Source organism: Furipterus horrens, unplaced genomic scaffold (genome assembly GCF_987537825.1).
Source record: "Furipterus horrens unplaced genomic scaffold, mFurHor1.1.pri manual_scaffold_11, whole genome shotgun sequence".
NCBI lineage: Eukaryota > Metazoa > Chordata > Mammalia > Chiroptera > Furipteridae > Furipterus > Furipterus horrens.
The window spans coordinates 64,409,220-64,472,461 of record NW_028327181.1 but is presented as its reverse complement, the minus strand read 5'-3'; the positions used below and the strand labels follow the sequence as shown (position 1 = coordinate 64,472,461).

Genomic DNA, 63,242 nt, shown 5'->3' with positions numbered 1-63,242 from the left:
GGTCTTGGGCAAGTCAACCACCCTCTCTGAACCGATTTTTCTCATCGCTAACTGAGGATAATAAGAATGCCAGCATCATGTCATTGTAGGGAGCATTTAATGAGAGAATAATGCCTGTAAGTAACTCAACACTGTGCCTGGCGTTATGAGGTACGCATTTAATAAATGGCAGCCTGCAAGCATTGTGACCTTTGGCAAAGGATTTAGCTACTTTGAGCGTCAGTTTCCTCATAAAATGAGAGCAAATGATATTTAGTTCCGGGAGTTAAAAGAGAAAATGAATATCACGTGCCTGACTTTATAGATCCCACGTAATTGTAGTAAAGGTGGAGAGAAATGATTTAGGTGAAAGCTAAGCTCACACTGAGCAAAAGTAACCTGTTTTCATTATCTTAGTACCTGCAAGCAGGTTACTGTCTCTCTTCTAGTTCCAGTTTGCTGATGCAGATGGCACAGTAATACCTACCTCTTTAAATTGTGTGGATTAGATGAGTTGATATATGTAAGTCATTTGGAATCTATAAAGTGCTAAACAAATGTAATGAAGTATTCTTATCCTAAGGCTTAGGGCCTCGAAAGTTTATTAACACATAGAGTGCTTTTGTTATTTAGAAAAAGGTACCACTCTGGTGGAGAGATTTAAAAATTTTTTTATTGATTGATTGATTTCAGAGAGAGGGGAAGGAAGGGGGAGAGAGAGAGAGAGAGAGAGAGAGAGAGAGAGAGAGAGAGAGAGAGAGAGAGAGATGGACTGGTTGCCTCTCCCACACATCCCCAACCAAACCTGGTACCCAGTTATGTGCCCTGACTGGGAATCTAACCAGAGACCTTTTGCTTTGCAGGATGTCACCCAACCAACAAAGCCACACCTGTCAGGGCTGGTGGAGGAATTTTTAAAAGGCTCCTCTTTGATTAGACAACATTTTTGGAAACAGGAGTTCCTGTGGGTGGAATAATTGGAATAGGCCCCACTGACCTCTCAATCAAATAGTGAAAATGGGGCACTCATCTGGGAGAACCAATTAGACTCTTCTCTGGTGCCTTTCCATTGCACATCCTTGTGCCAGGACTCTCCTGGGAGCACAGAGTTGAGGATGGATTTCTTGGCCCATCCTCCTCTCCAGGGGTGTCCTTGTGCACATCTGTAAAGAGAGTTGTTGCTTGGAATGGAGCCCCAGAGATTGTTGACAAAGCCTAGGCCTTACTTTCAGAGAGCTTTCAGTCTAGTGGGTTAGAGTATAAGGAAGGTTCTCAGCTAAGGCGAGAATAGACTGTGACACAGCTACAGGTTTGAGTGAAGTCCTGTGGTCAGCCTGGAGGAGGGAGATTCTGAAGGGGAGTTTGGTAAGTTTGCTAGATTTAGTAAGTAAAAATACAGGAAGTCCAGTTAAACTTGAGTATCAGATTAAGGATGAGTAATTTTTTAGAATAAGTATGTGCCAATGCAATATTTGGGATATACTTAAACTGAAAAATTATTCATTACTAGTCTGAAATCCAAGTTTAACTTGGTGTCCTCTATTTTATCTGGCAACCTGTGTGCATGTTGAGGGGATGTCTGAAGGTTGCAGGTATGACATGGTACATATATGGTAACTTTCACCAACAGGTGGATTTTTAAATTTTACTTATTTACTTATTAGAGAGAGGGGGAGGGAGAAAAGGAGGGAGAGAAACATAGGTTGCCTCTCCTATATGCTCCGATCTGGGGGAAGTTACTGAACCTGCAACCTAGGCATATGCCCTGACCGGGGATATTGAACCAGCGACCTTTCATTTTGTGGGATGTTGCCTAACCAACTGAGCCACACCAGTCAGGGCTAATAGGTGGATTTTGATAGGCTAGATGCAACTCAGCTTTGGGGCAGAGTTTTGAGGAGTACCAATTGGTAAGGACACTGTGGGCCAATCTGGAGGCAAACCTAGATTTGCCAATTTTTTTCTTTAGGAAGAATTTCAACATCCCTTCCTCTAGCACATCCCAGAGATTCTCTATTTCAGCTGCACTGGTAGGAGAGTGGAAGGCAGGAAACAGTGGTTCTCTGGAGGGCTGAGTGACTGGGAGGAGACAGGCTCAGCCACTCAAACAGCTGACCCTGCCTTTCTCTGCATCCCAGGTGAGCCCTGGTCCCTGGACCTCAGAAAACTAGCACCGCTACTGTGTTTGAAAATGGGCTCCCTCTGCATTCCTTTTGTGTCCCTGGTTGGATTACTTCATCCCATCCTTACCTCTCCCCATTCCACCTCTGCTTACGGTCACTTGGAAATGCCATTGATACCCACAAATGCCTGCAAGAACAGAGTTTCCTTTGCCCACACACTTACCGTGGGCTTCAACAGGCCTTTGCACAGGATGTCTCTGTTTCCCAGGATGACAGCATGTGTCCATGGGTAGAACCTGGGTAGCAGGTTTCTGTTCGCTTCTGCCTCTGACGTTTGCTCAGAAGTCCCAGAGTAACAAATTCTGTGATCTGCTCAAGGAGTCCAGGGGTCTATGCAGCTCCACAACCACTTGCTGTTTGGTTTTACTTTCCAGGACACATGCTGAGTCAAATAACTTGATGGGGTGGAGAAGGAAGGCGGCTTGCCACGTAAGGGAGTGACCCAGGAGGAAAGGAAGATGAGAAAGGCAGGGTGGTTTACTGGGAGAAGCTCAGTCCACAGCCAGGCTCTCAGAGAGTGATGGGAGAATGGCTTTGGAGCAGGGATTCTTGAAGCACAGTGCAAAGATCACCCACATCCGAAACAATATTCTGGTGACAAATCGCTGTATCAATCTAATACCATTATTTCTTCCTCTGGTGGAAGGGGGGGATGGGAACAAGGAATTGGAACAAAATAATAATGGTAAATGCTTGTTCAGAAATTGACATGAGCCATGTATGTGCTATGTGCTTTATACAAAGCATGTCATTGAATGTTTGTGGCTACTATTATAAGCATTCTTATCTTAAAGATGAGGAAACTGAGGCACAGAGAGATGTCACTTGTCCAAAGTTACAAACCTCGTAATGAAGTCAGGGTTCAAACCTGGAGTATAAGTCCAGATCTTGCTCCCTTAACACTATATATCTTGCCTCAAGTCAAATTTATAAAATGCAGTTCTTGGATCACCTGCATTGAATCACCTGGTGACACATATTAAAAATTCAGTTTCCAGAGCCCCACTCCAGACCTACTTAATCACTAAATATTACATACCAATGTACAAGAGGAAGATAGCACTAGGTTTCTCAAGGGTCTGGCTCTCTCCTTCCTTATCTCTCTTGGCTGTGCAGGTTCCTGGCCTAGCTAGGCTGGCAGTCCTCTCCATACCTCCTCTTCAAAGAGAGCTGCTTCCCTTTCCTCCCTCTCCCTGCACTGGGCTTAGTTCAGATCCACAGTGCCTTTCAGCCTTCCCAGAGTGGACAGGACTTCTGTGGGCCATTCCTTCTTCTCTGACAGAAGACAACAGTTGGCCGGTGAATCATCTTCTAGACCAGGACCTCTTGAATCAGGCAGGATGTGTGGATCTGGACAAGGCCCCTCTGGGCCTCAGTTTCTCTCTCCCTAACATGAGAAACAATCGGCTTTGTCTCTGTCCCTTCCTCCTCCCCAGGAAGTGTGCAGAACACAAAGCAGATTTTATCAGAAGGAATTCTGGGCTCCAGAGAAAGGCACTCACAGAATGATCAACCTCGAAAACCCACAATAATAGGAATAAGATGAGGCAATGAGATTATCTTGGGAGAGCCAAAAGGAGGCTTTCCCCAGAGTTTTGAGGAGGTTAGCTGTGATCATTTGAATTTATTATTGACTATCACCTCTGTGCATTTTTAGCTGTGATTCAATTCCAGAAGCCCTGATTTTCTAGCAATCAGTTCTGCCTCTGAAACAGAAATTGCCCCTCTCCAGCACCTGTGTATGTGATCTCATCAGTCGGGGTCACATTAACAAGCATACCTACCTACTTATCTACCTCCCTGTACATACATACACATGCACATCTTCATGTGGGACTGGAAAAATCAAGAAGTTTGCAGCAAGACACATGTGGGTTTCAATCTTGGCTTTTCACACTGTTGAAACTTGCAAGTCAACTAATCTCTCTGAGTTTCTGCCATCTTAAAGTGGACTGATAACTCCTGCTTTTTCTAGTACCCTGGTTTGCTATGGGGAGTAAGCTAGACAATTAATAAATGTGAAATCCTATCAAGTGCTGGCTATTGGGTGCACAGAAATAAGCATGCAACATGTACTCTTCACACAGGGTCACACTCGAGTATGCTCACATCCAGACAACATATACAAGGACAGTCACATGAGCATCTCCTCACCAGGCTCAGATCAGTCCCATCTTCCCTAACCTCCATTATGGTTTGCAAGGCGTCAGCCTCTACTGGTTTGTTTTTTACTCACATCAGGACCCGGGGGACTTGCAAGGAGTACAATAAAATAAAAGCCTGGCCAATCTGGCACTGCGCCCCACTTCCCTTCCACATAAAGGCTATCGAACTGCCAGGCATCTGGCCTCAAAGGCTGCGCCAGGACCTGCTTAGAAACTACTGCTTTGCTCAAAAGACCCGCTAACAGGAAACTGTCTGCTTCCTTTCCACCCCAAACAGGAAGTGCCTGTCACTGTCCTGAGGACAGGGTGGCCTGGTCATTTACAAGAAGGCTTCCCCTGCCAAAGTGGAGCCTCAGGGTAAACTTCGTGGGAGGCTTGCTCTCGAGGAAGACTGGAGGAGCAAGGAGGGACACCTCCAAGGAGCTGGGGGTGGGAGGGTGGTGCTGGCCACTACTGCCCAGGGCACCTGGCACAGAGCAGCCTGTCCTTTTCAACAAACACTCCCCAAACACTTGGGAGTCTAGGAAAGTCCTAGATAAGGCCTTTGAGCTTGAGGAGTTTACGGACAAGTGAGAGAGACAAGTCATGCCATTCCCCCTGCGCCATTTATTTATTCATTCATTAAATACAAGATTTTTCTTTTTTCTTTTTTTAATTCCCACTGTTTCAGGCACTGTGTGAAGCACTGAGGGGTTCAGAGATGAACTCCACAACCCAACTAGAGAGCAAATCGGCCTCTAATCAGGTAGGCAAGCCCTGAATTGTGTGGTACAACTGTGACTTCCATAGGCCTTTACACGAGAGGCAAAAGTCATTGTGGTCTGGTCTTCCCTCTGGTAGAAGCAATTACCTCTCCATGCTTCTTCCTCTTTTGCCCACTACAGTCTATTCTGAAGATAGCAGCCAGAGTAATCCTGGTAAATAGGTCAGTCCTGCAAGGCTTCTGCTAAATGGCTCCCTCTAATGGCTTCCCTTCTCACTCAAAGTCAATCCACAGTCCTTGGTGGCGGAAGGGTTGAGAAGCCCGACAGGGAAAGAAAGCAGCTCAGATGTTATCAGTGTTAAATAGCAAAATTTAACTGAGTAAATCTGAAGATCTAATTGGCTTTACTAAGCAATTCATGAATTGCTAGAAATGTACTCAGAAGAATTGTAGAAAATAGAAGGTCTTTATAGGAAGAAAGAAGGTGGGACTAAATGAACAGTGGATTATTTCAGGCAAAGACACCTTCCCCCAGAGCAGCGATTTTCTACCTCTTTCATCTCATGGCACACATAAACTAATTACTAAAATTCTGTGGCACACCAAGAAATTAGGTATCATTTTCATTCATCCACGGCTATTGCTGTGTTGACTGTTGTCATTTTAAAAAATTTGACAATCTGAGGGAAAAGAGGTTCTGCATATTTTAAAAATTCTTGTGGCACACAAGTTGAAAATTGCTGCCTTAGAGGACGGCAGGGGCCTTATCAGGCAGATTACCTCAGGATCAGGAAATTCCAGGCTGATTGGTTTAAAATTCCACTCCTGGGAGAGGCCGAAATTGCAATTAGGTTTGTTATTAAGTTTTGGTTTGGTGCCATGGTTTAGCAAAAGTGACTCTATTTTGGCCTTTTCTTCCCTCCTTCCTTCCTTCTACGATAAATAGATGCCTCTATCAGCCATAGGCTGGAGGAATGAAGGGAGAAGTGGGGTTTCTGGGGTCCAGGAGCCAGAGTCAAGGATGGAAACTAGAGATCTGGAGAAGACAGCTGCTGCCTGAGACCCCACCCCACCCTCTTTCCCGAGAGGGATAGGGAGAAATAACCCTAGACCCTTTCTTTCTTCTACCATCTGCTTTCACAAGAGGACACCCATTACCTGATTCTAGTTGGAAGGTACTGCCTGAAGGAGTCTCTGAAACGGAAATGCAGCCTGCAGATGTCAGCTCCCCATTTGAGGGCTTGAGGAGTAGCCCAGGGCCATACAGGCCCAGTACCAAGACATTCCCAGATAAATCCTGCTAAACCTGATGTGTAAAATGTACCTGCTGTCTTCTCTAAATATGCAGACTGAGGCTAGAATAGTGGAGAGAGCAGGATCTTGTAGTGTGAAGAATGACTGAGTGAACTCTGTTGCAGATAATCATCCCCCAGCAAAAGCCTGGAAGGCAGGAGAGCATAGGACTCAATCTACGAGTCCCTTTGTGGTAGAGCAGGACCCTGGGAAAGAAGCCCCAGAGCAGTGCAGACCTGAGAGGAGTTCCCTGTTTCAAGGCTGGGAGACCAGGGATACTGTAAAAAGAACACTGGGCTTGGTCCAAGGGCCTGGGTTTGAGCTCTGTCCTTAATTGGCTGTGTAAACTTAGTAAAGCATTTCACCTTTAGCATTCTCATCTACAAAGTGTGGATAACAGCAATACCTATATTTCACTGGGCATCCAGAAGATTTAAAGAAATAATGGATATAGAAAACTAAATGTCCCTTCTTTGATTAGATTCATCAAAAGTTCCCCATTGTTTCAAATTTAATATCCAAACTCCTCCGCACAGCACATAAGGCTCTTCAAGCTGAGGCTTCTGCCTACTTCTTTCACTTCATTTATCATCACTCCCCACCCCCGCAACTCCACAGACCAGCCAGAACTTTGCTCTTTCTTACTCTTTGTAAATACAGTCCTTTCTATTTGGAGCATGTGTTTCCTGATATACACCCCCCTGGTGAATTCCTGTTCTTTCTTCCAAGCTCAGTTAAGGAGGTATCTCCTGCAGGGAGCCTTCCTTAATACTTCTTCCATCCTTTATGTTGGCTAGACGCTCTTCCTTCTTGTTTTCAGAGCACCCTTCATGTCCTCCAACTTGAGCACATTTAATGGTTGATTGGAACCATAGGACTATACTGTCCCTGTTATGAGATTGCAGGTCCTGAAGGGCAGGGGCTGTGGTGCTTCCTGTTTTTCTATCTCCAGCGCCTTCCAGGACCTGGCACCTAGTAGACATCAGGAGATGACAGCTGAGTGAAGAATGCATGCATGCATGGGAATAAATAAATAAATGACCTGAGGAATGGTTGTGCAAACTTAGGGAATTAATGATGAGCAATACTTTTTGTATTCCCATCCTTTAAAAAAGTTAAAAAGAACAATCTAGAAGTCTCTCCTCCTCCTCCATAACCCAATTTCCTCACACTATTTATTGCACGTGACCACCTCCTCCTCTGGGTTGCCTTCCTCAATATTTAAGCTGAACAGCTAAATTGTTTTTAGTCATGCAAGAATTTCTGTTCCCTTAGCCTTGCTTGTTTGGACCTGTCTAGAGAGCTCTGTGACCCACTACATCCAGACCTGAATGCACAATTCCTGCCAGTATCATGAAGAGAGATGACCTCATGCCTTTTTTTTTCTGACCTGAAGGCGTTAATTCTGAAGCTACTGTTTCACCTCCACCCCAACCTGTTCCTCTCTTCCTATTCCCTATCATGGTGAATGACACCATCTGTCCACTAAGTGGGAAACCCAGAATTCACCCCAGACTTCTTTCTCTGTAAGATTGTCCCACCCAAATCTGTCACCAGGTCTTGCCCAGTCTCTCAGGGATCTCTCCACTTACCCCCATCTCCAGGCCACTATGATCTCTCACCAGAATGATTGCACTGGCTACGTCATTGGTCTTCCTGCTTGCAGGCACCTTTCATCTCCATACGTTTTTCATACTGCAGCTCAAAAATGAAAATCTAATCTTTGAAAATCCTCCAGTGAGGGGTTTCCACCGCCTTCAAAGTAAAGCAGAGACTCTCATGTACTATACAAGGTCTCAGCTACTTTTCTGGCCTCATCTCCTACCATTCTCCCATTCACTGGTAAACTCCAAACATATTGAATTACTGGTTTTGCAACTGGTCAAAAGCACTTTCCCCCACTTGTTCAACTTCTGCTCACCCCCCACGCCCCCGGTTTGCCTCAGATGTCACCTTGCACTCGGCGTTCAGAGTTTTGTCTCCCACTCCAGCGTTCTAGTTCCTTTTAGGCAGTACAGTCTAATGGTTAAACCTAGACAGTGGTATCTGGTTATCAGGATTTGAATTCCACGTTGGTCATTTACTTGCTGTGCGACCTACAGCACGTAAATTCTGCCTTCTCCTCTTAACTTGGGGATAACAGTTCATCAACCTGTTGTGAGAACGGAATGAGGTGACGTGAGGTGCCTGACAATTAAGTTAGATATAATAGCACTGAAAACTAAATATCTACATCCTATCCCGCCTCATCCTGAGTCCGGTCTGTGTGTGAATTCGTTTTAATGTACGCGTTCGTTCTAGTGTTACCTTGTCTATTTTTCACTTGACAAGCTCGTTATGACAAACCGGGAGGCGATCAGGCACCTGAGCGCGTCACGATTTTCTGTCGCCGAGTTCGTCCACTTCTAACGCCCCCAGGCGGCTCAAGCTCTCTGCAGCCCAAGCGGAGCGAACCAGGGCATACCATTCGAAATTTCAGGGGGAAAAAGGTTATTCCTAAACAAGCAGTCCGTATTTATAAGGTCTCTCCTTTTCCGCTTCCCAACCTCAAACTATTAGACCCAATAAAGTAGGAAATAGGACTGTAATTAGGACAGAGCGAGCTTCGGCTTTCTCTCCCACAGTGATCGTGGCATTGGTACTTTCTCTTTTCAATTCCCTCTCAATAATGGTACCGTCCGCGGAGGGGAGGACACACAGGGATTCCCAAGTCCTCAGGGTTCAGAGGCTGGTCCTAGTACAGAACCACCCCTCCTACCGTGACGCTATGGTACCGCCCACTGTCCCCTGATTGGCTGCCGAGGCCCCGCAGTCGGGCTCAGCCCACCGCTCCGCCCTCAGTACCTCTTCGGCCGCCGTGCCGCCTGTTTCTCGTTTTCCTTGTTCTCTGCGGGCTGTGGGGGTTCCGTGCCGCGGCCGTTAGTCATGTCGGGTAGGTGACTTCTTTAGCGAGCAGCGGCAGCGGCGAGAAGGGGCCTTGCGGGGGTGGGCCATCTTTCCGCCCACCGGAGGGCCCTGAGGAAAAGCCTCCGGCCCTGAGGGAGGCTGGGGGTTGGGGCGCGGACGCGGCCGCCGCCATGTTGGACTGGAGGAAAGCACGCTCCCAACGCTCTCCGTCTGCAGATCTCGGCGGGAGTGCTTCGGGTCCCTGTCGTTTGGCTCTGTCCTTGGAACCTGAGGAGACGTGCTGTTCCCGGGGGAGGGTGTGTGAATCGGGGGGCGGAGGCCGTGTACGCCATCACGGGGGCGGGGGGAGCCCGTCATTAAAAGCATCAGCCTGAGAATGGGTGCACCTGGTTCTCCGCTCCGCCTCACATCTTTCAGCGAGGCCTCGGGCCAGTCGTCTCTCCGCCTCGTACCTCAGTTTCCCCATCCATGAAGTGGAGCTGGGCCTTCTGACCCATTCATCAGGCAAGGGCCTTGACGCCCTGGGAGCCCTTTGAAAAGGACGTTGCCTTCCACGAAATTCTACTTAATCGCCATTCCTTCTGTCGTAACGAGCCGAATTCCAGTTGGGGGTGTTTGTATAAAATTCAGCTTCCTTTTCAACTTTGTTTTTTTTTTTTTTGTCATTCTCCCCTTTTCTTTTTTATTTTTTTAATCTCCTGCAAGAACTTGAGAGTGAGCCTTTTCTATTATAGAGAGGCTCCTGTAGGTACATGTGTCATTTACCTTAAAACATATCAAAGAGGCGGTCGTCCCCGAAACACTTAAATTGACAGAACCCCCGCGTTGGGTGCAAGAGAAAAAGAGGCCTCGGTCTCTTCAGGGCAGCCAGTTTCGGTCCTGCTAACCCGAAATACAAAGTCTGGAACATGGGTGTTTGACTTAGCAGTCCTAGCTGACCGCACGAGGTCCTCTGTTGTTGGCTGCATCCATCACAGGTTGCGAAGACCCAGCCTGTCACTTGCTGAGAGTTAAGATACTACTTTCCTGATACAAAAGCAGAACATTTCTTTAAAGCCATGGGGTTGGGATGAAAATGAATGGTGACAGTCTTTTAACTTTTTTTTTTTTTTTTAAGGGAGGACCTGTTGGTATTTTAAAACACCTCTCCCTCCCCCAATAATCCATTCTTACAGAAGGATGGAAATGTGAGGAAAAGGAAGCAGTAGGTTAAGAAGAAATCAAATTAGTGAGAATGGCTGGGCAAGAGGATGAAAAACACTCCTTAGGTTGACATTGGTGTTAGGTAGCCAGAATATCTTTTGCAGGAGGGGGCATCTTTTAGCTCCTTCAATTTCTGTAATCCTTGCCCAAATGAAATAATTTCTTAGCCTAAAGTGGATATTAGTACATCTTTTACCAGGTGCATAATTTGGGATGAAGTCTGGTAAAACTCCATAGAAATACATCGAAGTGTACCCTTAAGAGGGTGTGTAACTCATACATGGGTAAAAAAAAAAGGTATTCTCCAATCCCTGTGGAGAAAGTTACCAGCTTTCAATGGATAATGGTGTTCATTAAAAACTTGGCCTTCCTTGGTTTATGATATGATGTTGGCATAAAATTATGGTTTAATTTTATAGGAGTAGGTAGCTGCTATGGAAATGTAAATTTAACAGTAAACTCCCCCTAAACAACTAATGACATTAAGTTTAGTTAAGTCCTTTAAACATTCCAAACTACATGTATAAGTTGAATCCATCAAATCGACTCATCCACACCAGATGCCTGACAGGGCAGACTTATAAAACCTAATAAAATATAAGCACTTATGTAATCAATATATCAAAATTACAAATGTCAGATTCTCAGATATTCAAATACTGTTTACAAATTACACCTTTACTGTAAAAATTATAAATCTAGTATCAGTTATACATATAAAAATTACAAAGTCAAGGTACTTTTCATTTTGGCAATATGGCAGACCAAGATAAGTTGAAAATCCTCTACCTACAAAAACCTAAAAATACAAGAACTTACCAAAGAAAAGGGGTGGTGGGGCAAGCCCCAGCTGCCAGAAATGAAGCAAAAGCTATTACGGTAGACATAGAGCTAACTTGGTGGTTGCCCTGAAACGGTTTTAATGCCCAAGTAACAAACTTAAGGACAGGAACCGAAGCCTTGAGAACATCAGAGCCAGGTAGTGGGAACTAAGACCCTTACGCAAGACTTGGATGTTTGAAGGACTGTACCTTTGGAGAAAGAATGATCTAGAAAAAACTTGTACCAGCATAAGAAGTAACAAGGAAGCCTGGACCTTGAGTGAAAAAAAGTTCTGAGATTTTGTAAACTGGAACCTGTACTTCATATAATTTGTGTGTACATTTAGGCTAGTAATGGAGTTCAAGAACCTTAAACCAAGAAATCATAAAAATTGTTTCTGGGTTGGTAATAACCTTGGGGTTCCTGGTAGAAACAAATGAAAACTTTTCTGAAGGAAATTTCACACCCTAGGTCACAGGAATCTTACAGAAAAAAATGCCTTGGAAAAGATGAGTTCACAGTAAAAAATTGCTGAACTCCAGGAAACAATACAAAATGAGTGACAGACTTAGAACCCCCTAACAGATAATCTGAAAGTGAGTATTTATATGTTTAAAATCTAAAAAGAGGAATCAACCCTGAGACCAAGATTTTATGAAAAGCCACATATAGATTTGAAAAAGAACCAAATACATCTTACAGAAATGGAAAAAAATGGTTAAGTTGAATTGCAGATAGACCTAGCAGAAGAAATAATTAATGAAGTGGAAGGTAGATGTGATGTAATTTAGCCAGAATTCAATTCAGAAAGTTGTAGAGGTAAAAAATAAAAGATTAAGAAACGTGACAAGTAGATTGAAACCTAATATAAGTTTGAGGAGAAAACAGAAGAATTAAAAAATGGTTGATAATTTTACAGAATTAGTGAATTTTTTAGAATTAAGCATTGTTTTCAAATACATAAAAGTCAATTTATAGCTATATATATTCATCTGAAACTGCAGATTGAAATAACTGGTAACAAACCTAGTAGAGGAAATAGGGAACTGGTAAGATTGATAGACTTAAAGTTCTTAAGAAACTGGAAAGTAATTAAATGATCCTTGGAATTTAGAGGAAAAATAACCAGTGACCTTGAAAGTTTTACTTAATAAGACTAAGACCCAGTTTCTGGTCTTTGCTGAAAGAAAAAATAAATCTGAAATGAAGGAATAGGTTGCAAAACAGAAAACAACAATGTAGGGGAAGCAAACAGTAAATAAAAAGCAAATTATTGAAGAAGAGAATGATTATATTTAGTTTTAAAAAACATGGAAGCGCCCTGACTGGTAGCTGGGTTGGAGCATGGCCCTGTACACCAAAAGGTTGCAGGTTTGATTCCTGGTCAGGGCATGTACCTAGGTTGCGGTTTAACCTATTGATGATGGCTCTCTCCATCTGTCCCTCTCCCCTCCTTTTTCTCTCCCCCAAGTCCCCTTCCCTCCCCTTCCTCTCTCAAATCAATAAACATATCCTCTGGTGAGGATTAAAGAAGAAGAAAAAACGTGGAAGCAAAAGGATGGGGAAAAAATGGAGCAAAATAATAGGTGAAGGCTGTGATTGGCATTATGCTATTAAGATTCTAGTAGAGGTTGACAGTCATTTTGAACTTGGTCAAAAAGGTATGTTAAAAAGAAAAATTATGGACGGTGACTCACTAAAAACAGAAATTGAATGTATCACTTATAAAGCAGTAAAAAGAAAAAGTTAAAATCCAATAGAAGGCAGGAAAGGAGTTTAAAGGGAATAATGAAACCAACCTTGATAAATAGAAAGTCAAGTACTGGTGGGTAGAAATCAATAAAAAAGTAACTGATAAAAATACAGAAACAGTTTAAAGAGAAAAGATTTTCATATTGGGGAAAAATCTAGATATGCTGTCCAGAAGTGATATGCCTAAAACAAGAAATGTTGAAAGTATAGAGATTGAAAAAGATTAACTGGGAAAACGACCAAAAGGAAGATGATGTTACCAGTCAGAGTAAAGCATGGGCATTTTAAATGATAGTTTTAATATAATCAGTGTTAAAAGGAAATTCACCAGAAACATAAATCTGTACTCTATATGCCTAACATTAATTATAGCCTCAAAATATAGAAAGCAAACAAAAACCCTCAATTTTATAGTCAAATGGTGTTTTTAAGTATGCATCTCTATGCAAGTAATAGATTGGGTAGACCAAACATTAATAAGAATATGAATGTTAGCCGCTGGCTGCTGTGGATCTTGGTGTATTGAGCGTCAGCCTGTGAGCCAAGTGTCGCTGGTTCGATTCCCAGTCAGGGCACATGACTAGGTTGCATGTCAGGTTCCCAGCTGGGGGCGCGAGTGAGAGGCAACCACACAGTGATGTTTCTCTCCTCTTTCTCCTTTCACCTCTCTAAAAATAAAATAAATAATTTTTAAAAATTAAAATTAAAATATATGAATGATAGAACTAACAAGCATCATTTAACAAAATACTCAGTACTTTTCAAGCACATAAGGGGCATCATGCAAGGAAAATATTTAACGAGGGAAAAGCCAAAAACAAAAACAAAAACCCCCAGCAAATCTTAACAAATATCAGGAATAATGCAGAAAATACCATTTTTGGCTGCCATGGAATATAATTAGAAGACAAAAGCAAAGAAAACTCAAAGCACTTGGAAATAAAAGCACTTCTAAATAATTAATAGGTCCAGACACAAGACTCAGTGTCGAGAACTCATAATGAGCAGTTTGAAATGCCCTAAATAATACTTATAAACTGATTTTCTCTGATGAATATAAAACATCTGTACTTTCTCACTCAAGTATGTATACTAAGGGTCAGACTTATTGCTCAATATGCTTATTTCTGTATTTGCAGTTTTAGAGTCAGCTAGCTAATAAAATCACATTGATAATTTCAGAGGGCTGACATGGCTGGGTTACAGTTAAGGACTCGACTAGATTTGAGCCAGGGTCACATGACCTATATGTTGACTACTATAGTTTTGCCTGAGCCAAAGGAATATATACTGAGATCTTGGGACTCCACTGTCGTCACTGGGAGAACCTGTATTTATGCCTTTGGATATAGTTTAACTTAGTTTCATGCATTCCTGTAGTATCTTAAATTTTATTCACATTATCCCTACCCCCATCTCCCAGTATTCCTTTTCAGTTTCTAATTTGGTTAAAGCTAACTTTTTCCCTCATGTATTTAATCTCTGTAGCCCAGTTAGAGTCTATATCCTTTTCATATTTTTATTTGGTGAGCTAGAAATAAATTATAGTCATTTTATTATCAGAGACATGGCAGTGATGCAGTTTTTCTTTTTCCTCTCAGGTAGCCTTATGTTCTTCACATTTATAGAAGTAGTTTGTGTCAGGGTTGCATTCAATATTCATATAACTAAGGATTTTAAAAAATCTTGTTGAGTCGGATTTGAGATCTCTACTGCAGAAAAGTGCCAAATTTGATGTTACCCAATTATACAGTAATGCTTTCATGTTGTAGTTTTATATGAGCCAAATGAAAAAGTCACTGATGTGATCTGATTTGATTTTTTGGTTGGTTTACAGAACTGTCCAACAGCAAGTGGTTTTGTTTCAAATTGGATGAAGTTGGGTCTAATGGTCAGCAGTTTGAGACTCGAGTCATTTTAAAAAATGAAAGATTTTATTTATTTTTAGAGAGGGGGGAAAGGAGGGAGAAAGAGGAAGAGAAACATCCGATGTACAAGAGAAACATTGACTGGTTGCCTCTCTTGGGCGCCCTGACCAGGGACTGAACCCACAACCCAGGCATGTGCCCTGATCGGAAATCAACCAGCGACCTTTTCCTTTGCAAGGAAGGATGACGCCCAACCAACTGAGCCACACTGGTCAGAGCTCATTTTTTTGTAGTTGCAAGTATTTCATACAATATTCTTTTTTAAAAAGTTTTATATTTTAATTATACATTCAACATTATTTTATATTAGGTTCCAGTGTACAGCATAACGGTTAGACATTGTATAATATTACTTATTAATTTGACTGAGTAGAAGCCTAAAGGATAGAGCCTACTCAAAAGTTTTGATATAACATGTATTGAGAAAATTTTTTTTCTGTTTTGGACATATTATTCAATTCATACCTTCCTTGGTAGATTTCATTACCAAAAGGGAGGCTCGAAATAGGTATTGCTGAGTTGGTGTATCAGTTGGCTAAGACCCTGAAAACTTGGTAAAGTTGTAGTTAAACGACTAGCAGCAGCTTTTACCAAGTCTTCACAGATGTTTTTGTTGCTGCTGACAACCAAGGCAGTGCAGTACAAGGGGATGGTGTAGATACCCGGCTGGGGAGGGTGTAGAAGTAAATGTAATCCTGGGATTTCTCTTGCCAGTGTCTTCCCTCTTTTTGGTCCTGGTTAGTTTTAACATGCCTTTTAGTGTATAAAGATAATACAGCTTGAGCTTTTAAGTTTTAGGATGGATTTTTCACTTGGTTCTTGTGACCATCAGGACACGTTTGCATAGTATTTGTTTTCAAAGATATAGTTACTGTAAACACTAGATACTATTTTTACAGATTTTTCCTTGTACAGTATTTTTAACTTCTAGTTTTTCTTTCTGTAGTTACTTTTTATGACATTTTCTTATCACATTTCATCTGTAAGATCTAAAGTCAGGCTTTGAGGGAAGCATAATTTATATCAGATTTAAAATTCTTTTTATGTATTTTAGATTCTGGAAGTTACGGTCAGTCTGGGGGTGAGCAGCAAAGGTAAAGTATACATACATTTTAATAATACTATGAAAGAGTAGAACTGAGAAAAAAGGATGAATTTAATCAGGCCTTCTCACTTGAGATCTGGTATCTGGATGTCTTAGAAGAGTTGAATATTAGCTTGGCAAATGGAAAGAGTCAGCCTGTGTAAATAGTCGCTGTAAAATGTTTCTTCCTTTTTTAAAGGGCTGTTTGAATCAGTAAATAAAGATGCCCCCTAGAGATTAAAACAAATCTCACAGATATTGTAAAGATTGTTTTCTTGGGAAAAATTTTAAAAAGAAACAATTATTAAAAATATTTAAGCATTTTAACTATAACAGGTTCTTAGAAAAAACGTTTCATTTTTTTATTGTATATAATATGCTAATATGTTTTTTGGGGAGCAGAATTCCTAAAAGCACCATAATAGAAACGTTTAGCATTTTTTAAGACTCCTTATCATGCTTACAATAAAAAGTCTGTTTTTATGTGAATGTTTACATGCAGTAGGGTGCTTTTGATTACCAGAAATACAACCTTAAACTTATACTATAAATGTTTTGCAGTTTGATGTGGGATATTCAGAATAGCATCTCAAGAGAACAGTTTATAAAAACTGATTTGACTTTTTTATTCTCATAGGATAGTGCTACTCTCATAGTAGGCAATGAGCAAATGTTTATTCAATGAAATAGATTTTGTAAAGTTAAATTCTGTTAGCATTTAATAACTTAAAATGTTAAAAAGATTTCTTGAAAATGTTTTATTTTTCTTTGACATATATTCAGAAAGTTTGTTTCTGACTTGTTAGAGCTTATACACTATCAAATTAAAGACACTTCAAATCTGAGGAAGTTACATTTATTCAAACTATATGCTAGACTGTGTTCCAAAGTACAAAATAATTTTATTTTATGATAGAACTCTGAAAATAAACATATCTCTAATCACTGAGGCACAAAAATTAAACTTTAGTGCCACCTTGTGCCTTTTCTAGGAAGTTAAAGGCAGATTTAAGGCAAATGGTAGAAAGAAATTAATCTGTCAGAACATAGCTAAGTTGATTAAAGCGTTAACTGAAAGTCATTTTTCTGTGTCAGATATTGGTTATGGGTCTTGCTGCTTTATTATCTACCCCTCTGCCACCCCAAGCAAAATTCTCTTGGGATTTTCTAGCGCTGGTGAAGTTTTATTTGTAGGAGATTTTCAAAGCAAAACTTTTGGTGTTTGGCATCCAAATGGTCTGGGAGTGACTTCAATTATGTCTTTAGCAGCCTTTGGTCATCCCCTTGCACTTTAGACTCAAGAAAGAGGCAGATTGACAGTTTCTCAGAAAAGAAGCTTGTATTAGAGTTGAAAGTTGAAAATGAAGATAGGATTCTTTAAGTTGTTAAAGGTTAACAAATTTCTTTCAAGTAGTACTTTTTTTTTTTCCCCCCCAGTTATTCTTCCTATGGAAATCAAGGCAATCAAGGTTATGGACAAGCACCACAAGTAGGTTAAAATATGAATTGTGTTCTTCTTAAATAGTTACTTTTATCTTAAGTAGGTGATGAAACTTGTATTTACCTAAATTTCAGAGCTATTCTGGCTATGGGCAAACTACTGATTCTTCATATGGACAGAACTATGGCAGCTACTCCAGTTATGGACAAAACCAATCAGGTTGGACTGACTTGTAAATTTACTACTTTACAAATTTAAAAAATCAGAACTTTTTCTAAGTGGTATATCCATCTAATCTTTAGGTTATTCACAATCCTACGGTGGTTATGAGAATCAAAAGCAGAGTTCATATGGCCAGCAATCTTATAATAACCAGGGACAACAAAACACCGAATCATCAGGAGGGTAAGGAAACAGTGAAAGTACCGAGATTGTGTTGGGCAGTGGAAATAATACTTTGTGTATTAAACAGGTTTTACCAACTCTTAACTTTAAACACTTTTTTAAGAAAAGTTTTGATGGAGTATGAATTTCAGTTTTGTGTTATGAAGAATATAGAAATTATCAGCATTGTCATTTGGAACTTAACGATGTATTGTAAAATTGTTGGTTAGCTGTAAATGAGTGCACGTGATTTAAATGTTAAAAAGAAAAATTTGGATCTCTCCTTTATACTTGAGATTAAATAAAAACTTAGCCTATAAAAGAAGACTTTTCTTTTTTTTTGGTAGAGTGTAAAGTTTTTATTCATGCTCCAAGAAAGGAGAGGGGCGTGGTATGGAGAGATAGACCAGCATTGAGGGGTAGGGGCTTTGACTCTTTACTGGATTATGATTGGATTGAAAAAGGGCGGGAGGGGGTTGCTGTTGTGTGGCCCCTGGGCTGTTAGGGCGTTCTAACGGTGGGCTGCAGTTTGTTCCAATGTTTTCTTATGCCTTTGGCTGTAGGGAGTGGTTAGTTCTGGTCTTGCTTTTCAGTAATTTCCAGCCAAATTGTTCTAGGAAAAAACAAGTTTTCTTATATTATGATTGCTGGCTGTGAAGATGGGTGAGGAGGAGGCTGTCCACAGAGTCTGGAGAGATGGAGAAGGATTAGAATCTTCTTCAAACCTCACAGAGACAGGGGTTAGGGGCTTTGAGCTCCCACTGCCCACTGCTCCCCTAGTCGCAAATCTCAGGAGGCTGAGGGGGAGGGAGAAATAGAGGATGTTCCTGTACTGGCCACCAGAATGTTAGGGTGGTTGGTGTCATGGGCTGTGAAAGAATTCCCAAAGAGAAGAAAGTATAGAGAGTAAAGTTTTTTATTCATTCTCCAAGAAAGGGGAGGGGCCTGGTTTTGGAGAGAGACACCAGTCAAAAGGAAACTTTTCAGAGCTTGCTTTTATTTCTATTCCTATTTTATTTTTTTAAAAAAATTTTACTTCTCTTCAGAGAGCGGGGAGGGAGGGAGAAAGAAAGGGAAAGACATCAGTGTATGAGCGAATATCGGTCGGCTGCCTCTTACATATCCCCAGATGGGGACCTGGCCTGCAACCCAAGCATGTGGCCTGACTGGGATCCATCTGGTGACCTTTTGGTTTGTAGGTTGGCGCTCAGTCCACTGAGCCACACCTGCCAGGGCTCTATTTTATTTTTTAATCATTTGAATGTATTATTTTTTCAGGGACAAAAATATCAAAGAAAAAAATTCTGAAACATAATCACATATTTCAGATACCCTAAAATATATTTTATTTGTTAATATAGATATGTGAATATTTACCAGCAACTTTACAGGTTTTATAGCCTTTTTAACTTTAAGATTTGAAGGAGTCTGTACTTACTACTAATTTTAATAATAGCACTTTGAAATGCTTTTGCATATTCTGATTTAACTGATTCTTAAACACCACTATGAGATAGTATCGGTAATTATCCATTGTGTAGAAGTAAAGTCAAGATTACGTAGCTGATCAGGTTATATGTACAGCTAAAAAATGAAGGAAAAACTGAGGTCACTAGTATTTTCTCTCTGCAGCAAAGATGATTATTGTGAGTGAAATTCAAATAAAAGCAACAGGGAAAGATTTGTGAGGTCAGTTATCAGTCTAATAGATATTAGAGTGCTTTGAAAAGTAGAGAGTAAGTACAAATGTGAAAATAATACCCAGAAAACATGTTAGAAGGAAGAACTCTTCAAGCCCTGTCCCTTAGTTTTAAATTTAAGGAGACCCCTTTTATAAAGACATTTTTGGAAGTGTGACATAATAAATGTAGACCAAAGAAAAATGTTAAAATTGGTTTAACAACAGTTGTAAAGTGAAGTACTAGGTTTCTGACCATTGATGTGATGTGCTTTGGATAGGAAGTAGGGAAACATAATGAATTGTTCTGATACAGAATGTGACTATTAAGTTATGACACTTTTTTAGAAAGTAAACATTAGAACTCAAATCCAATCAAGTCTTTCTTTCAACATTCCCATCCTGAAAGCAGGTAATTAGTTGTCATATTTCTCAGAACATACTTAGAATTTATTTTTTTTCTGAATTGCCAGAGATAATAAGAAAGCAGTCTTATTATTTGGTAGTTAGGCTTTTCAGATAAAAAAATGACACCACAAAGCAAATTCCTTTTTTGCACTCAGCATACCAAAAATCTGAGTGAATACTGTTTTCTAAAATTTATCATCATTGAGGAGATTTAAGAGAATGTACTGGAAGATGAAGAAGATGATGATGAATAAGTTGGTTTTAGCACAGTTTTTTTCTTGTCTATAAAGCATTTAACCCTCCTGTACAAAACTCCTTTAAAAAAAAAAAATTGAAAGCTATGTAAGATTTGTTTTTAAACTGTGCAGTGTCTTTTTAAAAAAATATATAGTTAATACATTACAATGTGTCTTTAGCTCTGTCCCGGTGGTGTTTTCAGTAGCCACTCACCTTACCTTGTACAGTATGGGGGTTGTCCATTGGCATGGACATCTAACTCAGGTTCTTGTTGGTGCACAGCACAAAGTAGTTATACATGGGGATGGCAGACTTTTTTACCTTCAGTTGTCTTTGATGCAGTTTATATGAAATAATTGTTGTTCTGTTAACCAAATACCACTCTGTAATTGCAAAAAAAAGTTGCAGCTGTTTTGTTGACATTCTGAATGCTTTTAAGTAATTATAATTTTTTATTAAAAAATGTACTGTAGGTTCTAAAGATTATGAGAAAGTAGAGTTTAAAATACTACAACGTTAAAATTAAGTGTTATAGAGCCTTTCAATGTAACTATTAAAAGGACTCAGTACTTGTGGCATGTTTGTTAAAGAATCAAATATTCTATTGTACGTTGTGGCACCTTTAATTTTTTAATTCAAGGAGATGTAAAAACCATAGTGATCTTTTTTTTTCACCGATATTTTCAAAGGTGCATGTAGTTTTTTTCTCATAATGTGCCACCTCTTCAAGGACAGTGAAATTATTGTTTGAAGGTCATTCCATTGTCGATAAGGAGATTTTGTAGGTGAAAGACAAAATGATTCCCATCTAAAAATGGTAAATATGATTGAGGTCTAGCTGGTCAGGTCTTTTATATCAGTCTCAGTCAATGTGTTAACAGAGAACATAATCCTTTTATAAAACCTCTTAAATTCTTGTTTTCTGTTTAGCCAAGGTGGAAGAGCACCTTCATATGACCAGTCAAACTATGGTCAACAAAATTCGTATGACCAGCAGTCAGGCTATGATCAACATCAAGGCTCTTATGATGAGCAGTCAAATTATGATCAACAGCATGATTCCTATAATCAAAACCAGCAGTCCTACCATTCACAAAGGGAAAATTACAGCCACCACACACAAGGTAAGATATACCAACCTTCCCCCCACCCCCACTTACAGAATTACTTGTATTTTGAGTTTTGGATTGGAAGACCCAAATAGGATTTTAACTATAAAAATTTGGAATGACCTTGAACATATGGTCTCATGGTTATCAAAACTAGTTTACTAGATTTCTGTTTCTGAACTTTTTGGAGATTCCCAAATGGTCACGTGACTTTTTGATGGCTGATAAAGAATTTCCTTTATTGTCTCAGACAGCTTTGATCTTTTGGCAAATGTGTCTGCTACCAGTTCTTTTGGAAGTGGTGGTATACTTGATTTGGGGGAATTATAATTCTGTATTAGCCTAACCTCATCTAAGAAGAACCAGTCATTCCTTCCTGTTTTCCTGGAGGACTTTGTATATACCACTGATATCTAGGAATCTGTCCTTGCCAAGAAAGGGCAAAGGCCCTGTCGTATTCAATTTTGTACCTTCATTGCATAGTATAGGGCTTGGTTCATATTAAGTGCTCAATAATTATTTGTTGAATAATTGAGTGAATGAATAAGTGAATGAATAAAAGTAGGAGTTTATTCATTGAATATCTTTCAGTGAATATATGCACTGACTATCTCAGTTTGAAAATCCAATTATTTCTTGTCCACGCTTAATTTGCATTTAAATATTTTTGAGGTGAAGAAAGTAATAACTTCAGATTTGGCTTATGTTCTTTATCTAATTTATTAGGGTTCTGTACCTAATATTGTACTTTAACTCAAACTATTCTCTGTCACTATCACCATTTTGCTGTCTGACTTCAGCAGAGTGGAATTTGACAGATATAATTCCCAGATGTATTTTTTTGATATTGGTTGTTCAAGGAAATATTTTTTTTATTATTATTTTACTAATTTTTAGAGAGAAAGTGAAAGGGAGAGAGAAACATTGATTTGTCATTCCACTTATTTATGCGCTCATTGGTTGTTTCTTGTATGTGCCCTGGGTGGGACTAGAACCCACAGTCTTTGCATATCAGGACAATGCTCTCATTAACTGAGCTACCTGGCCCGGCTTCTCAAACACATTTACTTCCAGTTGGTTTTATGATGGACTTACCTTTGAATTCTGTGCGCATGTGCCATTTTTCAAAGACCATAATGTGTGACCTAAAGAGCTATTTAAGATTGTTATGGGAAGTCTGGGTCAGAAATCACAGTGGTTATTTATTTATGTATGTATTATTTTCTTTTTCATAGATGACCGTCGTGATGTGAGTAGGTATGGAGAAGATAATAGAGGATATGGCGGGTCACAGGGAGGAGGTAGAGGGCGTGGGGGATATGACAAGGACGGAAGAGGTCCTATGACAGGATCAAGGTAAGTTTTTAGGTATAGATGCCTATGTTTCTTCTCTCTGTTTCTTCTTTTTTTCTTTTTTCTTTTGGTTGTTGCTTAGCTAGTTTACTTCTAGCATCTAATGTAGTTTTAAGAGGCTTTAAAGAGATTATGTTGTAGAGAAGAGGGCAGAAATTCAAAATTTGTTTCCAGTCTTAAGATACTACATAAATTACCTCAGAATAGGTTTATGTTAGCAGTTTATATGGTGTACACTAAACACCAGTGGAGGAAAATCTCCTACTATGTTTGTGGTTAAACCACTTCATTATGTTTTTCCTGCCAGAGCTTTAGAATCTAAACTTCTTTAAAAAATGACTCTGGGAAATCCAAGTGTTTTGTTTGTAAAACATAAAAGGTAAGTTAATTGTGGAATGGAGGGCAGAGAGGCTTTTCCTTAAACTTGATTGCCTTGGGAAGGGAAAGCAGTAGGAGGCAATGGCATAGAGGTGTGGTTAGCAAAGAGAGAAAGGTTTAATGTCACCAAACTATTTCGTTCCTCTTCTTAAGTAAATAAATATTGAAATAATAAGTTGCAAAGTCACATACTATTGTGTATTTTATCTAGCCTAAGTTTTGGAAAAGGAATGACTTTTTAATACAGCTTTTCTGCCTCCATTGCTAGTACTACCAAGTTTGGCATATGTTATGAAAGCTGGTTTTAAAATTACATTTAAATTTATCTGTAAATTTAGCACTGTGGCCCTAAAAACAAGAATGAAAAAGTAGTTGTCATTTATTATCCGCAGATGAGAGGTTGGCAGGTGCAAATTTGTGTATAAAATGCACAGGCGTAAAAGATAATTTGTGTTCCTTGGGAATTGAAATTGTCAGTGGCCTGTTAACTGACACTTAATATATCAGTACTGGTTCACTCTTGCTCTTTAGGGATTGAGCTGAGTGTCTGCCCCCTGTGGTGGTCTGACCACAGAGCCAGTTACATACAGCACTGTCATTTATTCAACATGAACCAGGAATTTGATCTCACTGAGTTGTATTTTTCTATGTTTCGTGTGCATCGCTATGATATAATGGCAAAACTAGAGTCTAAACATAGACTCTTTTGTAAGACTTGAACATTAAAAGCCATTTATTGATAGCCAAAGTCAGCGTACTAAGGTAAAACAAGTATATTGTGTGCCTCTTCAATATCAAAGAGAACAGTTTGCCATCATGTATATATAAATGAACAATGTGAAGTGACACGGTGCTTACCTAAGAGCCTCCCTCCTACCTCAAACAGAATCCCAAACAGGATAACCAACAGGTATATTTAGTTTTCCAAATAGTATGTTTTGGATAATTGGCTGCCTTGGAATGCTCTATATTTTATAGTACATCATAGGTTTAATTTTCTTGATAAGGAAGTTATAATTATATCCTATAATTATTTATTAAAACATGACCATTTCTGAATGGTAGAAGGAAAATTCTTAAGTATATATTAAGTATATATTTTTATCTTTGAGAGATGACTCATCTTAGTATTAGAAACTTGAAAGGATCTTGAATGGTCCTCCTGATAAAGGAACAAAAATCCATACCAGAATCAACCTGAAAGTTCCATTTTTAAGTACTTTTTTAACCTCTTTGGCAATATATTTCAGTATAAGTTTTGATTGTATACTGAATCATGAACTAAGTTTTTGATTTTCATAGTCTTTTTATTTAGCCTTAGAACCTCTTTAAACAAAATCTTATGCAGGAGCCCAGTAGATATTAATTAGGTTAAAATGCCAGTCTGGTTTCTGTCGGGGTAGGAATGGGGGAGGGGTCTTGCCCAATTGCTGTCTACCTGAGGCAACCTCTCCTCAGTCAATAAATAGAAACCCATATGGATTATGATAATTACTCTCTATATTGGGTTGGCCAACTTTTTATGTGAGTAATTTAGACTTTGCAAGTCAGACAGCTTCTGTTGGAACTACTCAACTCCGCCCTTGTGTTGTAGCATCAAAGCATTCATAGACGGTATATAAACGAATAAACATGGTGTGTTCCAATAAAACTTCATTTATGGGTAACTTTTCATGTGTCAAAATATCTTGCTTAAAGATGTGCCTTTTTTTTTTTTAAGGTTTTATTTACTTTTAGAGAGAGGGGGAGGGAGGGAAAAAGAGGGGGAGAGAAACATCAATGTGTGAGAGATACATCGAGAGGTCGCCTCTCACTCGCCCGCAACCCAGGCATGTGCCCTGACTGGGAACTGAGAACCTTCTGGTTCACAGGCCAGCACCCAATCCCACTGAGCCACACCAGCCAGGGCAAAGATGTGCTTTTTAAAGCTCATTTATAGGGGTAAATTATTTTGAAATCAAATAAAAATGCTTGGTTTTAGGATCTTTTTTGCACGTGGTTTTACAATTGAGTACCAGAATACCCAAACATTTTTTTGTTAGTCTTCATTAACACTCGCGTTTGTGTTTCTATTCATCTTAATTAAAAATAGCAAGGTTGAAAATATAATCCTTTCGTGGCTGTGTGTAGACTATATTAGTTGGTTTTATATTTGAAGAAGAAGGGGGTACTGGTCGGATGTGTTCAAGGGTGGGACACTTTTAGACTCAGGTTGTATGATTGCTTGGCTACAGGAGGAATTCAGACAAAAAGGAAACTGTCAGTTTCCAAAATAAAGAAGAGAAATGTGAATGTTATAAGAATTATAGGCAACAATGTTTTTCTTTGAAAAAGCCGTTGCAGCAAAAAAGATTGAATTTCTAATTGTTCAAAATGGACCACTGACCTCTTAGTGGACTAGAAGTTTAACGACATAAATTCTCTGTTTTTAACTTCAATGTTGTGATGAATGCATTGCAAAATTGCCAGAACTTTATGGATAACCTTTTCATTATCAGTATGTCATCAAGTTAAATAACTGTTTCAGGCTTTAATAACTGAAGCCTAAAAAAAGTAATTTTGAATTTTGAGTGTTTTCTTAAAAGAGTTTTGGTGAGCTCCCTTAAAAATGAGCATATGTTCTGGTGATCGTCTAGAATACTTCTGCTCGATAGAAATACGTGTGTCACAAATGTAAGCCACGTGTAATTTTAAATTTTCAAGTAGTCAAATAAAATATAGGTGAAATTAATATTAATAATTATTTAATCTACTATATCCAGATTATTCATCAAGAATTCAGTATAAAAATTAGCATGCATTCTTTAAAAAAATTAACATTATTAGCTTTAAAAAAAGATTTTATTGAGTTATTTTTAGAGAGATGGGAAGGCAGGGAGAAAGAGAGGGAGAGAAACTTTGATGTGAGAGAGAAACATTGATCATTTGCCTCTCACGAGTCCCCAACTGGGGACCTGGCCTGCAGCCTAGGCATGTGCCCTGACCAAAATCGAACCAGCCGCCTTTTGGTTCTCAGGCTGGCACTCAATCCACTGAGCCACACTGGCCATGGCTTGTACATTATTTTTTTCATTCTAAGACTTTGAAATCCATTTTGTATTTTGCATTTAGAGTACATTCAGACTACCCACATTTCAGGTGGTCGGTAGCCACGTATGACCAGTGAATAATGTATTGCATAATGCAGCTCTAGGATGACAGATTCTTGGCCTCCCGAAATGTTGGTAAATGCTGAATCTAGAAAGCCTTTTTAACCACACGTATAAGAAAAGGGAGGAGATGAAAGAAATACAGCTACTATTGAGCATGGTATTTAAATCCAGTGAATCATTTCTATTTGGAGTTAATGTTGATGTTCTTTGTACCCCCAAAATTGTATTTTGGATTTACTAGTATGAGAACTCAAGTACAGCGGTTTTATTTTTTAACTAGGCTTTTTCAGCTTTTAGCCAAGTCTTTTTCTCTCTAGATAATGAATTTTCTGGTAATAAAAATTCCTCATTGTGCTTTTACTTCTTGGCCATTTTAGTCCTTGAATAAATATATTTAATTTAATTTTTTAAAATTAAAGGTGGGAATAAAGATGCTGTCAAAGAACTTTTTTCCTCTTGACAAGCGCCTGAAATTAAGTATGTCTTCTGTAAATATGTAATATAACAGTGAAAGACCCCTCAGTTCTACCCTAGGGTAGATTGGTCATTGTAATTTTGAACATGGGACAACCATTTCTGTAGTTGAGTCAAGAATATTTAGTTGGTTTTCTTATGCAGGGGGCACTCAGCTGTAAATTGGAGTATGCTTATGTCTACTGTAGTACGTAAATACCTCTACTACTTCACTTTAAAATGTTCTTCAGGAATTCTGTATGTGTATAAATTTGATTCCCTTTCTGGGAGGAAAACATTTATTATGGCAGCATTTTGATTCATAGATGTTCACATTTGTTCATGTCTTAATTTGCTAGTGAGTCCTTGACTTAGTATATGGGAATGGGACCTGTAACTTCACTATAGGTTTGAAAGAAAGATTCTTAATGATAGGCCCATCTTCTGTTAACTATTTAATAGTGAGTACTACTTGAGGCTTATTTACTATAACAAATTTTCTAATAAGAGATTATAACATAACAAATATGAACTTTTCTATTAAAGAGGAAAAACAGTTGAAACATTTGAACTTGGAAGAAAGTGTCACATAGAATTATAGATCATCTAGACCATTGTTTCTCAAACTTTAATGTACACATGAATTTACTGGGGATTTGATTTAGTAGGTCTGGGGCGAGGCCCAATATCATGCTTTTCCGAGATATTTGTAGGCTCTGCTTGTGCTGCTGTTCCATGGATGGCCCTTTGAGTAGCAGGGATAGAGACCCTTATTTTGTAAAGGAGGAATCTGAAGCCCAGGGAGAGTTAGTGACTTGTCCAAATTTTCAGGATTGGTTAGTGATAGTTGAGACTATATCCTGGATCTTTCAGTTTGAAGACTAGTACTTTTGCAAATGCACTAGGTGTTTGCATATTTATGGCTATTGTGTAGAAATCTTCAGCTGCTGTAATTTCAAAGGAAATGCTAAGCTAAACTCTTATTATATGAAGGAATAGGAAATTATAAACTTATTCAGATGTCATTAGTTTTATATCCCTTTTATTTTGCAGTGGTATATATCCTTTTAAAAAGTTGTATGAAGATGATATAGCTGGCCAGAATAGAAATTGTAGGAATTAGCTCATGTATGAAATTGCATGTTTTCTCTCCCTTTTGGCCAGATAGACAATTTGGTACTCAGTTAAGATGACAGCAGTATAATTACAAGATTCCTTTCAGCACTTGTGAAAATTTCCTATTAAAAAAATCTACTTTATCCTGGGGACCTTTAACTTCCTCACATAGGAATGTGAACTGAGTATTTTCACTGGTTCTTTTCTCATGGTTTTTTTGAATTCTAATGATCATCTTTGATCATTAGATGTTCACAGCTGAGATATTTTGGTTTCTAATAATAAGATTTTTAGCCATTTAATCTCAAGAACTCTGTTGGCTTTCCTTTCTCAAAGAGTTAAGCAGTGATATACAGGTCTTTTAGAAGTTTAGGGAGGGCTTGGGCACTCTTCTGAAAGAGCAATCTTAGAGACTTAATAAAAAAACTATATATGAGGGACCTGAGTTTCATATTGTCTACATAGCCTTGAAATAGTCTTATTCTCCTTTTTAGGCTTCCTGAAAATTCAAATAGGATAAATAGCAAATTAGGATGTATTAATATGTATCTGTATCTGAGCTGATTGAAGGGGGGATTTTTTTTACATCAAATTAGTAGACTAGACTAATGATAAAGGAAGAATACGTTCTTATTTATTCAGTGGTTTTTCTCAGGAAAAGCCATTTAGAGGGCATCGTTATCCCTAGAGAGGCTTTTAAGCAATGAAGAGAAATTAGTATATTAGACTAGTTTATTGGGTTACAGTAGAAGATAAGATTTATTGCCATCTGAAAACTTCAGGTGTTTTTATTTCCATTTCAGCACTTGAGTCTTAGAGGATTACTTAATTCAATCAAGAGAAATAAGCTTTCAATATATGGGTGTTTAAAGAGTTTCTTGATAAGAGAGATCTTAGATTTCTTAGGTAAAGCTGTGCACAGAAGGACCACTAACCTTTATCTGACAGTGGAAATTTGCCTAATGAGTATTTCTTCTGGGAAGTTGTAGTGTTGGAATCTATTGCATCCTGTCTCTGTTATAGTCTACTGATTGGTGTTCTGAACATTTGACAACATGAACCTTAGTATCTCTGATGTGAAGAGATTAGTACATTATGGTAGGTGTGGAGTAGGAGGGCAGCTTTAAATTAAGCTTTTTTAATGCTCATTTTTTCAGCTTTCAGAATGATTTGCAATTTTTTGGACTGCTTTTATTCAGGCTTACTTTCATATTCATACCCCACTTTTTCTCTTCATCTTGTAAAATCCACTATTTAATATCACAGTAGAACACAGTACTCAAGTTTTTACCTCTCCTGCTATCTAAATCTTAACCTTGCTTTATATCATTCTTCCTTTTTTTTTTCCTTTTTTCATATTTTAAAAAATACCTCCTTGGAAAGAATGTTTCCTCTATTGACTCTTCATGCTGTGCCTCCAGCTTTAAGTTATGATTTAAGTAGTATCCCTTTGTCTTGGGGTTGGGAAGACTTTAAAAGAAGTATATTAGGTATGTTCTGTAATACACTTGAAAAGGCACCCTTATGGAAATAGCTCATTGGGAAAAACACTTAGGTAAAAACAATATTTTGAAGTCTATGAAATGGAATTTACTGGAAAGCTAGAGGTGCTGCTGTTTTCCTAGGTGCTCTACTTGTGACAGTTAAGTGTAGATTGAGCCCAGGGCTCAGCACGTTAGAGACTTAAGGAAGAAATCATTTCTTCAATTTTTCCTCTGCAGTGGTGGTGACCGCGGTGGCTTCAAAAATTTTGGTGGTAAGTGCTGAGTATCCCAAAATGTTTCAGTGGAAATGCTATATAAATCTAAAAGCCACCAATATCTCGCAGACGCAGTCTAAGCCCTTTCTTACTTAACTCTGTTGAGGCTGGTGTGTGTTGTGTGCTTAAAAAAAAGATTTTATATATATATATATATATATATATGTATATATATCAATGAAAACATTAAAAAGCCATAGTTGATCTCAGTCCAATGGATTTCTACACAGTGAATTTGCATGAAAGTGTCTGTGGTGACCAATGAATAAGGCCTTTACTGGAATTTGACAGTACGTTGTTTTAATAAAGGTAGCTGACACGGTGTTTTTAAATTTTTAGGGTTTTTCAATCAGCCTTCACAACCAGAGCTTAATAGAAGTGATACTAGCATAATGCCAAAGTGGCAGGTGTTGTTTGGGACAAGTTTAAGGAAATACTGACATTTATCTCGATTTCTTAAACTTTTAATAAAACAATTTATATATTTACTTTGTAAATCTGTGATGGTTGACTTCCAAGGATTTTGGAAGTATTGACTTTTCGTGCCTTGGTTATTATTATTGTTTTAAAATGATTTCTAATGAGTTGTCTTAAATAGCTTTCTTTTTCTTTTTCTTTTCTTTTCCCTTAGGTCACAGGGATTATGGACCCAGACCAGATGCTGGTAAGATTTATGGTAGTTTGTAACTTTGCCATTGAGAGAATGTTAGTTTTCCACTTTTTTCAAGGGAAAAGTGTGTGTTTGGAGGCGTTAGCTCAGGAGGAAGATTTAATTTGATAGTGCTGGCAGAACTGGGGAGCTTTATTTCTAAAGACATACCAGAAAGAAAAATTCATGGAAAGTTTGCTGGGCAAAATTGTTATGTTTGTGATTTTGTACTGTTAATTAGCATTATTTAATCACTGCAAATCAGATTTGAAAGAATTTGTATTATTGGGAAATTAGAAGTAGAAAAGCTTTGTTTAAGGAAATAATTACATTGGATTGGTAGTCTCCTAGTGGGCCTAAGGAACCTGGATTCATACGTGAGAGAATTGTCTTACTCTGGGCAGAAGTCACTAATTTCATGTGGCTTTTTATTCTTAAATGAAATTCAAGGCTGCATGGAGCCTTTTGAAAGTTCTGATTTTAATTTCGTTTTTATTAAGATGCCAGAGTATTCTATATGGAAGGCAATTTCTGAATTATCCCTGATGGACTGAATTTTTTACATCTTTCTTATTTTGTTATACTAATCCAAAAGTGTATGTGTAAGGTAAGGTATGTTTCAAGGTGCTTCTACCCTCTGGTCTATAACAAAGCTGTTGCAGTGAACGGGGAAACCACCAATTCTGCTTGGCTTGCTTGGAAGTCCAACGTGTCAGATTTGGGGACTTGTCTATTAGAGAGCCTTAAAAGTATTGATTACCCATAAAGAATTAAAGCTCTCCAAAGAAAGGAATGCCAATTTATAAACTTTCTTCATCTCTTCCTGAGTTTGAGACCTGTATCTGAACCTAAAGAGTGAGATTTGTAAGATATCCCTTAATTGGTCTTTTGTACTTTACAATATGGACTTGATCCACTTTATCTTAAGTTTAGTTGTACTAATTGACCAAATAACTACTGTGACCACTTTGCATGTTTATATAAGACTTTTATTATATTGGGTTTTTTTTTTTTTCAGCCATAGAAAGAGTTGAATATTGGACAGTAAATTATTGTTCTTGATTACTAAGCAGAATGTAGTAAAATCAAGGAATATGTAAAATTAACCATCATTTTTTTCCCCTTAGATTCAGAATCTGATAATTCAGATAACAACACAATCTTTGTGCAAGGACTTGGGGAGGGTGTGTCTACAGATCAAGTGGGGGAGTTCTTTAAACAGATAGGAATTATCAAGGTGAGTGAAAAGTATAGCTTTTGTTAAAAATCTCATAATCATTTACATATTCTGGTTAAGATACATAGATTACATAATAAGCCTCTATCCTAGTAAGGCTTGTTTCTGAAAATTCATTGGTGCACATTCTCACCCTTTTCTGTAGGCATTTGCTAAATACATGATGGTTTTATTCCTTGTTTGTGTTTACCTTTCCACGGCCTTTTACAGCTTTAGCTTTCAATTATAGGACTCTAAAAATAGTCTCTGACTAGCTCCTAGAATTCTAAGACCAAATGAAATTGTGAGAATATTTTATAGATTCTGAAAAACAAATATATTTAGCAAACTCAAGTTGTTACTGACAACTTCTTGTTTTGGTATTCTTGTTTGTGATACATATTAGCCCAATATGTAATGTTTTATTTGATAACTTTATTGTGCTGTTTCATGCAAATATTGGCCAAAAAGTTCATTTAGTTTTTTCCTTGCCTGATAGCATTGTTTAGAGAATTAAATGAGTTAACACACGTATACACAGATTGCTTATAACAGTTCTCCCAATAAATGTTAGTCATTTATTAGTATTATTGGGTTGGCCAAAGTTAGTTTTTTTCCATATGATGGCTCTAGTAGTGCTTAGTTGTCCTTCACTTCATTTGAAACAATTTTGTTAGATTGTATTGTGACAGCTGTCATACCATTGTGCATTAAAAAAAAAAAATTATAGCCCTGGCTGGTGTGGCTCAGTGGACTGAGTGGCAGCCTGCAAACCGAAGGGTCACCCACCGGTTCAATTCCCAGTCAGGCATATGCCTGAGTTGTGGGCCAGGTCCCAGTTGGGGCCGCATGAGAGGCAACCACGCATTGATGTTTCTCTCTCTCTCTCTTTCTCCCTCCTTTCCCCTCTCTCTAGAAATAAATATTTTTAAAAACCTTATCAAAATCAGTGAATTTTTGTGTAGCCATTTTAATATTGAAGATGGAATAGGCAACATTTTCAGTGTATTATGATTTATTATTTCAAGAAAGGTAAAAACACAACTAAAATGCAGAAGATTTGTGCAGTGTATAGAGAATGTGTTGTGACTGATCAAACGTGTCAAAAGTGGTTTGTGAAGTTTCTTGGTACTATTGACATTTTGGCCAATAATTCTTTGCTGTGGGCTGTCTTATGCATTGGAAGATGTTTAGCAGCACCCCTGGCCTCTACCCACTGGAAGCCAATAGTGGGAGACAGCTGACATACTGAAAATATGCAAACCAGTGAAGTTATTGGTGAAAATGAAAAATACGTCTTTTATTTTACAGAAATAACTAAACAGACTTTTTGGTCAACCCAGTCTTTTTCATGTCTTCAACTAGAAAGCATCATTAGGAGCAGTGTTGGAAGATTGTAGCATTTGCCTGAAATCAATTGACAGTTGTCTTGTTTTGGTGTCTATGGAATTACTCTCTTTTTTTCCTCTCTTCTTGCTAAGTTAAAATTTCTTAAGGAATTAATTACACATGAAATATGTAAAAAAGTAAATTCTGATTAAGTAAAAATTCTTCTTTGTCTTCTCCCATTCTAGCCAAATCTAGTGTGTAATCTTAGTGTTAATCTGTTGATTTGCTTAGTGAACATTTTTCCTGGCCTTTTTTGTTTTACAAGGTATAGATTGGCATAAAGCATTATTTACATTTTTTTGTGGGTTTAAAGGAATTATACACAGATAAAATACATATACTATATCATTTTTAGTTTGGTTTTTCACTTAATTTGTCTTAGCGTATTTTCCTTTTTAAAACCTACAGATAACTTCACTTTAATAAATGGTTCATAGTATTTTGTAGTATGGAAGTGTGAATTTCTTTAAAATAATAAATTACATGGTTTCTGATCATTTTTTCTTAAAATGCTAACACCAGCTTGTTTGTTCCTCAGACAAACAAGAAGACTGGAAAACCAATGATAAATCTGTACACAGACAAGGACACAGGGAAGCCAAAAGGAGAGGCAACAGTGTCATTTGATGACCCTCCTTCAGCTAAGGCAGCCATTGACTGGTTTGATGGTATGTTTCATTCATATAATTTTAGCATGCTCTTTGGATAAAAATGTTTTCTAGTCTTGAAGTCAAAATATGTTCTGGTAGACAGTGGTTATTTTCATGTTTACTTTTATAGCTAATTTTATTAAGAATATAGGCCAGACTTTTAATATACCTTTAGAAATGAGATGAGCTCTCTTTCTTGTTTTTGTCTAGAATATTTCCTTGTATCATGACTTGTGCTTGAGGCCACCCTGATATAGATGTAGAGGGTTGGCCTGGTTGACCCTATTATATTCTTTTAAACTTTAGGTTAATTTTTCTTTCAAATACAAAGTTTATACATAGAAAAAATATTAAGTTTTTTTTCCCCTGAAGATGAGAAAGCATGGGAAAATAGAAGGAAGGAGTTAAAGCACCATAGTCCTTTACTCAGAGATAACCACTGGTAATATTTTTTTATTAACTTTTCTCCCAATTTTTAAAACTGTATTTAAAAAACAGTTTATCATTACGTTCCAAATGTAGTTTTGTTTCATGTACTTATTTTGGCAGCGGGGTATAATTTTTTTTTTAAGTGGAAAACACATAATACAACTTGAAATGGATTTGAGGCAAATTGCGTCATAAGCAGATTTTTCTTTAAGGGCTAAGCAAAGTTTAAAAAGCAAGTAACAATAAAAGAAAATATCTCTGGTACAGGACCAGCATTACAAAAAAAGGGTGTGTGAGTGCCTGGATAATACATCCGTTCTGCAGTAGTGCAGCTTTTAAGTACATATTGTTGACTGTCCATAGTCCACATAGAGTTACAACTCCACACTTCAGCAACAGCATGCTGACAGTTCTTAAAGAAAACTTTTTAAAAAGGCATAACCCAGATGTTCCCTCATTTGACCAACTCCATCTAAGTTTAGATGTGCAGAAGGGCTTAGATATATCCAGAACAAGCCACATGCAATGTGTTACTTGATCAGTTTTCTAAAATAAGGTTTCAGGACAATGACAGTGAGATTTAGGAAAGAAGACGACGTGGAGGAATGAAGTCCGAATTACTATACATGTCTATTTTTGACAGTAGGGGAAACCTTTTACAGATAAGTTACAAACAGAAAAGGCAAATAAATAATTGTACAGGAAATTTAACACATTCTCTACAGTGTTTTTACTTTGCTGTCATCATTTGTACAAACTCTTCATCGTTTACTTGACCATTGTCATCAATATCTGCTCCCTGATCATTTCATCAGCCTTTTCATCTGTTAGCTTCTGTCTAAGGTTTGTCGTCACATGGCAGAGTTCTGCTGCACTAATAGAGCCGTTGCCATCCTTATCAAACACATGGAATGCTTCTCTAATTTCTTCACTGTCTGTGTCTTCGTTTTTCTTGCCATCATTGCCAGGAATTTTGGGAAGTCAATTGTGCCATTACCATCAGCATCCACTCTGTTAACCATGTTCTATAACTCAACTTTTGTGGGATTCTGCCCAAGAGACCTCATTACAGTTCATCACCATTTTTGTCAGATAGTGAAAAAGCTTTTTTGAATTCTGCAGTCTGCTCTTCAGTCAGTTGGTCTGCCATGCTGCAAGCACTGCCGGTCTCCAGAATGTGACCATGCAGCCACTTCAGTTGGATTTCATGTTCTTTTCACTAAACATTTTTACATAGTGATTTCCCCATATTATAAATTCACCTGTTTTTCCAAAACATAATTTCATTCTTTTGCTTCTTCCAAGATGAGATTGTGATACCTTATATGTCCTTACCTCCATGTTCTTTACTCTTTTGTACTCATCTACCAAGCCCCATTGCCTTGCTCTTGAAGGCTTGGTCCGTTCTTCCTGACTTCTGCTTTTTATCTAGAGCTTCTGTGAATCATAAAGCAATTTCCTCTGCTCATGATACGTTTAAAGATTATTGGCCAGCTCTCGCTGGTGTGGCTCAGCAGACTGAGTGCTGGCCTGTGGAATGAAAGGTTGCCGGTTCGTTTCCAGCCAGGGCACATCCTGGGTTGTGGGCCAGGTCCCCAGCTGGGGGCATGCAAGAGGCAACTGATAGAGGTATCACTCGCACATTGATGTTTTCTTCTCTTTCTCCCTTCCTTTCTCTCTCTCTCAAATTAAATAAAAAATTAAAAAACAGAACAGAACAAATGAGTTTTCTTTCCACCTTTGACCCCTCCCCACATCAGTGGTCTTGTTTTCCCTATTGAGAGTTAAGTATAATAGTGTATATACAAGTATATGTGTGCATATATAAGTACATGTGCACACTCGTGCATGTGCACACATGACTCTCCCAGTTACAGATCTGCTCTATTCAATAAATTGTCATGGTTTAATACTGTTACCTTGACTCTTTGGGAATACTAGTGTGTTTGAATTTCCGTGAGGACATGTCAGTTATTCCTCTGAAATTAAAAATACTCGAGACAATTTAATGTTTTTATTGAGAAGTGCAAATGTGGAGTAGCAGTTCTTTCTTTCTTTCTTTTTTTATAATTCTCACCCGAGGACATGCTCATTGTTTGTAGAGGAGGGAAAAGAGGGAAAGAAACATCCATGTGAGAGAGAAGCCTCGACCAGTTGACTCTTGTACCCTCCCTGACCTGGAATCAAACCTGCAACCCAGGCATGCTCCCTGACTGGGAATCAAATCCATGACCTTACAGTTTACGGGGTGACGCTCCAACCAACTGAACAGTACAGCCAGGGCTGGTGTAGCATTTCTTCAAACCATTTTCTTTTTCCTTAGGGAAAGAATTTCATGGCAACATCATTAAAGTGTCTTTTGCCACCAGAAGACCTGAATTTATGAGAGGAGGTGGAAGTGGAGGTGGGCGGCGAGGTAAGATACTTGTTGCTTATTAGCCCAGATATTGTACAGAGGGTTTGGATTTGAGTCTGTCATATGTCCCCATTGTGTGAACTTGCTGCTACCTCCTTCTCTGCCTTGTTTTTTTTCCTTCTATGTTAAGGTGAGAGGGTATTAAATAGGAGATTAGGTAAATAAGGTGTCATAGTACCTACGAGAGTAGTGGAAGAAGGTTCTGAAAATTCCTTTGGAAACTTGTATAGCAGTTCGTTATTCTCCTGGAAATCAGGAGGCAATCAGTTAAATGATATCTAATTAGATACTTAATCTGACCAGTGTGTAAGTTCCCTGATATATTTACTGCCAGGTTGTTCGTTTCTGTTGGGTCTAATTCCTTAAATTTGGAATATGTCTTCTCACTTAACCCTTATTACTGAGATTCTTTAAGGAGGGTATTACAGAAAAGTTTTTAAGTGTACATTATTGGCACTGTAAAGTGTGTCTGGGATCTTTCCCACATTTCCTGCATTTATTATGTAAAGCCCCAAATCACAGAATCACAGAGGCCTGCCATAAGGGGGGGGGTACTGTCCAGTTCCTGGTAGGCACATGCTTTCATCTGGTACTTTTTCTATGCTTTGTTAACGTTTGCTGCTGATTTTTGTCCCTTCCCTCCCCTAAATCCCTCAGGCCGTGGAGGATATAGAGGCCGTGGAGGCTTTCAGGGGAGAGGTGGAGACCCCAAAAGTGGGGACTGGGTTTGCCCTAATCCGTAAGTATCCCATTTACTTCGGCGGGAGTAGAAGTTGAAATTGAGGTTGGAAGATGCAAGGGGAGTTCTGAATCCATTGGAAGCTTTTGAGGAGCATTTTTACTTTCCTTTTTTCCTCAGGTCCTGTGGAAATATGAACTTTGCTCGAAGGAATTCCTGCAATCAGTGCAATGAACCCAGACCAGAGGACTCTCGTCCCTCAGGAGGAGGTAGGCTAGCTTTTTGGTATGTATCTTCTGACTAGCATGAAGGAAACTTTACATCATTTTGCTGATGCCTTTGGTTTGCATTTCTGCCTTGCAGATTTCAGGGGAAGAGGCTACGGTGGAGAGAGGGGCTACAGAGGCCGTGGGGGCAGAGGTGGAGACCGAGGTGGCTATGGAGGAGACAGAAGTGGGGGCGGCTATGGAGGAGACAGAAGTGGGGGTGGTTATGGTGGGGACAGAGGAGGTGGCTACGGAGGAGACCGAGGTGGTGGCTACGGAGGAGACCGAGGCGGCTATGGAGGTGACCGAGGCGGCTATGGTGGGGACCGAGGCGGCTATGGAGGAGACCGAGGTGGCTATGGAGGTGACCGAGGTGGCTACGGAGGAGACCGAGGCGGCTATGGTGGGGACCGAGGTGGCTATGGTGGGGACCGAGGCGGCTATGGAGGAGACCGAGGCGGCTATGGTGGGGACCGAGGTGGCTATGGTGGGGACCGAGGTGGCTATGGAGGAGACCGAGGCGGCTATGGAGGAGATCGAGGTGGCGGCTATGGAGGAGACCGAGGAGGCTATGGTGGGGACCGAGGAGGCTATGGTGGAGATAGAAGTGGAGGCTACGGAGGAGACAGGAGTGGTGGCAGCTATGGAGGAGACCGAGGTGGCTATGGAGGCAAAATGGGAGGAAGGTGAGTATTAGAATATACTGTTTACCTCACTGCTCTTAGATTTTAAGGTCTGAGCCCTTTTGTCACATTTCCTTATTGTCTAGTTTTTTTGAATTTGAATTTCCTATGGGCAGTTCTATCAGGGTGGAGAAGATCTATATAGTTGTCTGCTTAGTAGTTTTTAAAAATAATTATTTTGAAAATTTTATTCATGAATCTTCATATGAGTGTGTATGTGTTCATTCTCATAGCAAAGGTAATTGAGATTGAGAGGTAATTTGAAACTGTAAATCAGGGATTCTTAATCTAAATGGTGGGGGAGAACACACCTTTCATAGTGGTATGCTTTTTCAATCATATATGCTATATATACCCAGCAGTAGTTTTTCTAGTGATTCTGGTAATACCTTTTTCCAGATGAAAGTCACTGGTGGTATTACTGGGAGTGTGTTGTGCAGTGCACTTGAATGGTGTAGAGGTAGGAAAAAAATTGAATAACCAGCGATACAAAGAAATTTCAGTTATTATACTAAGCATTTGTATTCCAGAGGTAGTACGGCATAGTGAGAATTAGTATAGCAGGTGGTTACAAAGCCAGGAGTTCGGAGGGTTTGGAGACAGACTGGCTGGGTTCAAATCTTGGCTCCACCCCTTACTAGTGATGTGACCTTAGGCAAGTTACTTAACCCTTTGGAGCATCAGTACTGTCCTGTGTACAGTGGGGCTAATAATTCCTCCTTCATGGAGTTATAGTAGATTATGTTATAAAAGTTGCTGGTCCATAGTAAGTACTGTGTAATTTTTAGCTATTAGTAATTATCATCATTTATTGAGTACTTCTTAGCATATGGCAAGTCCTTTGGAAGTGTGTGTATATAAAGGGTGGGGCAGAAGTAGATTTACAGTTGTGAGTATGCAAAACACAAGAGTTTATTTTTGTATTACTATTTATTAAGTATCGTATTATTTTCCATAACAGCTGTAAACCCGCTTTTGCCCCACCCTGTATTTTAGTTATCCTTCTTTCAACCTCATAAAGTAGGTATACTTCCTATTTTACAGAGTTAGGAACATTGAATAACTTTTCCACAGTCACATGGTAAGTGGGAGATCCAGAATTCTTAGATGAACGTGTTTGTTTGCTTATTCCACTATGCCACTGGTCTGCTCAGAGTGCTGGAATTAGCATAGTTTCTTACCTCCTGAAATACCACAGGGGTTTGAAATCCTTATTCTAGGTGGGAAATTTTAAGAGAGTTGGTGATAGTAAAGCTGCTTTTAGGAACTTCATGGGTCTTAAAGCTGATAAGACATTTACTACGCACCTTCTAGGAGCAGTGAAATAAATCAGGCACGGTGCCATCCTTGCAGAAATTGTCAAGCTGATACCAGTCACCCGCACCCTGAAGAAGTGTTTGATACAGCCCTTTGGTAGAAAATTAGCATTTAGTCTGGTTCTTTATTTTTCATTCCTAGAAACGACTACAGAAATGATCAGCGCAACCGACCATACTGATGACTGTTTTGAATGTTCCTTTGTCTCTGACATGATCCATAGTGAAATTGCCAGAGTTTTGCCTGCTGCTTTCCTCGTGGCCTCTTCTTGGGTAGTGAAATTAAGTGACATTTGGAATTTTATTTGGGGGCAGGGGGGCTGGGACAGTTTTTCTTTTAGTAATGTTTGTTGAAAATTTCCCCTTTAGTTTCCAACTTTCTCCTTCCCAACCCTTGAAGCTAAATGCATTGTAAAATATTGCCAAAATGGAAAGTGTTTTGTAATAATGCAATAAAGGCTGCTTGTTTTGTGGATTTTTGTACACTTAGTGCATTGTTCTGTTACGCTCAGGATTTAGTTACAGCAGATTCTAACCCTGAAGAATTAGGAAATGAATTCTACTTCATTAAATTAAAATGCTACTTTCAACAACATTTATTGTACTTCTGTTTAGAATGGCAGTTCTTAAAAAATGATTGCATATCAAAATCACTTGAGAAAGTTGTCAAAATTACAGATTCCCAGGCCTCTTCTCAGGCCTGTTGGATCAGAACTTAGTGGTGTGGACATAGGACTGGGAATCTTTATGTCAGGCTCACCAGATGATTTTGATAGTCACTTCCAGTTTACAATTATGAACTGTTTCTTTAGGGCAGTGTTCTAGACGCTGGGAATATGGAGGTCTAAGAGCTAAGTAAGAAGAGGAAGGATTCAATAAGTACCCGTGGTGTATTATCTGGTATTCATTAAAAACTATTTCTTCTCTTACCAAGAGCGTAGAACAGGCACTGTACCAGATACTGGCTGTGTTGCCCATTAAGCAAACACAATATACAGTCTGATAAGTGCTCCAATAAGAATGAATACAAGGTGCTTTTGAGAGCTGATTTGAAAGACACTTAATTCAGGTGTGGGGTTGGGAAGGCTTGGTGAGTCTTGAGGGAATAGTAGGAATTGGCCAAGTAATGGAGCTGGGGTGAGGAAATAGTGATCCCAGAAGAAAACTAATGACATGAACAAATTAACGAGTTCAGAGAAAGAGAGAGGAATAGGCACTGTGCTTGAGATGTATGTGTAGTGCATTTTGATTGGTGGGAGGAGTTCAGGGATGGGCATGCAAAAGAGAAGGAAGATAGGAGAGCTGAAAAAGCTATATGATTAAAGTCCTTGCATTTCATTTTTCCCTGTGTCCAAATACGGAGTCATGAAAGGATTTTAAGCAGGGGAGTGGCCCGACCTGAATGGCATCTACTGAAAGACAGTTGTGGCTGGCTTGTCGAAAGGCTGGACGGGAGATGGTATGGTAAGCTGGTATTGGCTGGATGAGGAGAAGATAACTAGATTTGAGAAGTAATGAGGGAAATTTGACAGGATTTGGCTGAATGTCAGAAATAGGGAAGAGTTAGGTTTCTGGCCTAGGCAATTGGATAGATGTGCTGTTCATTGAAATAGGAAACATGGGAAAGGAACAGATTTGGGAGCAAGATGGGAATGGATTATTTGAGGTATGTTGGGTTTGGGGCACTCAAATTTACAAGTAGAGACATCCAGTAGGCAGCTGGATGTGCAGATCTGCCTCTGAGAGAACAGTGACATTCAACATTATGCTCCTCTCCTGATTTTCTTCCTTATGACTTGTTTTTGCTGACTTCTTTACTTGATCTTTACATGTTGGAAGTTCCTCAGGGTTTGTTCTAATACCCCTTCTCTTTTTAAAATTTATACCCACTTTTATCCTAGGCAAAGGATATCACCTAATACAGTGAGGACTACCAAATTTATGTCTTCAATCCTGACGTCTCCCCTTAACTCTGGATTACAGTAGTCCCTCTCTATATCGTGGTTCACTTATGGCGGCCTCACTGAATTGTGGGATTTTTAAAAATATATTTAATTATTTATCGTGGATTTATCGCTATATCGTGGGATTTTGTGGTACTGTTTATGTATGTTGTTAAAGTTATGTAGGTTTAAGAGTGTAGAATACGTTTAAGAACATAAGTAGTGTTTATAAAAGTGCGGGAAAGGTTAATAAGGGACTGGGAACAGTTTATAAGTGTGTGGGAAGGGTTTATAAAGCCTTAAAATATATATAAATACTAAAATAAATGTAAGGTTCCTACTTCGCAGATTTTCACCTATCGCAGGGGGGCCTAGAACGTAATACCCGCGATAAATGAGGGGATACTGTATATCTAGCTGCCTACCTGACCCTTTAGGATGTACTAAACAGAACTTTGTTTTTTCTTGGCAATTCCTCCAGGACTGAACAAAACTTTTGATCCCCCTCTCCAAATCAGTTTCTTTCTTCCTAGTCTTTCTCATCTCAGTAAATGTCTTCACTATCTACCTAGATCAGATTGGGTAAAAAACAGCCCTGTACTTGATTTCTCTTTTATTTTATACCTATAGGTCTTTTTTATTCTACTTCCAAAATATAGCCTGAAATCATCTTTATATTTTTGGTTACAATCCTAGTATGAGCTACAATCATTTATTTTCTGGACATTTGCATTGTCAGACCATATGTCATGCCCCTTTAAAACCCTTTCAGTGACTTTGTTGCACATAGGCTATGAATTCCTTACCCTGGCTTATAAAGCCCTATAGGATCTGGTCTGTCTACCTCTCCAACTTCATTTTATATATATATATATATATATATATATATATATATATATATATATATATACCATTTATCCATACTTACCTTGCCTTAAGCACACTGGTCATAATTCTTGATGGTACCAAATATGCTTCTGCTTCAGTATTTTGTATATGCTTTGTCTAGAATTTTTGTTCCTCAGATATTTATATAGTTCATTCCTTTTCACTACAGTTTTGGGTCAAATTCTTCCCTCCCTCTCTCCCAGGTCTTCCTTGGCTTTTCTATTTAAATACTGTCTCTTCCTAGTTACTCTCATATCACCTCTTATAATGTTTGCATAGTACTTGTCAGTATTTGAAATGATCTTTTTGTGGTCGTTCATTTCTCTCTCCTTGATTAGAATATGAGCTCCAAGAGAGTAGGGCACCTTGTCAGTTCACTGTCCTATTCCAGTGCCTAGAACAGTATGAAGCTCAGAGTAGATATTTAGTGAATATTGACTAAATGAGTAAATTTATTACAGATACAGATTTGAGAGTCATTAATATATAAATGGTAACTCAGTTGATGAGAGTGGATATGATTAAAATACGACTGTCTATAATGGTTTTTTATTCTAGCTGTATGCTAGAATTAACAAGTTTTTTTAAAAAAGGATATCTGGGCTTCCCTCCAAAATGAAGCCTGTGAGTGAGGCCTGGGCAAGTTGAAAAGATCCTCACCCAGTTTATTCTAATGATTTTGGGATGTAGAAAAAAGAGCTAAGTACAGAACATTGAGAAATACTGATAAAGAGAGAACAGAAGAGGAACCTAAAATATAATGACCAGTGACCTAAGGGAAAAGTGAATTCGAAGGAAGGAGAAGCTAATAGTGGCAAGTGCTCACGCCAGGCCAAAGCATGTGTAGGATAGTATTCATTATATGTAGCAATATGGGGGTTATAACTTATCTCAGCACAAGGTTTCTCAGCCTTGGTACTGCTGACATTTTGGGTTGGATAATTCTTTGGTATGGAGGTCTCTGTGCATTGTGGGATGTTTTAGCAGCATCTCTGGCTTCTACTAGGAGACACCAGTAGCAGCCCTTAGTTGTGACCACTAAAAATGTCCCCTGGTGTTGCCAAATGTCCCTTGGGGGACAAAATTGCCCCTATTGAGAACTACTGCCTTAGCAAAAGCAGTTTTGGTAGAGATTGAATTCTGAACCCAAAGTGAAATGGGATAACGAATTACAAACTGGGGAATGGAGACAGAATGTGGACAATTATTTAAGAATCTTGATTATGAATGGTGATTAGAGGTGGGGTGTGGTAAGAAGAGGAGTAATTTAGACAGGGACGTGGATTTGTGGGAGGTTATGTTATTTTATTTTTTATCTTTACCTGAGGACATGCCTATTGGTTGTAGGGAGGGTAAGGGAGAGAGAGAGGGAGGGAGAGAAATATCAATGTGAGAGAAATCAGTTGCCTCTTGCACGCACCCCAACTGCTAACTGAACCCGCCACCTTTCAGATTTACGGGACGGTGCTCCAACTGAGCCACACTGGCCAGGGCTATGGGAGATTATTTTTAAGATGGGTGAGAATTGAGCGTGTTTATACACTACTTGAAACGGGGGTGACTGATGTTCAAATCCCTTGAAGGAATGTCATCTGGGTCACTGGTGAAAGATTTGCCTTAGAAGAGGAGAATGCCTCTTGTATTGGAGGTAAGGATAAGTGCAGGTGCTGATAAAAGACTGAGTTGCCCAAACAGTCTGTTTAGTTTTTTCTGTAAAATAAAATATGCATATTTCTTATTCACCAGTAACTTTGTTGATTTGGATATTTTGAGTATGTCAGCCGTCTCTCGCTATTGGCTTCCAGTGGGTAGAGGCCAGGGGTGGTCCTAAACATCTCCCAATGCATAAGCCAGCCACATAGCAAAGAATTATTTGGCCAAAATGTCCATAGTACCAAGAAACTTCACAGACCACTTTTGACACATTTGATCACTCACAGCACTTTATCCATTGCACAAATTTTTTACATTTCAGTTGCCTTTTTACCTTTCTTGAAATAACAAATCATAATATGCCAAAAGTGTTGCGTATTTTCTTCCATTTCATTTTTTTAATGCACGCTGATGTGACCGCTTTCATAATACAATCTAACAAAATTGTTTCAAATGAAGTGAAAGACAACTAAGCACTACTAGAGTCATCTTATGGGAAAAAAACAAACTTTTTGACCAACTCAATACTAGTAACAAATGACTGACATTTATTGGGAGCACTGTTATAAGCAGTCTGTGTATATGTGTGTTAACTCATTTAATTCTCACAACAATGCTGTCAGGCAAGGTGGTATAGGGAATGTTTCATGGAAGAGTTGAATGGTGTAAATGATTTTGATTGCCATTGGGAAGTGGTTTTCCAGAGGGTACAGTGAAGAACAGAGGCACTTAGAGTTTACGCAACTTGCCCAAATTCACGCCTCTAGTAAGTGACAAAGCCAGGATTCTTAAGCATCTGGCTTTCAAGCCTGGGCTCTTTACTGCATACAGGATGCTTGTAGCAGAGGTGGCAGGAAGCTGAGGTAATTCATTTGATCGCCTTTTTTTTTTCCTTAACAGTATAATGTTCTATTGAGAGTTGGGGAAGTAACATGTTAGAAAGTTAGAAGAGACTGTAGGAAATGTGAGGATAGCAGAGAAGGCTTGAAATAACCATTGTAGGAATTTAGAAAATTGCCAGACAATAAGGGCTCAGTTAAAGTAGAAGACAAATATTTTGGGGGTACCAGTCTGTAGGGATGTCTGATTTTTCTCCAGCTTTAATCAGCAATGTGGTAATAGAAACCTGGTTATAGGCTTCAGGGTTGGGTATGAGAATAGCAAGGATAGTGGTTGATGGTTGGAGGCCAGGCTGGGTAGGGAAAAAGGAAAGGTGCTGACAGGGACAATGTAGGGAAGTCAAGAGCTCAGTGTTGCCTATGAGATTCAAAGAACTGGTAGTGGGAATAAAAAGAACAGGATGGATAGAAGGCTTGGGTCAGAAAGTGTATGTTTAAGATTTTGAAGATGGAGAAATTCCTCGGGGTGACAAGGACTAGGAGTGGCCACGGAAGTGGGTAGCTGAGGAGAATGGAAGGGAAAAGTCTTTTGGCTGATACCAAGGACTGAGGAGCTGGATATTGGATGTCTGTCCAAAGGGATACCATCAGGGTGACGCCAAGACCAAGGTTCAGTCAATGAATGAGGGAAAAATAAGGAAGTGAACCAGAGGATGGTACAGCTGGTTGGAGAGCCAGGACCCTCAGAGAAACAATGGTTTTTATATAAAGGGTCAGGATGGTGATGACATTGGAAGGAATATAGGACGAGCAACAGCTGAGATTTCAGGAAGATGCCAGTTCAAGAGAGCTAGGTGTCAGCTACAGCACAGAGATGGATGAGAATGTTCAAGGAAGAGGTGGAGGGTGTTGAAGCTATTTGTAGCCACAGATCCCATTAGAAAGAGATGAGAGAGAAGGGGGGGGATTTACATTTTGGATGGTGTCCACGGATCATTCCCAACAGATTTTAATGGCTGAGAGGAGTGGGCATTTTGGGCTTCCAAGAGAATCTGGCCACAGCTGGTGGGGTACCAGATGGTGATGCTCTATGCAGACCTTCATGCTCATTCCTGTCTTAAATCTTCTGGTGAGGACTGGTAAAGTTACTATTGGGGTGCTACTGAGCAGAGACAGGTATCTGGCCAAGTAATAAAGACATCCTCTGAAGAGACCCAGAACTATGGAGGAGGATGGGCTGCAGATCTGTGGGCAGGATGTTGCAGGAGTTGAGAATTACGTAGTTAATAAGGCCTTGTTTATACCCACAGATGGTGAAAGCCGAGGGGAATTTGGGTGATATTGCTTATTGGCCCAACACTGCAGAGTGGGCAAGAGAGTAAGATTATTTTTCCTGTTTCTGATCTTTGTGCCATACTATTAGAGGTAGTGTTGCTTATACTTCAGCATAGTGAAACTCGTCCTGGTTTTTTTGCAACTCTATGGGACACATGAATCTGGAAGTGGCAGGATAGGGCAGGTGGGAAGATAAATCTGAATGACACACTGGACTAGATTCAGACTAACTGGTCTACTCTTGAACCTGGAGTATGGGGAAGTGGAAGGGAACATCCGTTTAACTTGGATCTTTCTTCTTTGGTGGGAAAAGCTTGACCTCCCATTAGATCACTCTAGGAAGACTAGGGAAATAAGTGGGAGTGGCAGGATGTGTTCAGCCTCTGGTTGTCATAGGCGCATGTGACAACACAGAAGAGAGGAAAAGAGAACAAGTTCACATTTGAGAGCTTACTGCGTAATGCCAGGCACTGGTAGGCTTTTTGTTATTAATCCTGTAGGACCTCTCCGAAATAGTACACATCATAGTACACATCATTCTCTTCATTTCGTAGGCGAGGAATAGTCAGAAAGGTAAGTAACTTGTCCAGAGTCAAAGATCAAGTCAGTGATGGACCCTAGATTTCAGATTATCTGATTCCTAAGTCTGGACTTGCTTTCCTTGATGGGGAGGACTTCGCTTGCTGGGATTGGTGTGGCAGGTCCTATTAGCAAAGGGAAACTTAAAGCCTTCAGAAAACCGGAGAAACTAAAGCAGTTTTTGAGAATGAATAGGGTCAGTCAAAGGGAACGGCCCAGAGGTAGGTAGAAAGTAGATGTGAAGAAGAGAGCAGAGAAGTGGTTGGTCTGACCAGAGCCTGATTATCTCCTGACAGCTGATAGAGGTGGGTTGGGCAGGTTAATAAGAGGAAATTGTCCGAAAGCCAAGCTTTCCAGGATTTTCTGTTTTCCCTTCAGCACCCCGCCCTTGGCAGTGGCTCAGCTTTCTAGCTTTGTCATTAAGTTCTGGGCATAGACACGGGCTTGATTTAGGGAAGTAGGCTGGCCATCCAGGACAGCTTTGGTTCTGTTCTCTCTTTCCCTTAATGAAAAGGACGTGGCTGAGTGGAAGGAACACTCAACTGAGAGTGAGGGTACCTGCATTTCAGTATAGCCGCTGATGAAGGAAACGTACTGGTCAGTAGAGGGACACTCATTTATTCGTGGAAGACAAGCATGGATTGTTCCCTCAGGGGAGCCTGAGAGGCATCCTCAGGGAGGATGGGTTAGATCCTAAGACCTGACGTATCTGGAGGTTTTGGCGAGAATCCGGAGCTGTTTCCTGATCCCTGGCACCCAGGGCCCTGTGGCCTGGGGCTTTTGTTTCAGTGGTTTAGAGAAACTGGGAGGGAAGGCAGAAGAGAGGCAGCAGGCAGGCCCTTTCTGGGCACTTGACTTTTTCTGTGGGTCAGATGTGGCACTGGCCTTTGCAATTAACAAGGGCTTCAGCTGTGCAAGGCGAAAGTCTTGGATATTTAACTCTTCTGGGTTCTCATGCTTTTCCCTGAATCTTGTAGGCTCTGTCTTCTCATTCTTAGGTGCCTCATAGACAGAGAGAATCTTGTTTTTCATCTTGTTTTGGATCCAGGGATCGATTGAGGCCAAAAGAATGAATGTTTCTTGTAGCTGCATTGAAATAAAGGCTGTGTAGCTGGCTCACTTCAGACTAAGGCTTGGAGTGGAGGGGGTACCCCAGTGAGGAGGAGCTCTGGCCACGGGCCACTATGGCACCAAGGAATGAGGTCAAGGGACAGCGGCTGAGGGCTTATTCCCCTCTCCCCCCTTCTGATGAACAGCGTGAGGATGGATAGGAAAGGCTTGGATGAGGGGCTGAGAAGTGGAAGAGGAGGGCAGGAATGCCTTACACTCTTCTTCACCGACAGGTTCTTTTCTGTGTCTAGCATGTCCAGGAGCAAGTGGAACACCTGTGGGCTGCGGATCCCCAGGACGCCCTGGCAGAGGCAGAGGAGAGTGTCTTAAGTAGCCAGCCCAGGAAGGTGCCTGCATATGCTCTTGTCCGTTCTAGTCCCCTTGAGATGACCCTGCAGCCTGGAGAGCTGAGCTAGGCTTCCCAGCTGAGGTATCTCTTTCCTTGCCTTTCAGGGCCCCTGCATTCAGGGCTTCCAGTGCACATTATTCCCCAGGAAGAGTTAAGACAATTTCTGCAATATCAAAGCAATGCCCCCATACCCACCTCCTGTTCCTTATCCCACTCACCTCCAATCCCAAAGAAAAGGTTACTCTGAACTCCTGGTAGGGCTGGAATTGTAAAATAAGCAAGCAAACAACCTCCCTAAACTTAACAGCCCTTTCTTGCCCTCAGTAGTTCTGCTCAGTTGCCTGGTGCCCCTGCCATCAAACCACTTGGTCAGAGAAGCATCGCTGGCCTTACCAAAGAGATGACTGCTTCCTGGCGTGCAGTGGCATTTGAGTTCATCAGTTGCCTGTGTAGAAGGGAGTGAGTGTGTTGTGGCCCAGTCAAGGGGGTGTGGGAGGAAGGCTGATTGTTCCTTATTCCAGCCCAGAGTGAGTTGGGCGTAAAGCTGATGAGTGATGCTAATTTCAATAATTTCTCCCTCTTGTTTCTTCAGTCAGGAGAGGGGCTGATAGGGGAAGGGCAGGTACTACAGTTGGTAAGGAGGTGCTTATTGACAATCACATTGGTCCTGAACTTTACCTTTTATGTCCTCATCTTAATTTGAGCTTTATAGCAACCCTGAGTGGTGGGTATAACCAGCCTCTTTTTACCGTTGGAGAAAAGTCCAGGGGTCGAAGAGGAACTTGGCCAGGGGCACAAGCCATCGAGAGCCGGGAACTGGCAGTGGGCTCTAGCTCTCTGGCCCCCTGCCCCCTTCCCACAGCCTAGGGTTTGGCTCTGGCAGCTCCCAGCCCAAGCCACTCACTCCTCCAGTGAATTCATCATCATAGGCTTCATCTTGAGCTCTTCCACAGTCTCGGCCACAGCCTGCCTCATGGCCTGAAGAGGGGAGGAATGCAGGGGTTTACCCGTAAGTGCTTCACAGACCTTTGTGGAATGTTTAGTTTGCGCTACGCGTACAATGATCCTTGCCTTGAGGAGCTCCTGGTCTGGTGGGGGAAGCAGATGAGTGCGTAGGGAATTCCGTTGCTGTGGTAAGGATAGCAGCTGAACTAAGCGTACGGTGTACGCAGGAAGGTCTCCTAACTGAGTCTGGGTACCAGAAAGATTTCCTGGAGGAGTTGATTTCTCAACTGAAAACTGAAGGGTGAGTGGGAGCTAACTTATAGGGAGGGCCGGGGAGGGTGATTTTTCCCTGCAGAAGGGGGAACATGGACAAAAGCCTGGAGTCGAGGGAGAGGGCACAGCGTGTTTAAAGAACAAAAAGCAGTTCAGTGTAGCTGGGTGACCAAACTGCGACTCTTGAAAGCGGGGCACACTGGGACTGCAGGCATCAATCTGGATGGGGGCACCGTAAGCACAGCTGGTGTGTGGTTCTGAGGGGGAGCGCGGGTGAGATGAAGCTAGAGCCGTGCGCAGGCCGTGGGTGGTGAAGGACAGGGTAAACCTTTCTGAGGGCGTTGGGGGGCTGTTGGAAAGGTTTATGCAAAGGTGAGACAGTCTGATTGACATTTTAGAGGAGTGTCTGTAGGTGAAGGTCTGTGGCTAGTTTGTAGTAAGCTCACAGAAAGATAAAAGCGAGGGAACCCAGGATGGCAGACATGATGGTTTGCAGTGATTCGGGGAAGCTTCCCATAGGTGGTGGTGTTGGGACTGCTCTGGAAGGAGCTGTTGTACTTTAATAGGCAGAGGGAGAGAGAAGTTACTAGTGCGTGTGACAAGTTTTTCACCCTGCAGAGGAGGGAGGCGTTTTGCTGAGAGAACTGCCTGAGCAAAGGCTTGAAAACAAGGGCTGCATTAGGGAAACACTGGGGTAGTGTGAACGTGATTTTTAGGGGACAGTGTTGTGGGAGTCAAGACAGGAGCGGATTTCGCAGAAGGGAGACACAGCTTTGGGCTGCCTGGGTTTTGGAGCTTTGGTTTCACTTACAAGGAAGGGTTCGTTATGTAGCTTCCTCCTGAGCAGGTCAAATATGAGTCCCTCCAGTCCCTGTGCCTGGATCTGTTCCAGCCCAATGGTCTTGAGCAGCTGCGTGGCTTCAAAGCGGTGCTGAGGGCAGGGGTGGGGATAAGACTCCCTTCCTCTTCCATCCCCAACCCGGCCCTAGTGCTGCAGAAAGAAGGGTACTAGGCAGCCCGAGAGCTTACCTCAAGGACACTGGAATGGCACAGCTGGTCCAGGATGGCCTTGATGACCTCAGCTGAGTGTACACGCATGATCTTGACCAGCATCCTAAGTGCCTATGGGGGGCAGGCAGGGTGGGTAGGGTCCAAGAAGCATCTGGATGGCCAGGCAGACTGGAGGGCTGAGTCTAGAACTTATGGGGAGTACGTGGGGTCCTGCCTCTTCGAGTGTGCACATACATAAATAAATACCCATTCAAATCAAACATACACAGACACATGTACACTTAAGTCCGCGTGACCCCATACCCGTGCACATACATATGCACACACAGGACCCTGCAGTACTCCCTGCTGAAGCTTCTTTTCCCTGGGGTGAGGATGACAGGGTCCAGACCCTGTGGAAGTCAGCACTGGCCTCTGTGTCCCCCATACTTCCAGGGAGCCCAGCCTCCTGCCCCTCACACCTTCATCCTCTGGGTCCTGGGCCCTTGGCACAGGCGCTGCAGCAAGAGCTCGCGGGTGGTGTCGCTGCAGGGCCTCAGGAAGCCCAAGCACAGCGCTGCCTCCATGGCTGCTTCGTTCGGTGACTTCTGTATCAGCATCTGCAGCACAGACACCAACGTCCCTTCATCCCCGACGTGAGTCCTCTGAGAGGAAGACAGAAGGTAACATGGGCAGGGACTGTGTCTTCAGGCAGGCTTTGTTCACAGGGAAATGCATTGCTGCTTCCAGACCATTCTCCCTCCTCCCTAAATGAATGTCGTGTTATCAGATTGTTTTCCCCACTTATTTGTGCTGTTACCTACTTGCTCCTACGTCACATCGTCTCATTTTTCTATGAGTTTATCTTCTGAATGGATCAATGTTACTCTCTATAACACTTCTGCTGTCTTAATTCCTGGCACTTATAAAAATACACATGTCATTGGTCCAGCTCCTCTCCTCCACTCACCCTGTCCTCCACTCTGTGTCAGTCCGCTAATTGCCACAGAGAGACTCCGTCATTACTCATCACTACAGCTCTTCCATGACCCCCATTTCATGGGTCCCACTCTGTTCATCACCTCCTGTCTTTCCAGCTCACCTCCTGATGCCAGCGGTTCTTGGACTCCACAGGACTGGTTCTTCCTCTTAACAATGGGGTGCCCCAAGGCTTGATTCTTGGTTCTTTTGTTAGTGATCTCATCTAGCTGAATGACATTAAATGCTGTCTACATACTAACAATTATTATTTTCTCCTTTAGTTCAGACTTCTTTTCTAAACTCCAAACTGTATATCCAATAAACACCTCAAACATACCTTGCCCAAAACTGGACTTTAGGTATTACCTCCACACCTGTTCCGCCTGCAGCTCTCTCCGTCCTAATTGACGGTGCCTCCCTCCTTCATTTGCTAGGCGAGACCTTGGCTTCATCCTGGCCTCCATACTGTCTTCTAGAGCTCACACTCGACCTGTTGGCTTTTCTTTTAAAATGTGTCCACTATATCTCACCAGGATTGCCTCGGTAGCCCCCAGTTTGGTCTTTCTGCTTCCACTCTTGCCTCCCTGCTCCCATCTTTTGTCAACACAGCAGAGCTAACCTTTTGAAATGTTAGATCATGTCACTCACTGCCTTGCTCAAATGGGTCCCTATTCCACTCAGTAAAAGCCCAAGTACTTCAAGTTGTGCAGAAGGCCACATATGATCCAGTCTCAACCTAGCTTTGCTTGCTACTGCTTTCTCGGTTCCCACTCCGCTGCAGCCACACTGGCCTCCTTCTGTTCCTTGATGGTGCCAAGCATGCTCCTGACTTAGGGCATTTGCGTTGACTGGTTCTTCCACCAGAATGCCTTCTCTCATATATCTGCGAGGCTAACCTCACTGTCATGTCTTTGCTCAAATGACACCTTCTAAATGAGGTCTTCCCTCTCTTCCGTGTGTAAAATCATAACCCGTCCCACCGCCACTTGGCATTCCTGACCACCCTCACCCATGAACATAGTTTTCTATTGCACTTGTTACCTCTAACGTACTACGTAATTAAGTTGATTGGTTTTTAAGTATCCCCCTGCCCCCGCCAAATGTAGGCTCAACAAAAGCAGGGATCTTTGTCTGTTAAGTTCATTGATGTATCGCAAGGGCCCAGGAGAGTGCCTGGCACATGATAGCTGTTTAATACATTCGTTGAGTAAATGGATGAATGGTGAATTCTGTTTCACTTGGAGCAGTGATGGGGTTAAAGTAAGAGGACTCGAAAAGGGAAAAATCTTGAGTAGTGTCAGCAGATTCTAGGTCACTGTGCCCTCTTGACAGAGGTTTTCCTTTAACAGGTTATTTGAGGGCTGATAATAGTGATGGGTGCCATTTAAAGAGCACAGGCATTGAACTAGGTACTTTACATACAGTATCGCACTTCATCTTCTCAACAGCACTGCTAGGTAATCGCTGTCTCTGTTTTCAAGATGGACAAACTGTGGCCCTGAAGGCTGGGTGTTCTGAGGTTGTTTGACTGCTCCGTGGCTACGCCAGTGCTTCCAGTCGGAAGCTCCACAGGGCAGTGCCTTTCCCATCGAAATGGGGAGCTAGGTTACCTTCCCCCTGACCTAACCCCAAGTCCACACCATTAATTACTTTGTCCTACCTGGCCCCAATGACTAATCTCCCTCCAATCACCTTGTCTTTGGGGACAGCAGCCCAGGAGTTCAGAGCTACTCGCAGTCCCCTCAGGGTATCCATCCTTTGCTCCTCATTTTGCCCCTTCAACTGCTTGATGAGAGCCTGAACCACGTCCTTATTCAGGCAACCTAGACAGGGAGGGTCCTCGGGTCAGGGCAGAACCTCGGGGGCTGCTCCCCTCTGCCAGGAGCCGTTTGACTCCACTGCGCCCTCAAGACGAGTTCCAAGTGCTAGGTCCCCAGGTGTTGCCCATCCTCCCAGGACACCAGAGCAGCTGGCTGAGCATGACCTCGATTCCAGTCCCCCTCTTCACCTCACCTTGCTCTGTCTGCTCAACAGTACCTAGGAGAATTCCCAGACTCTGCCAAATGCCAGGTTGGAGTGGGTATACACCCCCTCCCCTCTGTCCTGACCCAGAGGGAACAGTGGCTGTGCTGCCTCCTGTCTCGCCTTCCCCAGGTCCCAACCCAGGGAGAGGGTACACTCACCCAGGATGGCTAGGGTTCTGTAGGCCTCACACACCGCTTCGTCTGGACTGGTTTGGGCCTGATTTAAGAGACAGGTGGTGGAAACATACTGTAAGGTGACGGCATGTCAGAGCTTTAAGAATCTCAGCTTAACTTCATTTTATAAATAAGGAAACTGAGACCTAGCGGGTGACTTGTCTACGCTTGAATACAGAGTACAGGACGGTGCGAGGGAAGGAACACAACTTGGGAGTCAGACTTTTGATCAAATACATTGTCTGGGATCTTGTAGCCACGTGGCCTTGGGCGAGTCTCTTGGCCTCTCAGAGCCTCCATTTCCTCATTAGGAAAATGCAGATACCACTACCCATTCCTAGCAAGTAAGATTTAAGTGAGATTATGGAGAAGGATGCATGCTCTCCATTGTAAACATGAGGCAGTGATTCAATTAAGGTTGAGAATGGACTCAAGTCTCAGCTGTCTCCTAACTTTTCAGTTGTCTTTTCTTAGACAAAAGGGGTCTTCAGATTCTGCCTTCCCCGTCATTGTAGCTCAAGCTGCCCTTTAAAGAAGCCAAGGGCGTGCGATGGTGTGTGCTGCACACTGGCAGCTTTCCTCCCTGGAGCTGACCCGCTGCCCTTGCACCCTTGAGAGACTCGTCTGTGCCCGTGTGCCTGTGTTCTGTACCCCTCGTGCCCTGCTCCCTCCTCTCCTGAACTCGGTACAGCCCCAGACTCACCGCCTGGAACAGCGCCTCAATGACAGACTTGTCAGGGACGCCCAGGCACCCCAGAGCCTGCAGGAACAGGCGTAGAGGAAAGGTAAGAGACCTTGGATACCACCCCAGGGGTTACCATTCTCTGCACACCGTTGGATTTTGTTCTTGGAACACCACCAGGCCCCCAAACCCCCCACCTCAAGCATCTTTCTACTCTCCAGCTCGGCCAGCTCCTACCTGCAACCACGCTGCTCCACCCTTGCCGCTTCTCACCTGTGCCGCACAGAACTGCTCGTCCTCTCTGGGAGATTTCAGGCTTTTTGTGAGTTCCTGCCCATCCAGGGGAGCCAGTGGAAAGGAAGGAAGGGATCAATAGAATTGTAGAACTTCAAACTGAAAGGAGCTCATCCAATCCAATCCCTTTTCCTCTCCTCCCTGCATCTGGCAGGCAGGGACTGAGGACTGAAGGAAATTGTGAGCCCAAGGTAAGGGCACCCGCAGGAAGGGAGTCTGCCTGGCCTCCCTCCCACCAAGGTCCCTGACCTTTACTCTTTGCCACTTCAGGGAGTCCCCAGGAAGGAGTAAAGGCTTGGATCCCTTCTGAGGTTTTACAGTCAGCTTGATCATGGGGAGACGGGCTTTTTGGATGGCAGCGCCCTCTTTGAGGTACCTGTGTGAGAAACTGCACAGGCAGCCTTGGTCTCCTTGTTCCCTCCCTCCAGCACCAGCTCCCCTCTGCTCCCGGTGCTCAGCCCAGCTCAGGGACGGGACCAGAGGAAGGAAGACAGGTGAGCCTCCATCTCCCCAGGGTCCTGCCTGGGATCTGTAGGCTGACCGGCTCCCCTCCCAGTCCCACCACACCCCTTCCTTCTCTATCCTAGGTGTGGAGGGTGTGGGGAATAGGGAGGGGTAAAGCACACCTAGGGTGACTTCTCGTTTTCTGCAACATCTTCTGGGCCTCCCGTTCCCGTCGCTGGTCGTACAGGGTGTGCCAGTGCGTGTAGATCTCGGGGCTCTCGAAGTAGCAGTAAGGGACCGAGTTCGGCTTGCTTGGGTGCCGCCTCCAGCACTCTGGACTCAGGGGAAACTCCTCCTTTGGTGTCTGGGGCAGAGGTGTGTGGGAGCGGCAGAGCGGTCACAGATTTAGTAACCACCGCACGAATAAAATACAGGACGTTCAGTTAAAACTGAATTGCAGGTAATGAATGCAATATTTGGGACATATATATACTAAAAATTACTCATTGTTTATCTGAAATTCAAATTTAATTAGGCACCCTGTAGTTTCTGAGGATCCCTGTGTTAATTAATGAAAACAACTCATCCTTCAGCACTGCCTGCATAGCCTAGGCCTTACAGGTACTATCTCTACGAAGGGTGCCAGGCAAGGGTTGGCCTGTGACACAGGAGGCCTCTGAGGCTCAGGGAGGGAGAGGGACTTGTCCCAGAATCAGTGACAGCCCCAGGGGTGAGTGCTGGGGTTCTGTGAACAGGCCTTCACGGGAAGGGACAGTCTGCTGTCCCTCCTACTTCAACAAAGCTCCCAGGGTGGCAGAAGTTAGGGGTCTTACCTGGAAGCAGGACAAGGGCAGGTAAACAGGTGCCAAGGCTTTTTTGAATTCTGTGGTACACATGAGACAGCAGTTAAGAAGGTGGTTTGAAGACCCATTCATTCAGGCATTTATTCATTCAGCATTTAGTGAAGACCAGCGCCGGGCCCAGGGAGGCAAACAAGGCGTTGTTCCTGTCCTTAGCGGGCTCACAGTGTGCGGGTACCTTGCTGCTCATAGTGTGGTGTGTGGAACAGCAGGATTGCCAGAGCCCAGGAGTCCCTCAGAAATGCAGACTCTCAGGCGCCACCCCAGGCCTCCCAAATCAGGATCTTCCCATTTTAACAAGATTTCTATGTACTTTGAAGTTTGAGAAACCTTGGTCTGGCAGAGTGGCTCTCAACCTTGGCTGCGTATTAGAATTTTTTGAGGGAACTTTTAACATGCCTTGGCCCTACATACGACTAAACTGGATCAGAACAGATTCTCTGAGGAACGGGCCTAGGTGGTTTACAAAGCTCCCCAGAGGATTCTAATGTGCAGCTCGTGGTGAAAACCGCTGGTCTCGGTCAGTGGTTCTCCAACTTGAGTGTGCATTAGAACCACCTGGAGAGCTTGTCCAGAGATTTCTGGGGCTCATCCTTAGAGTATTGATACAGTAGATCAGGTGTTGGGTCTGAGAATATGCATTTCTAACAAGATGCTGATGCTCCTGGTCCCGGGACCACACTTTGAGAACCGCTGGACTCGCCGGTGAGACAGAACTGTTTATCAGTGACTAACAAAGGGAAACGAATGTGAAGTCCGATGAAGGCACAGGTGGTACAGATGAGGGACCCTTAACCTGGCTGGGAGAATCAGGGACGGTTTCCCAGAGATTATACACAAGCTGAGTCTGCAGTCCAAGTATAAGGGGAGGAGTGCTAGGCATGGGGAACAGCTTATGCAAAGACTTAGAGGTGTGTGTTAGGTAGAGAGCCAGGGTGCAGGTGTGGGAGCAGAAGCGGGGGAAACACAACATGTCCCACCTTAGAGGACACCGGAGACTTAACTTGAGGGCTGTGGGGAGCCATCAATGTGTCCAGGAGCCTGCCCTGACCCCTCCCATGGATTTGCTGAACTCACCCAGACCCCTGCCTGGGAGGGGAGCCAGGGAGCTTTCCTTTTCAGGTCCTTGTCTCTGATTCTGTTCGTCTTCATCCCTGCCTCACCTTTGGTCCTGTCTGGATATTCCAGCCATGGGTACTTGAGCATTGACCTGGGGATGTCAAAGATACCAACTGATTTTCTGTAAGCCATCCTTTTATTGTCCTGATGAGGCCAGAGGGAACTTGGGCAGGACGGTGGTGGTAGAATACAGGGCCTTTGGGGACATGGGAACACAGCTCAGGGAGACCTATCTTGTGCCGCACAAGAGGCACTAGTGAGGTGTCTGGGCTTCCGGAGAGAGAAGCTTACAGGTGCTGAGCAGCCAGGTCTCCTAGGGAAATAGAACACCCCAGTTCCATTCTTGGGCCCCAGCCCCGGCAACTACTGGCTTGGGGGTTGACCTAGTCATTTTACCTCTGGGAACTTCGGTTTCCTCATCTGAAAAGTGGGAAAGTCATGACTGTCTAGCTAACTAGCAGGCTATGGTGAAATATACGTTCAAAAAGAAAGTCAAAGCGTTTGGTGAAGTGTCAAGCTCATGTAAGCTCAGGTTAGGAACGGGTTCTTCTTAGGGTTAGTCATCAGTAAAATGGCAGGGATGGGAAAGCCCCTCTTATACACACACCTCCCTCCTTGGCAGCAAAAGACTAAGCTAACTCTGGTAGGGCCATTCATACCTCCTACTTTTGCATATGCTGTTCCCTCTACTGGTCGGGGCTTTCATTTTCTTTTCCACCTGTGAAACAGTTTCCACATTTTTCAAACTCTACTTAAATGTTATCTTTTAAGTATTTTTTCTCCCCCAGGCACCCTGCCTCACCCCATACAAGGGTTAAATTCCCTGCTCCACATTATGACCACAACCTTTTGTATGGTTCTCCCCATTTTATTTTATTTTTTAAAATACCTTATTCGTTTATTTTTAGAGAGAGGGGGATGGAGAAAGAGAGGGAGAGAAACGATGTGTGAGAGTGAAAGAGACATGGATCGGTTGCCTCTTGCAAGCTCCCACCTGGGGACCTGGCCTGCAACCCAGGCATGTGCCCTGACTGGAAATTGAACCAGCAACCTTGTGGTCCACAGGCTGGTGCTCAATCCACTTAGCCACACCAGCCAGGGCTATTTTATTGATTTTTTTAAAACATTTTTATTTATTTATTTTTAAAGAGAGGTGAAGGGAGGGAGGAAGTGAGGGAGAGAAACATCGATGTGAAAGAGAAATATCAATCGGTTGCCTCTTGTATGCAGCCGGACTGGGGACAGAACCTGCAACCCAGGCATGTGTCCTCACCAGGAATCAAACTGGCAACCTTTTGCTTTGTGCCCAATCAACTGGTCAGGGCAGCACTTCCTGTTAACTGTTTATCATAGGTTTAACCTGTTCATAGATCCCTCCATCTTCCTCACTGGACTGTGAACTACCTAAAAGTAAAAGATTGTGGCTGGTAGCTCATTCACCTCTTCATTCTGCTCCCAACACCCAGCCCCCAGTGCCCAGTGCCTGGCACACAGCAGGCAGCTCACTGTAGCGAGAAAAGATGGGCCAACAAACCATCAGACTTAACATCACAAGAAAACTGACACCACATGTCCCCGTGTGCTGCGCTGAGAAAGCATCGCTCAGCTGGCACGCCTGCCAAAAATGTTTAGTTTGAATTTAATTGTGAGGAAACAAGCGGGCAAATTCAAACGAAATGTTCTGCAAAAATCAGATCTGAATGCCTAAAAAATATCAATGTACTTAAAGACGAAGTCTGTTAAAGGACACTAAAAGACACGACAGCTGAATTCAATATGTGTACATAATCATATCCTGGGTTTAAAAAATAGCTATAAAAGACACGAGGGACAGTTGTGGGGATTTGATCATTGCCTGTATATTAGAAAATAGCATTGTGTCAATGGTAAGTGTTCTGAGTGTGAAATATGTACTTAAACTTCTAGAGGTGACCCTGATCTTTGTGGCTCAGTTGGTTGGACATCATTCCACAAAGCAAAACGCTGCCTGGGCTGGGGGTTTGCTCCCTGGTTGTGGCATGTACTAGAGGCAACCATTCAATGTTTCTCTCTCACATCACTATTTCTCTCCTTCTCTTTATCCCTCCCTTTTCCTCTCTCTAAAAATAAATAAATAAAATTTAAAAGTTTAGGGGTGAAGTAAAATCACATTGCAACTTATTCTTAGATTCAGAAAAAAATGTATCATACCAACCATATATATAAACACACACACATGTATATATGCATATAGAGAAGGTAAATATGGTAAAATGTTAACATCTGAATCTAGATGGAGGATGTATGGGTGCAATTTGTGAACATTTCTGTAGGTTTGGAATTTTGCAAATTAAAGATTAGAAAAAAAGCACGGGCTTTGGCATTAGACCTGATGGGATTAAATGTCTTCCATCCTATCCCTGCCTCCCCCCATTCTTTTTTTTAAATTTGGGGCTTTAGGCAAATTATTTCCTTCTTTTGCCAATGGTTTTCCCAACTGTAAATGTGGTTAATAATACTACCTACCCCAAAGGGCTGTGCGGATGAAGGGTGGTGAGTGTAAGCGGCTGGGAATGCCTGGCACAGAGTGAGCGCTCAGTTATGCTCTCTGTAACTGTGACGATATATGTGTACATTGTCAACACATACTCACATGAAGGGATACATAAATGGGAAAGTTGGAGTACTCCCACCTCTTTATTTATTCTCTTTATCTGAAAAAGCTGAGGTGTTTTGGGATTGCCATTAAAACCTATTCCAGGAGCAAGAGTATAGCGTATCCCCATGGGGGATACGGTATCAGGTGGAATAGGATGGTAGGGGAACAGAGTGGGTGGAAGGACCAACCACAGTTTGAGGAAATGAAGGTGCTGTGGCAGGGAGTGAAATAAATTCTTGGGGACTTGGGGGTGGAGATGTAGTGACTGTTGTTCCCCCCAGAGTGGATACGCCGCTCCTTCCTTTACCTGCTCTGTCCTGCCTATGCCCCTTCTCAGAGGGCCATGGCCCCCAAATCTAGGGTGGACACCAGATGTGTGCCAGCCCTGGGCCCCTGAGTGCGGAACGCTCATGAGAAAGGCGTGACCCCGCGGAGGAAATCAAACCAGGAGCCAGCTTTGTAATTGCCTTGAGAATTTTAATGGAAAGCTTATTTTTCACTTGGCCAGTGAGGGGCTGAGATTGGAGCTCTGGCCATGGGACATGTTCGCAGAAGCTCGGTTTTTCCCCCTTCTTCACCTCCAGGGGGCACGCTGACTTCCTTCCTGATTGCAGGGCCGTGCCTGAGCCGAGGGACCTGAAGCTCAAAGCCTAGAGATTCACTGTGCACACGCAGAGCCCCAGGAGCTCCTGGAGGCTTTAGGTGCTGGGGGGCTTTTACAACTGTTGCTGTGTGGTGGAATCTGGGCCCTCCAAGGAGGGGTGGGAGTAGGGAACTGGGGAGAAGCCTCCTAAGCTGGGCAGGACGGGAGCAAGAAGAATAAGGAAGTTCGCACAAGTTCAGCTGCAAGCGCCCTCCATCCTAGTTCATCTCCAGAGAGTTGATGTACTCCCGCACCCATTTCTTCGCTGGGTCGGCACACACCTGGCGGTTCTTTCGGGTGATTAAGCTGTGGGAGGGGAGAGGAGAGGAGAGGAGAGTGAGACCTGCTCAGGGCTCAGACTGCCAGTTTCGGGAATGAGACAGATTGAGGCGTAAAGGGGAGAGATGGTGGTACAGGACGGGTCATGTTTGGAGCTCCATAAGATTGTATCTGTGGCTTTTAAGGAAAGGACATTTCCGCTTCTGTTGATTCAGAGGGCTCCAGGTCAGGAGCAGGTTTGTGTGCATTGTAACTCACACACGAACACAGGCAGCCTGGAGAGCGCAGGGGATGTGGGGTCCTGGGGAGCCCAGGGTGGAGCTGGTCAGCGCTGGGGGGCGTAGGGAACAGTGCTTCCAGTTAACATGCTACTCTGGGGCTAGCCCTGTCCTCGTGGGCCTTTCCTGTTTTGGCTTCTCCTTCAGGATATTTTCAAGCAAAGCGAAGGCTTAGGTTGTCTGGTGCGAATGAGGACGTTTGGGTCCCTTTCTGTGCCCTATTGTGGGTAGTGTTTGCTCTCAGGGAATTGCTTCCCCTTTCTGAGCCTCACCCAGAGCCATGCAATCATCTTTCTTTCTCCCACCCAGGCGTGCAGTGAAGAGAAAGGGCGCAGGAGGGGCATTCTGGGCTCTTGTGCCTCCTAAGTGTTTGTTTTCTCACTTTGGGTGGTGAGAGCGCTTCAGACCCAGACCTTGCCCTTGCTAAGCCAAGTGTCATACAGGAAATCCTGCTGACTCACTATCCTCTCCTCGGCCCCTTTGGCCTGTGGCCAGGAAGCCAGAAGGGTGGGAAACCAGCATCTGGGGTCAGGGCTGCTCAGGCTGTACAGTGTGATCCTGGAGAGTAGACCCTCCCCGCCCAGCCCTCTCTCCCTGCGCTGGGCACCCTCTGCTTGCCTGACTTCCCTCCTACCTCTTTTCCTGCTCCACCTCGTGGGAGCCTCCACCTTCACCTGTTCCTTCAGAATTACTTAAGTTGCTGCCCTTTTCTTTTCCATGTGCTTCCCCAAGTCTCTCGCCCTGGGTCTAACACACAGTGGGTGCTTAATGGATGTTTATTGAACGCACAGTGGGTGCTTAATGGATGTTTATTGAACGAGTTAGTGCATGGATTACATTCACTCATCAAGTTTCACTTGTCACTTCTATACGTATAATACGTTTAGGGGAAGAGAAGGAAGTACTTTAATTTTATCTTCCATTTTTATTAGTCTTACTTTGTCCCAGTGGGGATAATAATTCTGTGTTACTCCAGTTTACAGATTGAGGGTCAGAGATACTGAGTCTCAGAGAGGTTAAGTGATGGGCTCAAACTCATGCAGCTACCAGTTGGCGGAGCTGGGATTCTAAAAAAGGCAGACTAGCTCTGGGGCCGGCTAAGACGCTGTTCATTGCCACTCTTATATTGGGGGAGCCCTTGCTCCTATAAAAGAATGTCATATCTCTAGCCCCAACACCCTTTCCTTAGCTGCCAGCCGCAGTCGCACACTCTGCTGGACACTTCCACAGGGTTGTCAGGCTGGTACCTTGGCTCTTTCCTCTTTTTTTAAAATTCTCACTGAAGGATACTCTCTCTCTCTCTCTCTCTCTCTCTTGCTCTCATCGCTTCTAGAGAGAGAGGAAAGGAGAGAGAAAGGGAGAGAAAGAAACATTGATGTAAAAGGGAAACATCGATTGGTTGACCCCCATATGCACCTGGAAGGGAACTGTACGTGCCCTGACTGGGAATCAAACCCACAACCTTTCAGTTACCAGATGACGCTCCAACCAACCAAGCCACACTGGCCAAAGTAGCTCTTTCCTCTTTAAATGACACTTCTTCAGGGGGCTCCTTGCTTCTCCAGCTATCTGGGTCAAAGCCTCAGCATCACCTTCAACCCCTCTCTTCCTTGCTCCTGACTTCACATCGCTGGACAGGGCGTGCTGACTCCACCTCTGAAGATTTCTCACCTGGTCTCTCCTTCCTTTCCTTTTGGGTACTGTTCAGCCTTCAGTACCACTCTGTGGATGATGACAACAGCCTCTTCACTGGACCCTATTTTCTAGGCTTTCCCTGTCCCCACTCATCCCACACTTGGCAGCACTAATGCTTTAGCTTCATTGTGCTGACACTCAAAGCCCACTCAACGTAAACCAAAGGAGAGCCCTGGTGACAGTCACCTGCCTGACGCACGCAGTTCCTCAGGCTTTTCTATTCCCAACTCAAACGGCCCCTTTTGCAACCAACTCCCCTTAAATCCCTGCTGCTAACCCCTGAAGCCTTTTGTCACGTTCTTATGCAGGGCGCCCTTGTCATTGCTGCCTCTGTCTCATCCTTGAATCAGACTGTGAGACCCGTAAGGGCAGGGCTGGTGGTTTACTCGTCTCTACCTGTACAAAACAGGTGCTCAAAGGATGTTTTTTCTTTGGAAAAAGATTTGTTTTCAGAAATGAAACTAGGAGTGCTAAATATTACCACTATACTTTGAAGGACTCTTTAAAACAAAGGCCAACTTTGAATACCTATAACTTTGCCAGTGTCACAGGAATTTTCATATGAAAAAACTGCACCACCCTGGCTGGTGAGGTTCAGTGGATTGAGTGCTGGCCTGTGAACTGGAAGGTCGCTGGTTCGATTCTGGGTCAGGGCACATGCCTGGGTTACAGGCCAGGTCCCCAGTGGGGGCGTGCAAGAGGCAACCAACCGATGTTTCTCTCCCTCTCTTTCTTCCTCCCTTCTCCTCTCTCCAAAAATAAATAAATAAAATCTTAAAAAAGAAAAGAATCTATGTGTTGGTAGGGATATCCAATCAACAATAGATTTAAAAAAACTTCACTATTATATAGGAAACCTCACAATTGCTCTGTTTTCATTCTTCCAGTCTTTATCATCTTAAATTTCTTAAGCAACTATCACTAATGACCTTGCTATAGTCGAAAGAGGAGGGTCCAGAGACAGGCTCTATTTCCTCACTTACTGTGCAACCTTGGGCAACTCGCCCCTCTCTGGGTCTCAGTTTCATTATCTGAAACATGGAGAGA

General features: G+C 42.0%; 3 protein-coding genes and 1 pseudogene across 4 annotated transcripts in view; 1 reads left to right on the top strand and 3 right to left on the bottom strand.

The window, feature by feature from the left end:
* The first annotated feature begins 9,142 nt into the window (after nucleotides 1-9,142).
* On the top strand, nucleotides 9,143-39,429 carry TAF15 (TATA-box binding protein associated factor 15). 2 transcript variants are annotated; one of them, XM_090257922.1, is made up of 16 exons: nucleotides 9,143-9,255; nucleotides 15,990-16,029; nucleotides 17,457-17,508; nucleotides 17,595-17,679; nucleotides 17,763-17,865; nucleotides 21,098-21,291; nucleotides 22,512-22,533; nucleotides 29,450-29,484; nucleotides 30,119-30,151; nucleotides 31,264-31,373; nucleotides 33,280-33,409; nucleotides 36,144-36,236; nucleotides 36,894-36,975; nucleotides 37,096-37,184; nucleotides 37,279-37,867; nucleotides 39,323-39,429. In XM_090257922.1, the coding sequence occupies exons 1-16, from the start codon at nucleotides 9,249-9,251 to the stop codon at nucleotides 39,360-39,362; spliced, it is 1,704 nt and encodes a 567-aa protein (XP_090114048.1). In that variant the 5' UTR covers nucleotides 9,143-9,248; the 3' UTR covers nucleotides 39,363-39,429. The 2 variants fall into 2 exon arrangements, with proteins under 2 accessions (XP_090114048.1, XP_090114047.1); XM_090257921.1 differs by having other exon boundaries at nucleotides 22,512-22,632.
* Nucleotides 34,551-34,970, bottom strand: LOC149998041 (calmodulin pseudogene; annotated as a pseudogene).
* Nucleotides 39,430-47,110: 7,681 nt separating the features above from the next.
* HEATR9 (HEAT repeat containing 9) lies at nucleotides 47,111-56,794 on the bottom strand. Its single transcript, XM_090257522.1, has 15 exons — nucleotides 56,707-56,794; nucleotides 55,517-55,566; nucleotides 54,866-55,047; nucleotides 54,489-54,615; nucleotides 54,219-54,275; nucleotides 53,967-54,023; nucleotides 53,249-53,306; nucleotides 52,758-52,888; nucleotides 50,567-50,749; nucleotides 50,124-50,216; nucleotides 49,906-50,025; nucleotides 48,781-48,854; nucleotides 48,270-48,321; nucleotides 47,743-47,829; nucleotides 47,111-47,503 (listed from the first exon to the last, which is right to left on the bottom strand). The coding sequence occupies exons 1-15, from the start codon at nucleotides 56,792-56,794 to the stop codon at nucleotides 47,111-47,113; spliced, it is 1,752 nt and encodes a 583-aa protein (XP_090113648.1).
* Nucleotides 56,795-60,101: 3,307 nt separating this feature from the next.
* CCL5 (C-C motif chemokine ligand 5) overlaps nucleotides 60,102-63,242 on the bottom strand; it is a 5,047-nt gene continuing 1,906 nt past the window's right edge. The window contains exon 3 of the mRNA XM_090290991.1: nucleotides 60,102-60,249. Within this exon, the coding sequence (XP_090147117.1) occupies nucleotides 60,162-60,249 (88 nt within the window). The 3' untranslated portion in view covers nucleotides 60,102-60,161. The remainder of the gene's footprint in view (nucleotides 60,250-63,242) is intronic.

Excerpts from the sequence above, each read along its gene's own strand:
- TAF15 (XM_090257921.1), top strand. Across the intron at positions 21,292-22,511 it reads TTACAGCCACCACACACAAG|ATGACCGTCGTGATGTGAGT; the intron begins GTAAGATATACC and ends TCTTTTTCATAG. Across the intron at positions 31,374-33,279 it reads AACAGATAGGAATTATCAAG|ACAAACAAGAAGACTGGAAA; the intron begins GTGAGTGAAAAG and ends TTTGTTCCTCAG.
- HEATR9 (XM_090257522.1), bottom strand. The coding sequence starts at position 56,794 with ATGGCTTACAGAAAATCAGTTGGTATCTTTGACATCCCCAGGTCAATG. Across the intron at positions 55,048-55,516 it reads TGCCCTTGTCCTGCTTCCAG|ACACCAAAGGAGGAGTTTCC; the intron begins GTAAGACCCCTA and ends CCTCTGCCCCAG. Across the intron at positions 47,504-47,742 it reads ACCTGTCGGTGAAGAAGAGT|CTACAAGAAACATTCATTCT; the intron begins GTAAGGCATTCC and ends ATTTCAATGCAG.